General features: G+C 31.3%; 1 protein-coding gene across 1 annotated transcript; it reads right to left on the reverse strand.

Annotated features, from left to right (window-relative positions):
* Positions 1–31,543: 31,543 nt before the first annotated feature.
* HRG_01187 (DDE superfamily endonuclease domain-containing protein) lies at positions 31,544–32,025 on the reverse strand (the record flags this gene model as incomplete). The annotated part of the gene is made up of 4 exons (XM_044859658.1): positions 31,544–31,570; positions 31,620–31,799; positions 31,847–31,959; positions 32,013–32,025. The coding sequence occupies 4 exons, from the start codon at positions 32,023–32,025 to the stop codon at positions 31,544–31,546; spliced, it is 333 nt and encodes a 110-aa protein (XP_044726058.1).
* Between the last annotated feature and the right edge of the window lie 40,064 nt (positions 32,026–72,089).

Here is a 72,089-nt window from a genome sequence, read left to right on the forward strand (position 1 = left end):
AGCTGATTTTTATAGGGGATAATCGGAGGGCTCTAACGGTTAGTCTTAGCCTTATTAATCCGTAGGGAAGACGAAGGCCGGATTTACTATACTAACGATTTTTCCTCGAATTTACGTGTTACGACCCGACCAACGGTTGGTCACAAGCAGCCCTCAACAAGGCCGACACGTGACGGAGGGGTACAGGATCCCGCGAAGTCACGTGATGGATCATTTGGATCACTTGGTGATCCCAACGATCCGGCTCATTGGATCATCTCGATGATCCAACGACGATGTACAGGATCATTGATCGTCTCAATGATCCAACGATCCGTGAACAGGATCATCACGTTCGCTGAATGATCCACGAAGGACCACTGGGTATATAAGGACACCCAATTCCACTCCTTTAGACTAGATAGCTCTTTAGCTTTCAACACAATCATTACGATCCCTATCACGATCTCATCTCTGATTCCGATCACTTGATTACCTGGTTACAGCCCACGGTCTACGACCTCCGACTCATCACCAACGTGACATACTTATCATTGCTCAGACCACGCCCTGTTGTATCTGCCAACATAAACCCCACGACAGGTTTATCCCTTGGGAATATCACCGGTCGTCACATTACGGTAGCGGCGTTAGTTGCTATTTCTTAGTAACCCGAATCTCGTCTATCTTCTTCTATAACGAGGGGTCCTCCTTAAGAGACTATTATACTATTTCTCGTAGCCTCTTTAAAGGGTTAATTCCTTTAGGTCGGTTTTCCTCGAAGACCTGCTAGTAGTCTTCTAGCCGATAGGGCTTTTTATATGCTTAGCAGGTAGGTCGATTCCTCCTTATACGTTTCTTCGAGGAATCCTTGTCCCGGTCTAGAAGATCTGCTTAAAAACCCCCCCTTTTTACCCCTTATTGCTGATTTTAACGAGGTTCGATTTCGACTAGTTCCCTGATTTTTCGACTAACGGACTAAAAGGTCTATTAGGGGACTAGTCTAGCCGGTCTAACTAACGGGACCGGGGCCGGTCCCGGAGCAAGATACGTAGCCGGGGCCGGGGCCGTAGCTATAGTTAACGACGGCGTTAAGGCTCTCGAGGGAGGAGGAGCCGAAGGAGCAACAGCCGTAGCAGTAGCAGCGGGAGCCATAGCAATAGGGGCTATAGGTCGAACCGTCTAGGTCGAGTGCTAGCCTCGAAGGAATAAGACTACTTGCTATTATACTCTAGCAGCTTCTTCGTCTAGTTCCCGGCTAGCCTCTTAAAAGATAGTCGAGTAACCGTTACTAATAGGCTTTATTAGTAGAGATATATCCCGTAGCTACTAGCCGGAAAGAGCTTCTATAAGGAAGTATTAGTTAGCTTCCTCGAGGATTTCTTCCTACTTAGCTAGCTACGAAGAAGCTAGCAGGTTCCTAGTAGAAAAGGCTCCTAGGTAGGCCGTATAGGTCTTCCTAATACGGTTAGTTATATAACCTCTCGAGGGAGCTATCGAGGTCTCGAGCTTTAAAAGCCACTGCCTAGGAGTCTCTTCCTCTTAAAGAGAGATTAGCTTTACGGCATTAAAGGATTCCGTTATCGCCGTATAAGTAGCCGTTAGTAGCTTTATCTCGTAAAGGTATTCCTTTCGGTGACTCTCGTAGTCGCCTAAGGTAGCAGAAAAAGCTCTCTATAATATAGAGGTTAGCTCGGAGAAGAGGGTAGCTCCCTCTATAAAATCCGTTGCCCTAGGATAAAGAGGGGGCTTAAGAGGGTCCTACTTATTAAAGAAGACTAAATTATAGATAGTTCTATCTATACGAGCCCATAGCTCCTTTACCTACTTATCCTAATCTTAGGGCTCTATAAGAATCGTCCTATAGACCGTCGGGACGGTAGAGGAGTCGATTTTCGTTATCGTTGCGAAAGAAGAGGGGGGGCAGAAAAGTTAGTTAAAAATCGGCTTTTCTAGTAAGAGGGGTAAAAGGATATAAGAAGGTGCCTTTTACAGCAGCTAGAAGGTATAGGAATTCTATTCCTCCCGGGCTTATAACTCTCGCGTAGAGAGATACGAGAAGTATATAAAAATACACAAAGGTAAAATTAAGAGTAAGGGGTTAGATAGGCAGGGCAGAGAGATATGATTCTTATAGAAGCAGCAATAAAGGTAGGGGAGTGATTATTATATTACCTTAATTATCCTTCTTTCCTCTATCTAACGCCCCTCTTTATACCCTTCTAGCATCTTAATTAATAAAGAAGATCCTGCTTAAAGAAGCTACTAATGTCCTTTCGACTACCGAGCTTTTTGCCGGTTTTTCCCCTCCTTTCTAGCCGTTGCCGGCACATCCGTCTTATCTCTCGCTACCTCTATAAGAAGCTATCGCTACTTCTACTTCCCCTTATGCCCCTACCCTCCTTTCTATACCTCTTTTTAGCTCCTTCTTCCTTCTTCTATACCGGGTGTTTTTTAGCTTCCTTAGTCCCTCTTACTAAGGGATATCTCCGAGAACTACGAAATTAAGCCACGCTTCGCGATAATATAACCTAGTATCTAATATAAATAGAATAAAGTATATAATATAAAGATCTAAAGAGTTATTACTACTCTAAGGAAAGACATTAAATAAATTAATAAAGAGCTTAAGTTAAGAGAAACTAGCTCTTAAAAGAAAGAATAAAGCCTATAAGATAAAATAAAGAATATCCCTTAGGAATACCGGAAATATAATAAACTCTTTAAGGAAGAACTTAAGATAGGGTTACCTAAATATAGCTAATAGGACTATAAATTTTATCTTAAGGATAGAATAACGCCGACGTTCTATAAGATCTATAACTTAAACGAAAAGTAACTATAAACGCTATACGACTACCTTAACGAGAATCTATAAAAGGGATATATATAAACGTTAATATCTAAAGTAGGCTACCTAGTTATATTTATTTTAAAGAAAAATAGTAAGCTATAACTAGTTATCGACTATAGACGCTTAAACGATATTATAATAAAGGACCGAATACTATTACCGCTTATATTAAAACTATAAGATCGACTATATAGTAAAAAATAGTTTATAGCCCTTAACCTTAAAGGCGCCTATAACTTAATATATATAAAAAAGGGATATAAATAGATAATAGCCTTTAGAACGAAATTTAGACTATTTAAATATCTAGTAATACTATTTAGACTTATAAATATACTAGCTACCTTCTAATAGATAATTAATAATATCCTACGCGAATACTTAGATATCTTTATAGTAGTATACTTAGATAATATCCTAATCTTCTTAGATACCCTAGGAGAATATAAGGAACACGTCTATAAGGTACTCTACGTACTTTAGAATATAAAGTTACTAGTTAAACTAAAGAAAAGTAAGTTCTATATATAAAAAGTAGATTTCCTTAAATATATAATCTTATTAAGAGAGATATAAATATAATAAGATAAGATTAACTTAGTTAAAGAATAGCTAACGCTAAAGAACGTTAAGGATATATAAAGTTTCCTAGGATTTATAAATTACTACTAACGATTTATTAAAGATTTCGGAAAGATTATAGTACTACTATATAACTTAATAAAGAAGGAAAAAGAATTTATATAGGACGATAAAGCTAATAAAGCTTTCGAATATATTAAGACTATAATTATATAAAAACTAGTCTTAACTACCTTCGATCTAGAACGATAAATCGAACTTAAAACCGATATATTAAACTTTACTCTAAGAGTATAAATTAGATAGAAGGAGGATAAAGGAAGACTGCGACTAATTATATTCTACTTAAAAAAGCTATATAGCATAGAACTTAATTACCCTATCTATAATAAAGAATTCCTTATAATTATTTAAGCTTTTAAGGAATTTTAATACTACCTTCTTAGAAGTAAGTATAAAGTTAAGGTCTATATAGATTATAAAAACATCTTATACTTTATAACTATATAATAGTTAAACGGACGATAGATCCGATAGGCCGAATATTTATTAGAATTTAACTATAAAATAATCTATAAAAAAGGAATAGAAAACGGTTAAGCTAATACCCTTAGTAGACGAAGTAACTACGATATAAGAGCACCTATAGCGAAAGGATAGCTCCTAGAAATTAATAAAAATAGGAACTACTAGCAATAATAGCTAAATATAATATTTAAAGTATAACCCGACGACTTAATATACTAAAAGATCTTAAAATAGATAAAAGAATATAAAGTATTAAACGGATATAATATAGAATATTTAGAAGTTTTAATATATAAAGATAAAATCTAAATACTACTAGAATTACGAGATAAAGTTATATAAGATATATATAAATATCTAATATATAGATACTAAGGAATCTAAAGAATAATAGAACGGATTAAACGATAATATAACTTCTTATAGCTTAAAGAAGTAGTATAATAAGTTATTAAGGAATATAAACTTTACGTATAAAGTAAAGCTAAACGATATAAATTATATAGAGAATTATAACCGCTACTAGTACTAGAAAAACTATAGGATTTAATAGCTTTTAACTATATTATAAAGCTACTAATATTAAAAGAACCTATAACTAACGTTAAGTATAATAGTATATTCGTTATTACCGATAGACTAATAAAGTATAGGTACTTCTTACTATATAAAGAAGTAAGTAATATAGAAGAACTAGTATATATATTTCTATAAACTATTATTAGTAATTATAGACTACTAAACGAGATTATCTTTAATAAAGGAAGTACGTTTATAGCTAAGTTTTAGTAAGCTCTTATAGTATAATTAAGGACGAAATATAAGCTTAGTATAGCTTATTACCTATAAATAGATAGATAAATAAAACGACTTAACTAAACGCTTAAATAATATTTATAATACTATATTAGTTATAAATAAAACGATTAAGTTAAATAGCGACTAATAGCATAACTAGCTTATAATAGCTTAGTTATAGAAATAACTAAGCTCTTACTAATATATACTAATTATAGATATAACCCAGAAGTATTTAAGGTTACTCGATAAGGACTATAAGCGGAATAAGTAATACTATAAGTAGATTAGCTATAAAAATTATATAAAGAAATATAATAAAAACTTTAATTTATTAGAGAACGAATATCTACTTATTATAATCGGAAAAGATTATAGGGACTAATCTTTTAAGAGGGAGATATAGTCTACCTTATATAACGAAATATTAAAATAAAACGACTAAGTAATAAATTAGATTTTAAGAAACTTAGACCGTTTAAAGTTAAGAAAGCTATTTTAAAAGTTAACTATAAACTTTCGCTACTAATAATAATATAAATATACCTAATATTTTATATCTTATTATTAGAACTAGTACTATAAAACGCTAAACTATAAGATAAAATCGAAGTTAATAATAATTAAGAATATAAAGCTAAATAAATACTAGATATAAGAAAATAAGGTTAGTAATAAGAATACCTTATTAAGTAAAAGGGATATAGATTAAAGGAAAATACCTAGGAACTACTTAAGCACTTAACCTATTATAGCTCTCTACTCTAATAGTTCTACTAGGCGAACCCTTAATTAGAAATATAGGGTTACTAAGAATAGTATCTTAGTCTAATACGTTTAAGGTACTAAACGATTAAACCTTACTAATAGCAATAGTTTCCTTATTTAATAAATAAACTAATTCGTTTTAAGAAGAACGCGTTATACTATCTTCTTTATTAATAGCTTATATACCCCGCTAAAATAACTTACTACCTTAGTCCTTTAAGAAACGCTTCTATTTCCTAATCTAAGCTAGGCGAGCTATCGCTTCCTCTAACTCTTCTTTTACTTTCTATTCGTCTAAATTAATCTTTTACTATTAATTTATAATATAACGAACTAGAAAAGAAGGAATATTAGTAAAAAGAATAATAGGGAAGGAAAGGGATAAAACGAATAGGCGGACGCTATATTATAACTATTATAAGAGCGGCCTATAGAAGTATATTTAAAACACCGATTAAAACGCTCGCCGACTTTATAAGTTAGGCCTAACTAAAAATAATAAGAGTAAGGTATAATTTTAATACTATAGATCTCGGTCTAGGATACTAGCTCCGATCGTTAACGTAATTTATCGGAATTATAAGAATGGGATTTTTAAATATAACTAGATATACTATTAGTAGTATATCCTAAAAGGATAAAAGAATAAGGAACGATATACTTACGCACGACGCGATAAGGGTATATTTATATATAGCGGCTAAAGTAATAGGTCTTAGGGATAAGACTAAAAGGAGGGGAGGCATCCTATTACGACTACAGTCTAGTAAACCGCGGGGACTAATATATATTACGAGGTTATATAACGTAGGGAGCAAGGAATATTAAACGGACTAATAGGCTAATTAAGTTTAGAGTAATAGGTTACTCTAGCGCTCTAACGCTCTATAGCTAGGATCGTAGGATCGCTCTAGCGCTCTAGCGCTCCTAGATAATAGGATTACCTAGCGCTCTCGGCGATCTAGGGAAGCTCTTAAGATATATAAGGAAGGAACGGAATACTCCTTTAAATAGATAGCTTAATAGCTTTTAATATTATAATTATTACGATCTTTATTACGATCTTATCTTTAATTCCGATTACTTAATTACCTAGTTATAGTCTAGGGTCTATAGCCTCTAACTTATTACTAACGTAATATACTTATTATTACTTAAACTACGCCCTATTATATCTATTAATATAAACCCTTTAATAGGTTTATCCCTTAGGAATAATACCGGTCGTTATAGTATATAGATAACTTCTTCTTCCTTAAGTAAGTAGTTAATAAAGGCGTTAACTATATCTATCTATTTAAGTTCGAGGTCGAATTCTACTACTATAGCTATAAGGGTCTAAAAAGATATCCCTACTAAGGTAGTTACCTTAGTAAGTAGATCCCCTTTTTCCTATTAATTACTATAGATAACTAGCCGGGCTTTATACTTTTAAAGGAAGATATATTTATTAGCTTTATAGATAAAGACCTACTTATAGCTAAGGACCTATTTTCCTCTTACCTTTTCCTTAAGCACCTCTTTAAAAGACCCTATCTCTTTATATAAGGCTAGGTAGTCTTTCTAGGCCTAGAAAAACTAGTCTCTTAAGGGGTGTTTTTCTAGCTAATTTTAGTTTATTAGTAGGTCTAGGAGGTCTCTTTTATATACCTTCCTTACTAATAGTAGCTTAAAAAGCCGGCTTACTATAAACGCTTTATAGGAACCGTCTTCTATAGGCGTTAGATAAAAGTTAGAAAAACGATTAAAATAAGGGAGAAATTAGTCTTCTTTTATATCGGGCTCTATACCTTCCTTTACTTCTCGAAGTAAGGATAAAAAGGCAGCTAGGTAATCTTTTAAGAGAGGTGCCTTTCCTACCCCTTTAAGGGTTAAGACGGAAAGACTAACTAAAAAAGCTACTTTTAGATCTTCTTCTTATATAAGAGGAAGCATAAGTAGGTTGGTATATTCTAGCTCTATTACTTTCTTATAGTCTCCTTCTTTATCTAGATTATCTAATCTAATAGCTTCCTCTTTAAAGTTAGCGTTATCCTCGACTACTTTAACGTTAGTTTCTTTTTTTATTTCCTTATCTAGGACCTCTTCTTAAGACTATTAAGAAGGGGGGATTTAGATCTTTTAAATTAGCTAACGTTATAAGAGTAAGAGGGGCTATTAATCCCTCTTTCTATTAAAGAAGCTAGATTCGTCGAAAATTATATCCCTAGTCGAAATAACCTTCTATAAAAGAGGAATCTAGATCTAGAAGATATTTATAGAATTATAGCCGACGAGGTAACTAATAAAGGCTCTAAGATTAAGCTTTCTTTTCTTTTTTCTTTTTAGCTATATATCGGTAGTTATTGCGTATACCTTATAGCTATAGGTATAAAGGTAGGCTAGCGAGGCCCTTTTTTCGTAAAGAGCTTAAGGGGGGATTTTTAGTCTATTCCTTAGGTAGTCCTTCTAAGGGTCCGGTTCTATAAGTAATAAGCGGTCTTAACGACTTCCCTCTAAAGGTCGTATAGAAGCTTTATAGTAAGTCTTATTATATAGGCCCTTTTTATTATAGCACCCCTTAATCTTTTTACTACTCCGTTCTAGGCCTAGGTATTTAATGCTAATAAGAGGGGTAAAATACCCCTTTTTCGAAGCTAATTTAAGATATCCTTTATAAATAGCTCTCCGTTAAACTATATCTTCTTTACCTTATAGCTAAAGTAGGATTTTATCTAGTTAATAAAGTCCTAAAGGGTAGACTAGTTATACTTACTTAGGTAGGTTTATAAGAAATAAGGGAAAACTATCCCTAAAAAAGCGTCTATAAAAAACATTACTTTAATAAAGCTTTCTTAGTTCTTAAAGACGTTGGTTTAGTCGACCTAAATTTCCTTATATAGCTAGTCTAGCTATAAAGGGGTTCGTTTAGAAATTCGTCTCTTAGTCTTTCCTTAGCTATAGTATTTATATTCGACGGTCTTTAGGCCCCTTATTTATATACCCTATTATTAGCCTAGCTTATATAAACCTAGGGGGCCCGGGTAACTAAGTTATATATACTAAAGAATACCGTCTCCTTAAGCTACTAAAAGAGGGTCCTTTATAGTAGACTTATTCCTCTTAGTAGGGAAAGCTAACTTCTTAAGTAATTCCTTTCTAAGGATAGGTCGGAATTCGAGAATAAATTAATGGAATTTCTCCTCGATAAGCCTAATAGTCTAATTCTTTTAGACTAGCCTTATAGGCTTAGACGTCGTATCCTAGAAGATTCCTTCCTTTTAAAGAAAGCGGAATAAAATTAAGCTCGTTAAAAATTAAGGATAAAAAGCTACCCTTTTTCGTCGAAGAATTTATATAGATCCGTTAGGTAATTCTATTTTAAAATTCACCCTTCTATATCCCTCTATCTATATAGTTAATTCCCTAGTAATAAGATATTCCCTCTATACCTTCTTAAAGGACTAGAATCGTAAGAGTATATTATAGATATCGAGGGAAGTACTAGAGTTAAGGATAGCTGATTTTTATAGGGGATAATTAGAGGGCTCTAATAGTTAGTCTTAGCCTTATTAATCCGTAGGGAAGATAAAGGCTAGATTTACTATACTAACGATTTTTCCTTGAATTTATAGCTTAAATAAGGGCAGTAGTATTATTCGTTACTATTTCTTAGTAACCTAAATCTCGTCTATCTTCTTCTATAACGAGGGGTCCTCCTTAAGAGACTATTATATCGTTTCTTATAGCCTCTTTAAAGGGTTAAATCCTTTAAGTCGGTTTTCCTCGAAGACCTATTAGTATTATAATAACTAATAGCCTAGGGATTTATAGGCTAGGCAGCCGTTTCGTTGTCTAGTCTTTTATTTCTTCGAGGAATCCTCGTCCTAATTTAGAAGGTCTGCTTAAAAACCTCCCCTTTTTACCCCTTATTACTAATTTTAATAAAGAGGTTCGATTTCGACTAGTTCTTTGATTTTTCGACTAACGGACTAAAAGGTCTATTAGGGGACTAGTCGGGCCGGTCTAACTAACGGGACCGGGGCCTAGCCCGGAGTAAGAGGCGGAGCTAGGGCCGGGCCTAGAGTAAGAGGCGGAGCCGGGGCCGGGCCTAGGGCAGCCGTTAAAGACAGTGTTAATGCTCTCGAGGGAGGTAGAGCTAGAGGGGCAATAGCTATAGTAGTAGTAGCAGTAGCGGGAACCGCAGTAATAAGGGCTATAGTAGCTATAGGGGCAGTAGGTCGAGCCGTCTAAGTCGAGTGCTAGCTATAAAGGAATAAAACTACTTACTATTATACTTTAATAGCTTCTTCGTTTAGTTCTTAGCTAGCCTCTCGAAAGATAGTTAAGTAACTATTACTAATAGGCTTTATTAGTAGAGATATATCCTATAGCTACTAACTAAAAAGAGCTTTTATTAAGAAGTATTAGTTAGCTTCCTTAAGGATTTCTTCCTACTTAGCTAGCTACGACGAAGCTAGTAGGTTCTTAGTAAAAAAGGCTCCTAGGTATACTATATAGGTCTTCTTAATACGGTTAGTTATATAGCCCTTTAAGGGAGCTATTAAGGTCTTAAGCTTTAAAAGCTACTACCTAAGAGTCTCTTTCTCTCGAAGAGAGATTAGCTTTATAGTACTAACGGATTCCGTTATCGCTATACGTATAGTAGTTAGTAGCTTCGTCTTATAGAGGTACTCCTTTTAGTAACTCTCGTAGTCGCTTAAGGTAGTAAAAAAAGCTCTTTACTATATAAAGGTTAGCTTAAAGAAGAGGGTAGCTCCCTCTATAAAGTCCGTTGCCTTAGGATAAAGAGGGGGCTTAAGAGGGTCCTACTTATTAGAGAAGACTAAATTATAGATAGTTCTATCTATACGAGCCTATAGCTCCTTTACCTACTTATCCTAATCTTTAGGCTCTATAAGAATCGTCTTATAGACCGTAGGGATAGTAAAGGAGTCGTTTTTCGATATCGTTATAGAGAGAGAAGGGGTAGAAAAGTTAGTTAAAAATCGGCTTTTCTAGTAAGAGGGGTAAAAGGGAGTTATAAGGGATATACGAAAGGTGCCCTTTATAGTAGCTAGAAGGTATAAGAATACTATTTCTCCTAGGCTTATAACTCTCGTAAAGAGAGATATAAGAGGTATATAAAAAATATATAAATATAAAATTAAAAGTAAGAGGTTAGATAGGTAGGGTAGAGAGATTTAATTCTTATAGGGGTAGTAATTATAGTAGGGGAATAATTATTATATTTCCTTAATTCTCTTTCTTTCCTCTATTTAACGCCCCTCTTTATACCCGTTTAGTATCTTAATTAATAAAGAAGATCTTACTTAAACAAGCTATTAATATCCTTTTAACTACCGAGCTTTTTACCGGTTTTTCCCTTCCTTTCTAGCCGTTACTAGTATATCTATCTTATCTCTCGCTACCTTTATAAGAAGCTATTACTACTTTTACTTCCCCTTATACCCTTACCCTCTTTTCTATACCTCTTTTAGCTCCTTCTTTAAAACCTCTTTTTTAGCTTCCTAGGTCCCTTATACTAAGGGATATCTCTAAGAACTATAAAATTAAGCTATACTTTACGATAATAATCGCTAGTATTAATACCTTTTAATACTATATATCTTAAAAGATATTTAATAACTATTAAAGCGACCTTTATATATATACTTTATTTCCCTTTTAACCTTATTCTACTACTTATCTTTAACTATTATTATAGTATATTAAGCTAACCTATACTACTATATTTATATATTAAGCTTAGATATATATTTATATCTTAAAGTAATTAAGTAGTAGTTAAAGGGCGTTTATAGTTAATTAAAATTAAGTTAGTATTATTAATATATCTTATTATATCTATACCTTATCTTATTATATTATACCTTTCTCCTTATCCTTATTTATTCTTTATTACTATTTATTTTATATCTATCCTTTATCTATCTTTTATTATTTTCCTTTAATACTATAGTTATTTTTTATCTTTTCCTTATTTTTTAGTAAGCGTCTCTTAACTCCTACCCCTTTCTTTTTCTCCGCTTTTTATCCTTTACTTCTCCTTCCTTATTTTTTACCCTCTTTTTATTCCTTTTTTCTTACCCCTTCTTTATTATTCTCCTTTATATTTCCTTACTATCTCTTAAATCTCTTTAAGGCTTTTATATCCTAGAAGTCGTTTAGTAAGTACTATAATAGGTTTATATACCCTTATTACTTTATAAGTACCTATTACTATCTACCCCTCCCTTTTTACTTTTACTATACTTATTAAATCTCTTTAATAATATACTTAGGCTTATTATCTTTCTTAATTATTAATAGCGGTTAATAGTTATTAACTACTTATTTAAGTAGTAAGTTATTTACTACTTAGTAAAGAAATTCTATATAAAGCCTTTTATATACCCTCCTTAATATATTAAGCTTAACTATATATAGGCTTACTACCTTTATTATAGTATACTTTTAATATAGCTAGTTAAGCTTCTTATATAACTAGTTAGGTATATATTTATTTATATTTACTTATACTTTATTACTTACTTTAAACCCTTTTATAAGAGCTCTTTTTTAGTTTACTATTTCCTTTTATCTTACTTACGTTATAATAATAGCGGTTTATAAGAAGTTATTTACCTCTCTTATCTTTTACGCGAGCTCCCTTACCCCTCTTACTTTTAGCGCTAGCGGCCCTTTTACTCTTACTATTTAAACTAGCTTAATATTATATTTATATATTATAAATAATAAGCTTATACTTATTATTAACGCTATATAGTTATTTAGTATAGCTTATATATATAGTAGCTATACTCCTTAGTTATCCTAGGTATAGTAAATATATACTTAAAGGTATACTTATACTTCTTAGTTTATATACTTAGTCGACTTATTTATCTATAAGTAGTATACTAAACTTAACCTCCTTTATACTCTTATTTATTAATAGAACTCTCTTTAAAAGTTTCCTTTTTAGTTTATCCTTTTATTTAATATAATTAACCTTAATATCTTATAAAAGTAAAAGTAAGCTTAAAGGAACCTTATTATATATACTATTACCTTTATTACTAGTATTACTTTAAGAGTTACTACTTTTATTAGCTAGTTTATAATTACTTATAAATACCTTATACCTTTTATCTTAGTTAGCGGTAGTTTAACTATAAAGTCTATTAATAAGTATATAAATAGTTAAGATAGTAGTAATAAGGGCTTTAAAAGTCCTTTTTAAAGCTACCTTTATATATACCCCTTTTTATATAGTCTATAGTTAGTAATAAGCTATCTTACTATTACTAACTAGCTAAGCTAAAAATATTCTTAGGCTAGTATTACTAAGGTCCTTTCTTTTCCTAGGTATCCTACTACTATTAAGTTATATATTTACTAAGCTATTTATATATAAAGTATATCTTATTCCTTAGCCCCTTTTCCTTTATAGTACGTTAGCCTCTTTAGTACTTATAGCTTATTATAAAAGTATAACTATCTCTTAATATTAATTATATATTTACTTAGCTATACCTTTAATTACTATTTTAGTACTAGCGATCTTTCCCTTTTATATACTACTTAAAATACCGCTTAGTACTCCTTATCTTTCCTTAGTATCTTTATTTACTTCTCTTATAGCCCTTAGTTATTAAATATTAATATAGGGTTAGCTTATTCCTAGGGTATATTTTAGTTTAAGTTTAGGTTAAGTTCTAGTTAATTATTGCCTTTATTCGCTTCCTCCTTAAGTCGTTTAGTAGGCCTAGCTACTCTATTAATATATACTACTATACCTACCCTTCTTTTACTTACTTATAGCGCTACTACTACTACTTTATCTTAAGTTAAGCGTTATAGTAAGTTAGTATATTAGCCCTTAGTAGGGACTAAGCGGCCTTATAAGTATACGGTCTTTAAAATTATCTAGACTACTTACCCTATCTCCCTTTTATTTATTTCGCCTACTAGCCGATCTTACTTATAGTAAGATAGCGTGTTAAGTACTACTACTAGCTTCTTTAGCTAGAACTTTAGTATAAAGTTATAAGATATAAGCTTTATTACTTATTAGCTTTATTTCTTATTTAACTTTTTCTTTATTATAAAGTACCTTAGGTTATTATATTTAGTTTATACTATAAAGGTAGGTATATTTTAGAGTTTTACTCCTTAAAAGTCTAAGTACTATATAATTATAAGTATCTCCTTATTATAGATTAAGTAGTTATACTTTACTAAGTTTAGTCTCTTTAAAAAGAATCCTACTAAGTATTATATACTATTTAGCCCTACTTATATAAGCGCCCCCTTTATTATATATCTAAAACAGTTTACCTTTAAGTATATATCTCTTTTTAAGTTATAGAGTTATAGTACTAAGGTATTATAAAAGGCATTTTAAATAAACTTAAACGCTACTTAGTACTTATCTATTTATATTAAAAATTATATATTTTTATAAAGGCTATCTAGGTATACTTATCGCGTATACTATATACGTTAATTAACGCTGTCGCTTATATCTAATAGGCGACTATATCTTTTTCGTGATAGTTATAAGCCCGGGCGGAGGGGTTACCCCTCCGGGAACTTCCCGGTAACTGCGCACGCACTTCTTCTAGCTAGCCTGGCGCGCACTACCCGAAAGGCCCGTGGTTCGAGTCCCGCCAGCGCAATTAAGCGCGGTTTTAGTATAGGGCCTGCCTATATAAAAATTCCCGCTGTGGTCTAGGATATCTAGGTATCCCGGGACGAATTAACCCGATATCCCTAAGGGGGTGTGTCGCGTATACTATATACGTTAATTAACGCTATCGCTTATATCTAATAGGCGACTATATCTTTTTCGTAATAATACTAATACCTTTATATAAAGTAGTATAAAGGCCTAGAAGTAATTTATAAAGCTAAGAAAGCTCTAGACTCCTTTTATACTCTAAGATACTTACTAAGTCTATATTACTTAGATTATCTTTAAGTTATATTAAACCTTACCTCCTACTTATATAATAAAGCTTAAGTACTTAAACTTCTTTATTATAAAGTTATACTTCCTTAGGTTTAGTATTAAGCCCGCTTCTTATAGGTTTTAAAGTACTATTACTACCTTCTTTTAATTATCTTAAAAACACCTTAATAAATAAATTAAAACGTTATCTATATAAACTATAATTAACTTATATAGGTATTCCCTTAATACTATATTAATATATTATTAAAAGGTAGCTAGTATCCCTATTAAGCTAAATAGGTATACCTACTACTTAAATAATCTAAACCTTATTTAAAAGTATATATTAAACTTATAGCCCTTTATTATTTAAATCTTATAAAACGCTATTATAACGTTAAGCTTTATAAACTACTTTACCTTTATAAGTATTTATAGTATCTTTATAATTAAGGGTAGCGCGTATTTATCTCTCTTTATAATTATATTTAGGGCTTAGTAGTTATAGTAAGATTATAAGCGACCGTTTAACTTTTAAGTAAAGAGTACTAAGGCTATAGCTAAGGAGCTACTTAAGTAGATTAGGTTTATATTTATTAGCTTACTTAGGGTCTTCCTTAGTACTAAGAGTTCCTCCTTTAATATAATATAAAGGGGTCCTTATAATAGTAAGGGCTCTTCCTTATTCTTTTATAATATTAAGTTAATCTTATAGTTTACCCTTAGCTTATATAAAGGTATCTTTAAAGCCTTCTTAAGTATAAAGAGGTCTAGGTATATATCTAGCGCTTACTTTAGGATATAGTCTACTAGGTTTACCGCTATCTTTAGCTAGAGCGCTCTTTTTATATCCTTTATTATAATTACTTAGACATCGACTATCTTTTATCTCCCTTTATTATTATAAAAAGGTATAAGTAATAAGCGTAGGATCGGGATATTAATAATATAAGCGGAGAGATCGGTCGAAGGAGTATAAGGTAGGACTTTATCCGGAATTTAAAACGAGTATATAAGGGGCTAAATAATATATTAAAAGAATAGCGTTGTAAAATATACTTACTAACTTACTTATTATTTCTACTACTCCTAGGGAAATCCTTTATCTTTTATAGACTATTACTTACTTACTAATAGACTAAATAGTTAGCTTTTTAGTATATTCTATAGTACTTAAAAAGGTCTATCTATAGTATATCTTCCTAACTTAATAGGTAGTCTAATTATAACGTAATAGTTAACGTAAGACTATAGGCTTTACTATAAGTAATAGATTTAGCTAGAATATTCTATGCCCTATCTATTCTCGTATCGCGGATATCTTTAGAACCGCTCTACTAAAATAGGTAATAGGGTATCCGTTCTACTCGTAATTAACCTATATATTTTATATATATTTTATTTTATTAGGATAGGCTTATCTTAACCCGCTTTTCTTAAAGGAAGGTATAGATATCTAGTAAAGGTCTTTATCTTTAAGGGTTATTCCCTTAGACTATATTATAAAGACTCTTTTTACTAGCTTATTTTATAGAGCCTCCCTATACCTATTATTTCTTTATAATAGTAAAATAGGAATATAAGGGTATATACTTATAGCCTCCCTTAAAGAGTAGTTAGTAAATAGTACTCTTTACTAGTTATTTCTTTTATAGTAGAATTATCCTTATTAAGAATAAGGTATATAATAGGAATATAATAGAAAATTTTAAAACCCTTTCTAGGAAAAACCTTAGTAGGAAAAATCTTAGTTATAGTTATAATTCTTTTCCTTTTTTTAGGTAAACCTTTATAAGGAAAAAGCCTTATAGAGTTATTATAGGAAACCTTTTTAAAGGAAAACCCCTATTTTTATAAGTTATTTTTTATTAATAGGAAACCTTTTTAAAGGAAAATAAAACCTATTAGTTATATATAAAGGAAAAGCTAAGAAAGTAAAAGATAGCTAAAAAAACCTTTATTAAAGGGATATAAGCTTTTCTTTTTAAGGGTCTTTTAATTCCTTAAGGGAAAGAAGCTTTTAGAGCTTAAAGAAATTTTCTCTTTTTAGTTCCTTAGTAAATATATTAGTAATATTATCTTCGGATTTAATATAGAAAATCCGGATCTGCTTTTCCTTAATATTTTCTTAGGTATAGAAGTAAGTAATATCTATATACTTTATCTTTTTATAAAATTCCGGATTTTTAGCTAATTTAATAGCTGCCTTATTATCTATTAAGATAGGAGGTATAGTATTAAGAATTCTTATAGATAAGCTATTATTTATCGAATAAAATAGCCGATTTAGATATAAATCTTTTTTATTAGCCTCCTTAAAGGTAATAAATTTAGCTTCGTAGGTTAATAGGGCTATAGATTCTTACTTCTAGCTAGCCTAACTTATAATATTTTTATAAATATAGAAATAGTATCTAAAAACGGATTTTCTATCTATAATATTAAACGCCTAGCTAGCGTTAGAATAACCTTTTATAAAATGATAAGTATAAGGGATATTATAGTAATAAATTATCCTTAGGTTAAGGTATTTATTTAAATATTTCTAGATAGTATTTAACGCTTTAAAATATATATTATCTAGTTTAAAAGTAAATCTAGTATAGGAAATAATAGTATATTAAATATCTAGCTTACTTATTATAGCTAGATATAATAGAGCCCTTATTTCCCTTTAGTAAATAAGGATTTCTTTTTATAAAGGCATTATAATAGCCTTTTTAAGCTTAACTCCTACTATAGTAGGCGTATTAGAAGTCCCTAAGTCTTCTTTATTATATTCTCGTATTCTATTACGAGTATATTTTTCCTAGGATATAAATATCTCCTTTCTACTTTAGTTTATAATTATATATATTCCTAAGAAGTCTTTTAGTTTACTTAAAGGCTAAACCTTTATATAATCTACTACCTTTTTAAGTAGACTATTTATTATACCTTTATTAGGCTCTATTATTAGGAGGTTATCTACGTAGATTACTATTATAATTTTATATTACGTATTTATAAATACCCCTTTATTTATAAGAAGGGCCGAAAATCCTATCTTAGCTAATATAGAGCTAAGATAGTTATACTAAAGCTTTAGGCTTTATTTAAGGCTATATAATAATTTCTTTAATTTTACTACTAGCTTTTTCTTTTTATATAGCTCTAAGAACTATAAATAGCTAATATTATACTTATACTAGTTTTTATTAAACTAGTCTTTAAGTATTAGCTCTTCGTAGCTTATAAGGACTTTTATATAAATATCTATATCTATTTCGGTATATATAAAAGCATTTTTTATATCGTATTATAGTAAAGCATAGTTATTAAAAATAGCTATTATAAATAGTATTCTAATAGATTTAGGTCTTACTATCGTAGAAAAGGTTTCTAAATAATCTAGGCTATAGACCTAATTAAATCCTTATACTATATAGCGGGCCTTATATTTAATAATATTATTATTATTACCCTGCTTTATTTTATAGACCTAATAGCCGCTTCGGGCCTCCCTATTACTAGGAAGAGGCTTTAATTCCTAGGTATTTTAGTTTAAGAGCTCTTTTATTTCTAGAAATATAGCTCTTTTTTATTCTATAGCTTCTAAGCTATTTATAGCCTATTTAAATATTTTAGGCTCTATAGGGTCCTTATTTTCTAGTAAAGATAGAATAATCTCTTTACTTTTACTATTTAATATAGTATTTATTTTAGGGTATATAATATAGTCTTTATAAAATCCGTTTAGCTTCTTAGGTATATTAATATAGAATTTTAGATCCTTATTTAATCCCTTTTCTAAAAAGGGATTATTTCCCTTTTTTATAAAAGGGTTATCTTCCTTCTCTATAAGGGGGTTATCTTCCTTCTCGATAAAAGGGTTATTTTCCTACTCTATAAGAGGGTTATCTTCCCTTTTTATAGGAGGGTTATTTTACTTTTCTTTTAAAGAAGAGTTATTGCCTTCTTTATATATAGGTTCCCTTTATAAATAATTATCTAGGACCTTATTTATAGAAGGTAAGGTATTAAAGTTAAAGTCCTTAGGGTCTTCTTCTTTTTAATTTTCTATAAATTTATTTTCTAGGATAATAATATCTCTAGAAATTATTACCTTTCTTTTCGAAAAGTTATATATTTTATAAGCATTTTTAGTCTAGCCTATAATAATACCCTTATAAGCTCTTATTTCTAGCTTATCTAAGGGGTCTTTATTTTTATAATAAATAGTACTTCCGAAGGTCTTAATTTTCTCTAAGTCTTTTAAGGCTAGAGATTTACTTTCCTTCTTTTCTATAAGAGTTTAAAAGACTATTTAAGAGTAAGGGGTCCTATTATATAAATAGGCTACTATTAAAATAGCTTCTCCCTATAAATATTTAGGCAGTTTTACCGTAAATAAAATAGCCTAGACTTTATTTAAAATAGTTCTATTAATCCTCTTTATTACTCCGTTTAATTTAGGAGTCCTAGGAGGGCTAGTATAATATTTAATTCCCTTTCTTAAGTAGTAGGGATTTATTTTATATAAGAATTCTTTTACGTTATCTAAAAAGACTTCCTTTATAGTAGTATTATCCCGGTTATTTTTAACTAAAGCCTTATATTCTAAGAATCTATCTAAGGCTTCTACCTTAGATTTTATTAAAGATATTTCTTAATATCTTATCCCTATATCTAAAAAGGATATAAAGGAGGTATATTTATTATAAGTAAGGGTCTTTATAGGTCCTTAAATATTAATAGTAACTCTATTAAGGTAATTATATACTAAGCTTCTTTTATATTAAGCCCTATACCTTCCTTTACTTCTTAAAGTAAGGATAAAAGGGTAGCTAGGTAATCCTTTAAGAGAGAAAAAGGTACTTTTTCTACCCTTTTAAGGGTTAAGATAAAAAGACTAATAGAAAAAGCTACTTTTAGATCTTCTTCTTATTTTATAAAAGGAAGTATAGGAAGGTAGGCGTATTTTAGCTCTATTACTTTCTTATAGTTTCCCTCTTTATTTAGACTATTTAATTTAATAGCTTCCTCTTTTTCTTTAAATTTAGCGTTACCTTTAACTACTTTAATATTAGTTTCTTTATCTATTTCCTTATTTAAGACCTCTTTTTAAGACTATTAAAAAAGGGGGATTTAGATCTTTTAAATTAGCTAACGTTATAAGAGAAAGAAGGGCTATTTATAAGGGTATTTACTCTTAGTATAGGTCTAGGTATTAGCCTAGGCCTTAGCTAATAATATTATAAAGTAAGGTAGGCTATATATATAAACGCGTATTTAATAGTAGTAGGCGCGGTATATAGTTAGATCCTATATAGCTTATTATTATAATATAATAGAAGGTACCTATAATATAACCCTTTACCTACCTTATAATAGTATAAGCTATCTTTATATTAAACCTAATATTAGAACCTTAGTAGTACTAGCTAAGGTAGTAGTAGTAGTAGTAGCTACTATAAGAAAAAGCTTAGTATTAATAGCTATAGTAATAAGTAAAAGAGCTATACTAGTAATACTTATAAGAAGAGACCTAGTAGTAGTAAGATAAATAAGCTTAATTTATAAAGCTATTCTATTAGATATTATAAGACCTAGACTAATAAGTAACCTTACGCTAGATCCTTAATACCCTCTTAACGCTAGCTTTAATAGATACGCCCCCTACTACTAAGAGGTCGGAGCGCGAGGCGGCCCTTAGTAGATAGAAGCTACTACTTTAGCCTACCTAAGACGGTAAGCTAAAGACCTTTAACTTCTTCCTTAACCGCTTAATAGTAAAATACTATATTAATAAGAAATAAGGCCTTAATAGCTATAAGGAGACGGCTTAGTTCTCGCTCTTATATATACTACTAGAGCCCTAGATATTATAAGTAGTAGGCTTCTAAGAGTAGGGCGGTCCTAAGAAGATAAAAGACCCCTAAGTATTCTTTAACTACTTAGTCTATACCTTTAGTAACGTATAGGAATAAGAGAAGGCATAGGATAAGCTATAGACCCTTACTTAGTAAAAGGGGCAGTCTTTTAAGGAGTTCTTACCGGAATTCGAATAGACCTTAACCTAGGCGGCGGGTAATATCGCTTAGGAGGACGGCGCTAAGCTTACCTAGCTATAGAACTCGATCTCCCTAGCGCTTTAAGAGCTACTTATCCCTATTATAATACCCTCTACCTATAAAAGCTACGTAGCCCGCCTTATAAAGGTAACCTAGGGATATAAGTAAACGCCGCGCTTTTAAAAGCTATATAAGCGCTTAGCTTTAAGCGGGACTAACGGGCTAGATAGTTCCTCCCTACTTAACCTATCTACGCTTAGGCCCGCTCTTAAGTCGGCGGTTATTATAGACGGCGACGTCCGGATAGCGGCTATATACCCTAGGGGGGGCGGTAATAATAAGACCTTAGCCGCTCTACTAGTAGTATAGTCTAGTAAGATAGCTAAGTAGGTGCCTTATAAGGAAATTAGTAAACGATATAAAGAGGGCCGCTATATATATTATAGCGTAAGTATATATATAGTTAGGTCTTGCCCCTACCTTATAGTAAGGAGGCCGGTAGAGATATAGGTTACCTATGCCCTATTAAAATCTAATAATAAGGGAGATAAGGGAACCTCCGCTATATATAAAGCGGAGGGAAAAGCTTAACTCTAGTATAAAGGCGGGCCCTAGAGCCTAGTAAGCTAATACTAGCTAAAGAGGACTTAGTAAAGCGTATTAAAGAAGAACCTACTTTAATACTAGTTATTATTAACTAAACTTACCTCCTCTTTACCCTTATAAATAAGGGTTACTAGTATTATACCGTAATTAATAAAGCGAAAGCCCTTAAGCTACGCTTACTAGTAAAGAAGATTTACTTTAAGCGTATAAAGGGCGCCTTAGCTATAATAGAAGGCGCAGTTATTAAAGGCATCGCCTAGGTAGCTATAAAGGTTAATAGCCTCCCGCGGCTACTAGTAGTATATATAGTCCCTTAGCTTAATTTTCCCTTAATTCTTAGGAAGCTATAGTTATTAAGTTATATTTAGTAGTATATAAAGGGAGGCTATAGTTTAGCCCTATATAGTCCTAGGTTTAGTATAGTAGTAGGGAGGGAGCGCCAGACGCCCTACCTAACTTATAAGACGCCTAGGAAGTCTTAGCCTTAGTATTTATAGGTATAATATAGTAAATCTATAAGCGGAAGGGGCCGGCTATAGCTATAGCGTCGATCTATATAGTTAGCTTAGCGGATATTAAGAAAGCGCTATAACTAAAGCGCCCTATATTAAAAGAGGAGCTATAATAGGCTATACTACTATAGTTCTATAACCTACTACCGCTCTTTTAAAAGAGTAAGGCTAATAAGCTAAACTTATATAAGCTAGGCGTAGACTACTTAATACCGCTCTATATATAGGATAATAGTAAGGAGCTTCCCCTACTATTTAGGCCGCTATATAGTATATTATAAGAGGAACTACTAGTATTAAAGAAGATACTTACTATTATAACTATAGCTACTAAGCCGCTAACGGTCGACCGTATTAAGTATATAATATAGTTTAATAGATAAATAGTTAGCACGATTATTTAATAGATATAAGATTAATAGGATTATAGAGATCTAAGTAATCTAAGATTAATAAGATTACTATACTTTATACGATCTAATATTAAGGATTATAGCTAGGCTTATAATCTAAGGATAGTCTTTATAAGTATATATAGCTACCTACTTTTGCTCCTTTAAATAAATAGCTTAATAGCTTTTAATATAATTATTATAATCTTTATTATAATCTTATCTTTAATTTTAATTACTTAATTACTTAGTTTTAGCTTATAGTTTATAACCTTTAACTTATTACTAACGTAATATACTTATTATTACTAAGACTATACTTTATTATATCTACTAATATAAACCCCTTAATAGGTTTATCCCTTAAGAATAATACTAGCCGTTATATATTAAAAGCTCTTATTTAATATAATACTATATTACTTTAAGTAATATTATAACTATTAAAAAACCTATGTAGTAAGCTAGATTAACTTACTCTAGAGCTACTATATCGCCTTAAGATATAATATATAAGATTATTACCTTTTAATATAAGGTATAGTTACTTAAGAATAAAGGAGGTAATAGTTAAGTTAAGGATATTAAAAAAGTAGTTAAACTAAAATAGCTAGGGCTATTTAATAGTACTTAAGGTATACTTTAAGACTTTCTTACCTAACTTAAGGATTACTATTAGTTTTACCCTATAAAACTCTTAGACTTAGTTAAAAAGGTACTTTATATAGGAAACTATTTATTTAAAACGGTACTTACTTAGTTTAGACCTATTATAAGGGATTTTCTTAATAACTAACTAGCGCGATAAGATAATAATAAGATAGAGGAAGTCTTTACTAGTTTCTAAGGATTTAAATAAGCTATTATAAAGGTATTTAAAGTAATTAATAAGGAATAAGAAGCTAAATAAAAACTTTAAGAACTTTAATAAAAGATCTTAGTATTAAATTATATTATAAAGTTCTATTAAGTTACCTTAAAGCTTAATTAAGATAACGAACCTCTTATATTATAATTTTATATTAGGCTTAAAAAAGAAGTTAAGGATAAGCTTTATAAGGAAAATCGACGTAATAACCTCTTAAACTATATTACTATAGTAGTATAAATTAATAATAGATAGTATACGCGATACTAAGAAAAGAAATAAGGAAGAGGAAACTAAAACCTTTCTTATAAAAATAACTTTAATAAACGTACTAACTATAAAAAGAAGCGCGAAACTATTATTACCTATAGTTATATAACTAACCTAAGTAAAATAGACTTAAATATAATATAAAATAGTAAAGAAAAGTATTTTAACTATAGGAAACTTAAATATTAGTTTAAAGAATATATATAACCTTATAAGGAGAAGAAAACCTACTAAGTACTAGCCTTAAAAGGTAAGAAATACCTAAACGCTATTAATAGATAAGAACTAAAGTATAAACTCCTAAGTTAAACTATATACTATAACGATAAATATATAGTATACTTAAGCGATAAAAACGGTACTAGATAATTCTTAAAGCTATTAAAGAAGACCCTTATAATAATATAATAAAGGGATCTTAAAATATAAAAATAAGTTAAATTTATAAAACTAAAATACCTTTATCTTAAAGAAGTTTTTTAAGACTAGATTAAGAAGAATAGTAAACGATTCTAGGAAGATATATAAAATAAAAATTAATAATAATAATAAGTAGTCTAAAAATAATATAATAAAAAAGATATAAATATAGCTATTATACTTATAAAACTTAGATAATAACTTAAGGAGGAATAATAAAGTATTAATAATATAAGCTTTAAAGAATAAGAAATACTTAAAGAAATAAAAGATAAGAACGAATTTATACTATTACCCTTACTATAAAAGGAAAATACTATAACTAAAGAATATACTTTATACTTTAAAGAATTTAAAGAAATACTTAAAATTAGAACCTAATAAATACCTTAAATTCTTATAGAAAACTAATAAGCTATATTAATTTAGTATTAACTAGTACTATATAAAAGAAACTATACTATAGCTATTACTATAATTAATATATATATAGCTTTATAATAAGAATAGTAACTATAAAGAGAATTTAAAGATAACTTATAAATACTACTTACTTATAAGTATTATAAGTATATTTTATAGATGTTATATATTTACCTACATTATATAATATACTTCTAGATAAAGGTATAATATAATACCTTCTTATTTAAGTTTAAAGGATTAGTACTTTCGAAACCCTACTTAAGTATAAAACTAAACTACTAGAAAATCGATTAATACTACTTAAATTCTCGCGAAGAGTAATATAAGAAGTATATATAAAATATACGAAGGTAAAATTAAAAGTAAGGGGTCGGATAGGCAGGGCAGAGGGATTTAATTCTTATAGGAGCAGTAATAAAGGTAAGGGAGTAATTATTATATTGCCTTAATTATCCTTCTTTCCTCTATCTAACGCCCCTATTTATACCCGTCTAGCATCTTAATTAATAAAGAAGATCCTACTTAAAGAAGCTACTAATATCCTTTTAACTACCGAGCTTTTTACCGGTTTTTTCCTTCCTTTACAGCCGTTTCCAGTATATCCGTCTTATCTCTCGCTACTTTATACTTTCCCTTATGCCCCTACCCTCTTTTTTATACCTCTTTTTAGCTCCTTCTTCTATACTAGGTGTTTTTAGCTTCCTTAGTCCCTCTTACTAAGGGATATCTTCGAGAACTACGAAATTAGGCTACGCTTCGCGATATACCCCCTTAGCTATAGCCTGCCCTTATAGTAAGGGCATAGCTAATACGGCTTTAGGCTAGTAAGCGTATAGAGGAGGTTCTTAGCTCTATACTTCTCCCTTTACTTAAGGAAAGCAGGGGCCCTTTCGGGTCCCTAGGCTCTTTTAGACCTACTTAAGGAAAAGGGGCCTAAATAGGGGAAAGTCCTATAAGAAAGGGGGCCTTCTTTAAAGGGAAAAACCTAATTAAATCTATACGAGCCCGTAGCTCCTTTACCTACTTATCCAAATCTTAGGGCTCTATAAGAATCGTCCTATAGACCGTAGGGATAGTAGAGGAGTCGATTTTCGTTATCGTTATAAGGAAAGGTAGAAAAGTCGGTTAAAAATTAGCTTTTCTAGTAAGAGGGGTAAAAGGAAGCTATAAGGGATATAAGAAAAGTGCCTTTTATAGTAGCTAGAAGGTATAGGAATACTATTCCTCCCGGGCTTATAACTCTCGCGAAGATAGATATAAAAAATATATATAAAATATATAAAGGTAAAATTAAAAGTAAGGGGTCGGATAGGTAGGGTAGAGGGATTTAATTCTTATAGGAGCAGCAATAAAGGTAGGGGAGTAATTGTTATATTGCCTTAATTATCCTTCTTTCCTCTATCTAACGCCCCTATTTATACCCGTCTAGCATCTTAATTAATAAAGAAGATCCTACTTAAAGAAGCTACTAATATCCTTTTAACTACCGAGCTTTTTACTAGTTTTTTCCTTCCTTTATAGCCGTTTCCGGTATATCCGTCTTATCTCTTACTACTTATAATTCCCCTTATACCCCTACTCTCCTTCCTATACCTTCTTTTTAGCTCCTTCTTCTATACTAGGTGTTTTTAGCTTCCTTAGTCCCTCTTACTAAGGGATATCTTTAAGAACTACGAAATCAGGCTATGCTTCGCGATATATATAGCTACTAGTATCCCTCTACTTTCTTTAAGTTAATAAAGCTAAAGGCGAAGTTAGCTAAGGACTTTTAGTTAGTAACTCTAGTAACCTAGAAAAGGAAGAGACTAAAGCGGTTAGTTTTATATATATTATCGAGGCTAAGAACCTTAGGGAAACGTTTCTATATCTTTTAATACTATAGATAGGTCTATAATACGCCTTAAATCTTATTTTTATCGAATAGGTCGAATTAAACGTAATAAGGAAGATCGCTTACTTAAAGATACTATAAAAACGCTTATTTTACTATTATACCGCTAAGAGTTTTAAAACGGATCTTTTAGTAGTTGTTATAGATATCTTTAATATAAAAGAACGCTATTAAAGGTTTAGCTTTACGTAAGATAGTTAATATCTCTCGAGCTAATAGTGCTTTATATTAAGAGAGGTTCCGCTTAAGAGCTTACTATATATTAGTCCGCCGGCGATAAATATTATATATAGAGGGATTAAGGGAAGGCCTATAGTTATAGCGATCCTTAGTAATATAAAAATCCTACTTCTAAGCTTCCTCGTTACGTAACGCTATTATAACGAGGCGGAAGGGGCAGTTAAGCTTTTAAGTAAAAGATTTATATAGCCTAGTACTTAAAGAAGCTCGCCGCGGGCCACGATTATATATAAAGAGGAGTCGTATTATAATAGAGACCCTATTAATATCTCGCTTATATATACTTAACCGCTTAATAACCGCGGCGCTGTTCTTATAAAGGAAGCCTTAGATAAAGTTATATACCTCGTCGTAGGTTTCGAAGCCTAGGGAAGGCGGTAAGAGCGGGATCGTGTCTTTACGTTCTTAGTAGGCATCGCGGGCATTATAGGTATTATCTAACGTATTAAGGTAGGAGAGAAAGGGGTCTATCGTAGCGCTAGTAATAGCTTTAAATTTAGTATATATATATAGGTTATATATATATAGGTTATATATATATAGGTTATATATATATAGGTTATATATATAGGTTATATATATATATAGGCGGGCGTAGGCGTAGGTACGGGTATTTAAGCGGTATAAGTACTTACTAAGCGCGCGTAGTATAAATAGGCGGGGCGGGCTAGCTTTAGTATATATCTTAAAAATAGGTTAAGTATATAAATAGTAATATACTATTATATAAATAGTAATACTTATAAATAATTAATAATATCCTATATAAATACTTAGATATCTTTATAGTAGTATACTTAGATAATATCCTAATCTTCTTAGAAATATTAGAAATATATAAGGAATATATTTATAAGGTACTTTATTTACTTTAAAATATAAAGTTACTAGTTAAACTAAAGAATAGTAAGTTCTATATATAGGAAGTAGACTTCCTTAAATATACGATCTTACTAAGAGAGATATAAATATAATAAGATAAGATTAACTTAGTTTAAGAATAGCTAATACTAAAGAACGTTAAGGATATATAAAGTTTCCTAAGATTTACGAATTACTACTAACGATTTATTAAAGATTTCGGATAGATTATAATACTACTATATAACTTAATAAAGAAGGAAAAAGGATTTATATAAGACGATAAAGCTAATAAATCTTTTAAATATATTAAGACTATAATTATATAAGAACTAGTCTTAACTACCTTTAATCTAAAATAATAAATTAAACTTAAACCTAATATATTAAACTTTACTTTAAGAGTATAAATCGGATAAAAAGATAATAAAGAAAAACTACGACCGATTATATTTTATTTAAAGAAGCTATATAGTATAGAACTTAATTACTTTATTTATAATAAAGAATTCCTTATAATTATTTAAGCTTTTAAGGAACTTTTATACTACCTTTTTAAAAGTAAGTATAAAGTTAAGGTTTATATAGATTATAAAAATATCTTATACTTTATAATAATATAATAGTTAAATAGATAATAGATCCAATAAGCTAAATACTTATTAGAATTTAACTATAAAATAATTTATAAAAAGGAAATAGAAAATAGTCGAGCTAATACCCTTAGTTAATAAAGTAACTATAATATAAAGGCACTTATAGTAAAAGGATAGCTCTTAGAAATTAACGAAAACTAGAATTACTAGTAATAATAGCTAAATATAATATTTAAAGTATAACCTAATAACTTAATATACTAAAAGATCCTAAAATAAATAAAAGAATATAAAGTACTAAATAGATATAATATAGGATATTTAAAAGGTTTAATATATAAAAATAAAATCTAGATACTATTAAAATTATAAGATACAGTTATATAAGATATATATAAATATCTAATATATAGATACTAAGGAATCTAAAGAATAATAAAACGGATTAAATAATAATATAACTTCTTATAGCTTAAAGAAGTAGTATAATAAGTTATTAAAGAATATAAACTTTATATATAAAGTAAAGCTAAATAATATAAACTATATAAAGAATTATAACCGCTACTAGTACTAGAAAAACTATAGGATTTAATAGATTTTAACTATATTATAAAGCTATTATTATTAAAAGAACTTATAACTAACGTTAAGTATAATAGTATATTCGTTATTACTAAGAGACTAATAAAGTATAGATACTTCTTACTATATAAAGAAGTAAGTAATATAAAAGAGCTAGTATATATATTCCTATAAATAATTATTAGTAATTATAAAACTATTAAATAAGATTATCTTTAATAAAGAAAGTATATTTATAGCTAAGTTTTAATAAGCTCTTATAGTATAATTAAGGACTAAATATAAGCTTAGTATAGCTTATTACCTATTAATAAATAGATAAATAAAACGACTTAACTAAACACTTAAATAATATTTATAATACTATATTAGCTATAAATAAAACAATTAAGTTAAATAGCTATTAATAGCGTAACTAGCTTATAATAGCTTAGTTATAGAAATAACTAAGCTCTAATTAGTATATATTAATTATAGATATAACCTAGAAGTATTTAAGGTTATTTAATAAGGACTATAAGCGGAATAAGCGATACTATAAGTAGATTAGCTATAAAAAATATATAAAGAAATATAATAAAAACTTTAATTCGTTAAAGAACGAATATCTACTTATTATAATCGGAAATAACTATAGGGACTAATCTTTTAAGAAGGAGATATAGTCTACCTTATATAACGAAATATTAAAATAAAACGACTAAGTAATAAATTAGATTTTAAGAAACTTAGACTATTTAAGGTTAAGAAAGCTATTTTAAAAGTTAACTATTAACTTTCGCTATTAATAATAATATAGATATACCTAATATTTTATATCTTATTAGTAAAACTAGCGCTATAAAACGCTAAACTATAAGAAAAAATTAAAGTAGAATAAATACTAAATATAAGAAAATAAGGTTAGTAATAAGAGTGCCTTATTAAGTAAAAGGGATATAAACTAAAGGAAAATACCTAGGAACTACTTAAGTACTTAACTTATTATAGCTCTTTACTTTAATAATTTTACTAGAAGGTTTAAAAGGGATTAAAGGACTAAGATCTATAAACTCCTTACTAATACTAAATAAGGACTAATTTACTTTATTATAAACGCTTAATAATTATAAGCTATTTACTACCTAATACTTATATATATTAAGCGTAGGTAAAACGCTATCCTTAGTATTTACTTTTTAAATACTATAATAAAATAACCTAGAACTCTTTTCCTTTATATAATTCTAAATTTTTTAGATATAAGCTAAACGATTAATAGCGATAGATATTTACGACTAAAGGTTTATAAGCTATACTTAAAGCTCTAATAAAGCTTCCTTAGCTTCCTCCTTTTTAAAATATAGCCTATACTACTCTATTAATAGTTTAGTTATTAAAAGAAATATATTACCTACTATATATAAAAAGAATTAAAAGATACTTATAAGAAAAACCTATTAAAATACTATTATAATAAGGACGACTACTAGTAATATAATTATTATAGCGTAAAGAATTTTTAACTATTTAATAATTTATCTTCTTTACCTTAAAGTATTAAGTATATAGTATATTAGTAGGATCTTTACTTAAGTCGATATATTTATTAAGAGTAGCGCGCTTAAAGGCTTTTTAAGAACGAATTTTTAGTATATAACTAGATATACTATTAGTAGTATATCTTAAAAGGATAAAGAAATAAGGAATAATATACTTATATATAATATAATAAGGGTATATTTATATATAGTAGCTAAGGTAGTTATAGTAAGTCTTATAAATAAGACTAAAAGGAAAAAAGATATTATATTATAACTATAGCTACTAAGCCGCTAATAGTTAACTACGTTAAGTATATAATATAGTTTAATAGATAAATAGTTAGTATAACTATTTAATAGATATAAGATTAAGGGGATTATAAAGATCTAAGTAATCTAAGATTAATAAGATTACTACGCTCTATATAATCTAATATTAAGGATTATAGCTAGGCCTATAATCTAAGGGTAGTCTTTATAGGTATATATAGCTACTTACTTTTACTCCTTTAAATAGATAGCTCGATAGCTTTTAATATAATTATTACGATCTTTATTATAATCTTATCTTTTATTCTAATTACTTAATTACTTAGTTATAGCGTATAGTCTATAACTTCTAACTTATTACTAATATAATATACTTATTATTACTTAGACTATACTTTATTATATCTATTAATATAGACCCCTTAATAGGTTTATCCCTTAAGAATAATACTAGCCGTTATACTTATAGACCTCTTTAATAAGGGATTTATTAAGGCTAGCTCTTTTAAAGTAGCGGCTTTAATCCTATTTATATAAAAGCTAAGGGGGGGACTTTACTTCTATATAGACTACTAAGCGTTAAACGTAATTATACGCCTAGACCGGTACCCCCTCCTACTTATAAGAGAGACCCTTTATAACCTAATAAAGGTAAAGTAGTTTATAAAGCTTAACGTTATCTAAACGTTCTGTAAGGTATAAATAGTATATAAGGAGGAGTAAAAGATAGCGTTCTATATAAGATATAGCTTATTTAAGTAGATAGTTACCCCCTTTAACTTAGTAGGTACCCTAGCTATATTTTAACGTTATATTAACTAAGTACTTAAGGGTTCCCTTAATAAGTTTACGTTTATATATATAGATAATATTCTTATCTATTTAAGTAGGAGCTATAAAGACTACCATGCCCCACCCCCCTTTCGGTAACACCCACCTTTCGGTAGCGCAATTGAAAAATTCTCCACCAAAAGTCTACCATTTGAACTACATGAAATATCTGGGAATGGCTTCCTCAGCCACCAAAGCTTCACTGAGAGTCATGAACCGTCTGTTCGGGTTCGGAATTGCTCTCCTCTTCTTGCCTCTCTGCAGCCGGGCCACTTCTTCCTCTAGCTTCGCGATTCTGTTGCTGTGCTCGGCAAGCGTCTGTTCTTGGGCTTCAAAGCCTCTAGCTATCACGGCGTATCGTCTCCGGGTGCCAGGAGTCTTGTTCTTTCCGAAATCGCGAATCTGGCGGCTGTTTCTTGGCGTATCATCAGAACCCAAAATAGCGCGGACTTTGGAGACGTCTCTACAATGTCCGCGTGAATTTCTGGATGCCGCAATGCCTTGGATCGTGAGATCGGCCAATTCCCAGTGACCCTCCAGCCGGACAATATATTCTTTGCCGTCATTCCAACCTCGCGCGCTTTAGCATATGCCCGTATAAAATTGACCTTATGAACAGGCGCAGAATCGGTCAAACAGGTCAATTTCTGAAGTTCTTTCCGGTAAGCTGCCTTGGAGGCATTGAATACACCGTTATCTAACGGCTGGAGGCCATGAGCAGTGGGCAGGAAGGTAACAGCAATAAACGTTGTTCAAAAGCATGTGGCCATCCATGCATCCTGGTCTCGGTTAACAGTAATTCCTACAGAGGTGGATAAAGAAACGCACCGTTGCATGACTTCCATGTCCATCTAATATGATCAGTCTAGCATCTGAGGCATCGGCTGGTCGCGTCTGGGGCAAATAGACCCTCTCAAGCCACTCAATAGCGATATGGTTGTCCGTCCATCCGTTGGGCGACGTTATGTAATGCCAGTCGGCTATTTTGCCGAATTCCGTCAAGAACCACTGTTTCTGAAGCTCTTTGCCCTTAAAGATAATGCCAGGGTAAGGACACGGCCGTCCGCGGTGATAGCTTCAATAAATGAGGTCCAGTTGCGGGACTGTGGCCCTTTCAGAAGGGCCTTCCGTTTTGGGTCTGCACTCCCAACCACAAGACTATCCAAACCTGGCAAAAGAGTCTGGTTAGTAAAAGTAATGAAAGACAAGCCAAATACTCACCAAAGCCAGACATAATACCGCCTTCGTCAACATTCACGGTATTTTCTGGTTTAATCCATCCATACTCCTTTTCCTGATATCGAAGAACCAGTGAACCGCCCGAGGCGTAAAAGCATTAAATCGGTTAGCTTCCTGACGTCTCCCACGCTTGTTCTTGATGTCCGGATGGCGATTGATGAATTTAGAGACCCAGTTGCGCCCCACTGTCCGCTCGTTGTTCAGTTGCTTTATAAGAGCCTCCACACATGCGCGGATCTGACTGTGGGAGGAGCATAGCCGAGAGACTCTTGGCGGAGGATCCAAGAAACCAAGCGAGCTTCCTGAGACTTACTCAAGAGTTGACGAGGCTGGATCTGATCAGCCAGGGCTACCTGGCCTTTGAGTCTGTCGGAAATAGACTGCTGAGGTATGTCATACTTTTGGGCGGCGCGGTACTGCGACAAGCCGTTTTTTGTGACATCAATTATCGCATTAGCCATAATATCCTCCGTATAAATACGTCGAGGCCGCTTTAAGGTTATTTTGGTCATGTGGTGGAGGAATAACGAGAAGAATCATCGTCAGGAGGCGGAAGGAGATTAGGGGTTGGATGGTAATTTCGCGTGCAAGGTACGCACAGGCCGCAGACCCTGTACAAACATTCAACCATCGAAAAGTAGAATTCAATCAATCCACTATCTACTCCAAGTGACGGCTTGTGAATATCTTCAAAGCTGGCTGGAATCCGTGTAAGTGAAATTGATGGTTTTTGGTGGGGATATTTTCTAATGCGCTACCGAAAGGTGGGTGTTACCGAAAGGGGGGTGGGGCATGGTATATATAAAAGGTATAGAAGGTATTAAACCGCTTAGTAGAGTATAGCTTATACTTAAACCTAGATAAATATAAATTTAGTATTAAGCGCGTTAAATACCTTAGCTTTATTATTATTATATATATAGGTATATAAGTAAACTTAGCTAAGATCTAAGCTATCCGCGACTAAGTAACCCCGATATTATAATAAGGTATATAAAGCTTCCTTAGCTCTATTAACTACTACTAGGTCTTTATTAAGGGGTTCTTATAGATTATACTACCGCTTAATAAGCTAATAAGGGATAGGGTCCCCCTCTCCTTAGACCTATATAGGTAGAGGCGTTCTAAGCCCTTAAAGACTTATTCTTATAAGCCCTAATACTACTATAGTAGGACTTTAATAATCCCTTAACTATAAAAGTAGATTATAGCGGCTATATACTTAAGGGAACCCTATCTTAAGAAGTAGAAAGGTAAAAGAGGCCTATAACGTTCTACTTATATAAGCTTATTATAGTAAAAAGGAACTACTTAATCTATAATAAAGAGATATTAGCGATTATTAGCTACCTTAAGTAGTAGTAAGTAGAGCTCTATAACTATAAGAGCTTTAAGATCCTGAAAGACTATAAGAACCTTAAATACTTTATAACTTAATAGTATCTCTTAAAGTAGTAGGCGCGCTAAGTAAAGTATCTCTTATACTTTTAGTTCTATATTAAGTATAGACTAAGTAAGGAGGCTATAGTCTTAAACGCTTTCTTATAAAGAGAGTAGGATTAGCCTACCTCCATAAACCTTAATATAAGATATATATAAATAATCCTAGATAAGGCGCTCTAGACTTACCTTAGCGCTACTCTATTAAGTATAAAAGGTAACCCCTTAAGAGCGGCCGGGGTCCTAGCCCCCCTTAAGGGTACGCTTAACGTCCCTCGGCGTATCTTTTAAGATAAATAGCTCTAACGCCTATAAGACTAGCTAGCGGTATAAGATAGTATATATATAAGCGTACGCTACGCTATAAAAGTAAGGGCGCGCTCCCTTAACTATAGCCTTAGGTTAAAAGTCTAAGTAGGCGACTACTATATTAACCCCTATAGCTACCTTTATTATAAGGGCAAGCTATAGGTCCTAGGCGCGCTAGCGACGACGGAGGCTATAGCTAGGGCGGCCCCCTTAAAAGTTAAAGAGTAAGATAGGTTAAGAGGGCGGATTATATAAATAATTTATAACTTAAGCGTAATCGGCTATCTTAGCTATAAGGGCACGCTAATACTAATTAGCTAGGACTTTTACTAGCCGCTTATAGTACTATATATCTACTATTTTATTTATAACTATAATATTTAAGGCCGCTTAAAGATATAGTAAGCGCTTAAGAAGGGGCTATTAAAGTTACTACTAGTCCTTAACTAATTATATATATATATATATATAGACTTTATTATAGACCTCCCTTTTATAGCGGGCGGTAACTATAATCTCTAAGTAATTAAGGACCGTTTAAGTAAGGAAATAATACTAAAGCTAATACTATCTATAAAAGTAAAGATATATACTAAGCGCTTCCTTTAGTACTACGCTTACTTTTATTAGTAGCTAGCTTTAATTACTAATAATAAGGGTATTAATTAAACCGGCCGCTTTTAATAGTACCTTTATAAGCTACTTTAAGTTACTTAGTTACTAAGTATAGCCTACTACTTATAGATTAATAAGGGGCTTAAATGCTTTAACTAAGAAGTATAAGCTTACCTTTAAAGGGTAATAGCTTATAACTAAGTAAACTAAGATAAGTAGCTTCCTATACCTTAGATAACTATTAATAGTAAGTTAAACTCCTTTATTAATATATCTTTCTTCCTTAGGCTATATAAGTTTAAACCGCCGTTAGTATAGCCTATTACTATAAATATAAGCGCGGAGCGCTACCTAGCTAGCTCCTTAAAGGGTAAGGCGTCTACTTTTATTTAAAAGCTATAATAAGTTATAGAGTTTTACTAATCCTTAATAGTATCTACTACTTAAGACTAAGAGCGATAGGCTAATAAGTTAAGGGATCTTATAGATAGGTTTATAGCAGGGGATAAGGTCTAGCTAGCCCTTTATAACTATAGGTTAATAAGGCTAAAAAAGAAGCTTAACTAACTATACGCTAAGTATATAGTAAAGAAGGTACTAAGTTTATAGATTATAGAGCTAGAAGGGCTACCCTTTAGTATCTATAGTATAATTAATATTAACCTCTTTTATCGCGCTACTATAGACCCCTTACTAAGCTAAGAGATAGCGGATCCTTAACTAGCCGCTATCCTTATTAAAGGAGAGGAGGAGTTTTTAATAAAGGAGTTATAAGTAGCCTATTAAAAGAATATAGGCCGCGGTAAGAGGTATAAAGTCCTCGTTAAGTAGCGCGGCTACTAAGACTTAATATAGGAGCTAGCTTCTAAGTTTAAGGGCGCGGTAGCTTTAAATAAGTTTAAGGCCTTTTATAGGCTAGTAAAAGAGAACGATAGCCTAGTAAGAGAAGCTACCCCCTTAGTAGTAAAGCAGCTAGTACCTTAAGATATAAGAGAGACTACGCCCTACCCTTAAGAAAGTAGTAAGGTACTAAGCCTATAGTAGTCGCTATACTAGTATAAGCTATAAGTATATATTATAGATACTATAACTATAGATAATAAGCGGGGTATACTTAGGTCGGCGGTAGTATAAAAAAATCGTATTAGCCCTTATAAGTGCGCTTAAGGGCGTATAAACTAAGCCTAGTAGGCCTTTTTCTTTAGCGGGGTCTTAACTATTAAACGGTTATCCTTATCCTCCTCCTTATCTTCTTCCCTATCCTCCTCCTTATCCTCCTCCTTATCCTCCTCCTTATCCTCCTCCTTATCCTCCTTCTTATCCTCCTCCTTATCCTCCTCCTTAGCGTAAGGCGTAGCCCTAGCCTTAAGGGCGTAGATCTAGCCTTTTAAGCTACCTAGCTAAGTAGCGACGGCGGTAGCGTTAAGGATAGTAGCGGCGGCGGCGGCGGTGCCGGTAGTAGTAGAGGCGGCGGCGGTAGAGGTAGTAGGGGCAGCTAGGGTAGCGGCGACGGTGCCTCTAAGAGAGAGAGAGTTAGCGCTATTATTACGACTATAGTTAGCGGGCTATAAGAGAGCTAGCTATATTTATATAATAAGGCGGCTTAGGATAAGAAGTTACTTAGGCTTAGCTTACTTAGAGTATACGTAAGCTAAGTAAGCTTTATATAAATAGATTACTACTTAGGAGTATAGCTTATAAGTAAGCTATAGTAAGCTATAAATAGGATTATAGCTAGGACTATAATCTAAGGATAGTCTTTATAATTATATATAGCTACTTACTTTTACTCTTTTAGATAAATAGGTTAATAGCTTTTAATATATTATAATTAATACGATCTTTATTATAATTCTATCTTTAATTCCGATTACTTAATTACTTAGTTATAGTCTATAGTCTATAACCTCTAACTTATTACTAACGTAATATATATATTATTACTTAGACTACGCCCTATTATATCTATTAATATAAACCCCTTAATAGGTTTATCCCTTAAAAATAATACTAGTTATTATACGTTAAAAGCTCTTTTTTAATATAATACTATGTTACTCTAAGTAATATCGTAACTATTAATATACCTATATAGTAAACTAGATTAACTAACTTTAGAGCTACTATTTCCCCTTAGGATATAATACGCAAAATTATCGCCCTTTAATATAAGGTATAGTTATCTCGAAGCGTAGCCTAATTTCGTAGTTCTCGGAGACATACCTTAGTAAGAGGGACCTAGGAAGCTAAAAAACACCTAGTATAAAAGAGGGAAGAAGGAGCTAAAAAGAGGTATAAAAAGGAGGGTAGGGGTATAAGGGGAAGCAGAAGTAGCGATAGCTTCCTATAGAGGTAGTAAGAGATAAGACGGATATACCGGCAACGGCTAGAAAGGAGGGGAAAAACCTATAAAAAGCTCGGTAGTTAAAAGGACATTAATAGCTTCTTTAAGTAGGATCTTCTTTATTAATTAAGATACTAGATAGGTATAAAGAGGGGCGTTAAATAAAGGAAAGAAGGAGAATTAAGGCAATATAATAATAACTCCCTTACCTTTATTACTGCCCCCGTAAGAATTAAATCTCTCTGCCCTGCCTATCTAACCCCTTACTTTTAATTTTACCTTCGTGTATTTTTATATACTTCTTATATCTCTCTTCGCGAGAGTTATAAGCCCGGGAGGAATAGAATTCCTATACCTTCCGGCTACTATAAAAGGCACCTTTCTTATATCCCTCCTAGCTTCCTTTTACCCCTCTTACTAGAAAAGCCGATTTTTAACCGACTTTTCTACCCCTACTCTTCTATAACGATATCGAAAAACGACTCCTCTACCATCCCTACGGTCTATAGGACGATTCTAGTAGAGCCCTAAGATTAGGATAAATAGGTAAAGGAGCTATAGGCTCGTATAAATAGAACTATCTATAATTTAGTCTTCTCTAATATGTAGGACCCTCTTAAGCCCCCTCTTTATCTTAGGGCAACGGAATTTATAGAGGGAGCTTCCCTCTTCTCTAAGCTAACCTCTATATAGCAAAGAGCCTTTTCTACTACCTTAGGTAACTACGAGAGTTATCGTAAGGAATACCTTTATAAGACGAAGCTACTAACTACTATATATATAGCGATAACGGAATCCGTTAGTACCGTAAAGCTAATTACTCTTTAAGAGGAAGAGACTCTAAGGTAGTAGCTTTTAAAGCTTAAGACCTTAATAGCTCCCTTAAGGGGCTATATAACTAACCGTATTAGGAAGACCTATACGGCCTACCTAGGAGCCTTTTCTACTAGGAACCTACTAGCTTCTTTATAGCTAGCTAAGTAAAAAGAAATCCTCGAGGAAGCTAACTAATACTTCCTTATAGAAGCTCTTTCCGGCTAGTAGCTATAAGATATATCTCTGCTAATAAAGCCTATTAGTAACGGTTACTCGACTATCTTTTGAGAAGCTAGCTAGGAACTAAACGAAGAAGCTACTCGAGTATAATAATAAGCAGTCTTATTCCTTTATAGCTAGCACTCGACCTAGACGGTTCGACCTATAGCCCCTATTACTACGGCCCCTGCTACTGCTACTATAGCTATTGCTCCTTTAGCTCCTCCTCTCTCGAGAGCATTAACACCGTCTTTAACGGCTGCCCTAGGCCCGGCCCCGGCTCCGCTAATTGCTTTAGGCCCGGCCCCGGTCCCGTTAGTTAGACCGGCCCGACTAGTCCCTTAATAGACCTTTTAGTCCGTTAGTCGAAAAATTAAGGAACTAGTCGAAATCGAACCTCTTTATTAAAATTAGTAATAAGGGGTAAAAAGGGGGGGTTTTTAGGCAGACCTTCTAAAAAAGGATAAGGATTCCTCGAAGAGATAACGTACGAGGAGGAATCGACCTACCTACTAAGTATATAAAAAGCCCTATCGGCTAGAAGACTACTAGTAGGTCTTTAAGGAAAACCGACTTAAAGGAGTTAACCCTTTAAAGAGGCTATAAGAAATAGTATAATAGTCTCTTAAGGAGGACCCCTCGTTATAGAAGAAGATAGACGAGATTCGGGTTACTAAGAAATAGTAACTAACGCCGCTGCCCTTATTTAAGCCGTAAATTTAAGGGAAAATCGTTAGTATAGTAAATCCGGCCTTTATCTTTCCTACGGATTAATAAGGCTAAGACTAACCGTTAGAGCCCTCTAACTATCCCCTATAAAAATCAGCTATCCTTAACTCCGGTACTTCCCTTAATATCTATAATATACTCTTATAATTCTAGTCCTTTAAGAAGGCATAAAAGGAATATTTATATTAGTAGGGAATTAACCGTATAGATAAAGGGATACGGAAGGGTTAATTTTACGATAAAATTACCTAACGGGTCTATATAAATTCTTCGATAAAAAAGGGTAGCTTTTACCCTCGATTTTTAACGAGCCTAATTTCCTTCCGCTTTCTTTAAAAGGAAGGAATCTTCTAGGATATAACGTCTAAGCCTACGAGGCTAGTCTAGAAGAATTAGACTATTAGGCTTATTAAGGAGAAATTCGGTTAATTTATTCTCGAATTCCGACCTATCCTTAGAAAGGAATTACTTAAGAAGTTAGCTTTCCCTACTAAGAGGAATAGGTCTACTATAAAGGACCTTCTTCCGGCAGCCTAAGGAGACGGCCTTTTTTAGTACGTATAACTTAGTTACCTAGGTCCCCTAGCTTTATATAAGCTAGGCCTATAATAGGGCGTATAAATAAGGGGCCTAAAGACCGTCGAATATAAATACTATAGCTAAGGAAAGACTAGGAGACGAATTTCTAGACGAACCCCTTTATAGCTAGACTAGCTATATAAGGAAATTTAGGTCGACTAGACCGACGTCTTTAAGGACTAGGAAAGCTTCGTTAAGGTAATATTTTTTATAGACGCCTTTTTAAGGATAGTTTTCCCCTATTTCTTACGGACCTACCTAAGTAAGTATAACTAGTCTACCCTCTAAGACTTCGTTAACTAAATATAATCCTACTTCGGCTATAAGGTAAAGAAGATACGGTCTAATAGAGAGCTATTTACGAATAATATCTTAAATTAGCTTCGAAAAAAGGGCATTTTACCCCTCCTATTAACACCGAATACCTAGGCCTAGAACGGAGGGGTAGAAAGATTAAGGGGTGCTATAATAGAAAGGGCCTATATAATAAGACTTACTATAAAGCTTCCCTATAACCTTTAAAGGGAAGTCGTTAAGACCGCCTATTACCTTTAGAACCGGACCCTAAGGGACCCTAGGGGCCTAAGGGACTATAGGGACCTAGAGACTTTTATTAAGACCTAAGGAATAGACTAGAAATCCCTACTTAAGCTCTTTACGAAAAAGAGGGCCTCGCTAGCCTACCTTCGTGCTTATAGCTATAAGGTATACGCTATAACTACCGATATATAGCTAAAAAGAAAGAAGAAAAGAAAGCTTAATCCTAGAGCCTTTATTAGTTACCTTATCGGCTATAATTCTACGAATATCTTCCGGATCTAGATTCCTCTTCTATAGAAGGTTATTTTAACTAAGGATATAATTTTCGACGAATCTAGCTTCTTTAACGGAAAGAGGGATTAATAGCCCCTCTTAGTCTTATAACGACAGCTAATTTAGAAGATTTAAATCCCCCCTTCCTAATAGTCTAAAGAAGAGGCCCTAGATAAGGAAATAGAAGAAGAAACTAATATCGAAGTAGTTAAGGATAACGCCGACTTTAAAGAAGAGGAAGCTACTAGATTAGATAATCTAAACAAAGAAGGAGACTATAGGAAAGCGGTAGAGCTAGAATACGCTTACCTCCCTACGCCTCCTCTTATATAAGAAGAAGATCTAGAAGTAGCTTTCTTTATTAGTCTTCCCGTCTCGACCCTTAAGGGGGTAGGAAAGGCACCTCTCTTAAAGGATTACCCGGCTGCCTTTTTATCCCTACTTCGAGAAGTAAAGGAAGGTATAAGGCCCGATATAAAAGAAGACTAGTTTCTCTCTTATTTCGATCGTTTTTCCGACTTCTATTTAATGCTTATAAAAGACGGTTCTTATAGAGCATTTATAGCAGGCCGGGTTTTTAAGCCTCTATTAGTAAGGAAGGTATATAAAAGAGACCTCCCGGACCTACTAGTAAACTAAAAGTAGCTAGAAAGATACCCTTTTAGAGACTAGTTTTTCTAGGCCTAGAAAGACTACCTAGCCTTATATAAAGAGATAGGGTCTTTCGAAGAGGTCCTTAAGGAAAAGGTAAGAGGAAAATAGGTCCTTAGCTATAAGTAGGTCTTTATCTATAAGACTAATAAATATAGCTTCCTTTAAAAGTATAAAGCCTAGCTAGTTATTTATAGGAACTAGTAAGAAAAAGTAGATCTTTCTACTAGGGCAACTACCTTAGTAGGGATATCTTTTCGGACCCTTATAGCTATAGTAGTAGAATTTAACCTTAAGCTCGATTAAATAGATATAGTTAACGCTTTTATTAACTGCCTACTTAAGAAAGAAGAAGTTATCTATATACGCCTTTTACTAGGCTTTTAATAGCTAGGAAAGGTTCTACGGCTTAGGAAAGCTCTATATAGACTATAAAGATTACCCCTTCTTTAGTAATAGTATTTAATAGGTTCCCTCGAAGCCTTAGGCTTTAAGAAAGTCCCTTAGGAAACGTATATAATATAGAAGGGTAAAATCACGGTCTTCTTTTACGTCGACGATATTATCTAGGCCTACCTAAAAGAGGAAGAAGTAACTACTAGGGAGGCTATAAAAGGCCTAAAATAAAGGTATAAGATAACTAAGCTAGGGGAGCTAAAGTAGTTCCTAGGGATACGAATCCTTTAAAATAAATCCTAATAAACTATCTAGCTTACTTAGGACGCCTATATCGATAAGGTCGCTTATAAATTCCTCCTTAATTCCCTCGATAAGAAGCTTCCCTTTACGCCTATATTAAATAAAGAGCTTTTACTTAATCCGTCCTTTTAAGCTAGGGAGTAAGAGAAACACTAATATTAATAGAATATAGGCTCCTTGCTTTTTTTAGCTATATCTATAAGACCGGATATCTCCTTTATAGTCTCCTAGCTAGCTAGGCATAACTAGGATCCTAGCCCTAGGCATTAAGAAGTAGTAGATAGAGCTATCCTTTATCTTTATTTAACGAGATTATATAGTCTATGCCTAGGAGGGTAGGGAAGGAAACTAGCTACCGAAATCTTCCTCTATTTAAGCGATTCGTCCTTTATAGACAATTTATTAGATAGAAAGAGCTTATAGGGGTATATTATATCCCTTTTTAGAGGAACTATTACTTAGAGAGCTTTAAAGTAAGCTACTATTACGACTTTAAGTATAAAGGCAGAGCTACTAGCTCTTTTAGAAGCGTTAAAAGAAGCGATTTTCCTTAGCCGGCTACTAATATCTTTATAACTATAAATTCCGTCCCCGTTAGCTATAGAATATAATAATACGTAGACTATACGAATTCTTATAAAGGAAAATAATAAGCTATCGACCTAGCTACGGTATATCGATATCTACTAGTATTAGTTACGCTAAGAGGTCTAAAGGGGACTAATTTCCGTCCGTTAGGTTCTAACGGTATTAATAAAAGCCGACGGTCTTATAAAGCCCTTACCGAAGTAGAAGCTAGCTGTCTTTTTATAGTAAATTAGGCTAGAAGACGTTCGAGAAAAGCTATCCTTAGAGGCCCGCCTTAAGAGTCTATAAGAGGAGCTAATAGCCTATATAAGAAGGTATCGTCTATAGCTAAAGAAAAGAAAGAGATTTTTCCCTTTAAAGGGCCCCCTATTTAATTAGGTTTTTCCCTTCTAAGAAGGCCCCCTTTCTTATAGGACTTTCCCCTCTTTAGGCCCTTTTTCCTTAAGTAGGTCTAAAAGAGCCTAGGGACCTAAAAGGGCCCCTACTTTCCTTAAGTAAAGGGAGAAGTATAGAGCTAAGAACCTACTCTATACGCTTACTAGCCCGAAGCCGTATTAGCTATACCCTTAAGGGGTAGGCTATAGCTAAGGGGGTATATCGCGAAGCGTAGCTTAATTTTATAGTTCTTAGAGATATCCCTTAGTAAGAGGGACCTAGGAAGCTAAAAAACACTTAGTATAGAAGAAGGAAAAAGGAGCTAAAAAGAGGTATAGAAAGGAGGGTAGGGGTATAAGGGGAAGTAGAAGTAGCGATAGCCTCCTATAAAGGTAGTAAGAGATAAGACGGATATACCGGTAATAGCTAGAAAGGAGGGGAAAAACCAGTAAAAAGCTTAGTAGTTAAAAGGATATTAGTAGCTTCTTTAAGTAGGATCTTCTTTATTAATTAAGATACTAAACGGGTATAAAGAGGGGCGTTAGATAAAGGAAAGAAGGAGAATTAAGGAAATATAATAATAACTCCCTTACCTTTATTACTGCCCTTATAAGAATTAAATCTCTCTGCCCTACCTATCTAACCCCTTACTTTTAATTTTACCTTTATATATTTTTATATACTTCTTATATCTCTCTTCGCGAGAATAGTTACTTAGGAATAAAGGAGGTAATAGATAAGTTAGGGATCTTAAAGAAGTAGTTAAACTAAAATAGCTAGGACTATTCGATAGTACTTATAGTATACCTCTCGTAAAGAGAGATACGAGAAGTATATAAAAATGCACGAAGGTAAAATTAGAAGTAAGGGGTCGGACAAGCAGGGCAAAGAGATTTGATTCTTATAGGAGCAGCAATTATAGTAGGGGAGTGATTATTATATTGCCTTAATTATCCTTCTTTCCTTTATCTAACGCCCCTCTTTATACCCGTCTAGTATCTTAATTAATAAAGAAGATCCTACTTAAAGAAGCTACTAATGTCCCTTTAACTACCGAGCTTTTACCGGTTTTCCTCCTTTCTAGCCGTTGCCGCATATCCGTCTTATCTCTCGCTACTACTATAGGAAGCTATCGCTACTTATGCCCCTACCCTCCTCTCTATACCTCTTTTAGCTCCTTCTTCCTTTTTATACCGGGTGTTTTTAGCTTAGTCCTCGTGCTAAGGATATCTCCGAGAACTACAATTAAGCCACGCTTCACGACACACCTGGCTATAGCCTGCCCCTTAAGGCATAGCTAACTTCGGCCATAAATATAGAGAAGGTTCTAGTTCTATACTTCTCCCTTTACTGAGGAAAGTAGGCCCTTTAGGTCTAGACTACTTGGAAAACCTAAAGAGGAAAGTCCTATAAGAAAGGGTAAACCCAATTAAAATAAGGGGCCTTTAAAGGAAAAGCTCTTCCTTTTCTTTAGCTATAGACGTTACCTTCTCGTACGTGCTATTAGCTCCTATAGACTCTTAAGGCAGGCTTCTAGACAGCTTCTCTCGAACGTCTTCCAGCCTAATTTGCTATAAAAGATAGCTAGCTTCTACTTCGGCATAAGGTAAGACCGTCGGCTTTTTAATACCGTTAGAACCTAACGGACGGAAATAAGTCCCTTTAGACCTCTTAGCGTAACTATGCTAGTAGATATCGATATCTATAGCCGGGTCGATAGCTTACTATTTTCTCCGTAAGTCCGTATAGTCTACGTATTATCGCATTCTATAGCTAACGGGTCGGATTTATAGTCGTAGAGATATTAGCAGCCGGCTAAAAAATCGCTTTTTAACGCTTCTAAAAGAGCTAGTAGCTCTGCCTCGTGCAAAGTCGTAACGGTAGCTACTTCAGCTCTCTAAGCAATAGTTCCTCTAAAAGGATATAATATACCCTTATAAGCTCTTTTTCTATCTAATTATCCGCAAAGGACGAATCGCTCGAATAAAGGAAGATTTCGGCAGCTATTTTCCTTCCTGCCCTCCTAGGCGTAGACCGTATAATCTCGTTAAATAGATAAGATAGCTCTATCTACTTCTTGCCTAGGGCTAGGATTCTAGTTATGCTTAGCTAGCCGGGACCGTAAAGAGATATCCGGTCTAGTAGAAATAGCTAAAAAAGCAAGGAGCCTACCTTCTATTAATATTAGTGTTTCTCTTACTCCCTAGCTTAAAAGGACGGATTAGGTAAAAGCTCTTCGTTTAATATAGGCATAGAGGGAAGCTTTTTCTCGAGGGAATTAGGGAGGAATTTATAAGCGACCTTATCGATATAGGCATCCTAGGTAAGCTAGATAGTCCGTTAGGACCTATTCTAAAGGATTCGTATCCCTAGGAACCACTTTAGCTCTCTTAGCTAGGTTATCTTATACCTTTATTATAGGCTACGTATAGCCTCCCTTATAATAGCTTCTTCCTCTTTTGGGTATACCTAGATAATATTATCGACGTAGAAGAAGACTATGATTTTACCCTTCTATATTATACACGGTTCCTAAGGGACTTTCGTAAAGCCTAGGGCTTCGAGGGAACCTATTAAATGCTATTGCTAAAGAAGGGGTAATCTTCGTAGTCCGTATAGAGCTTTCCTAAGCCGTAGAACCTTTCCTAGCTATTAGAAGCCTAGTAGAAGGCGTATATAGATAACTTCTTCTTCCTTAAGTAGGTAGTTAATAAAGGCGTTAACTATATCTATCTAATTAAGCTCGAGTTCGAATTCTGCTGCTATAGCTATAAGGGTCCGAAAAGACATCCCTGCTAGGGTAGTTGCCTTAGTAGGTAAATCCCCTTTTTCCTGCTAGTTCCCGTAGATAACTAGCCGGGCTTTGCACTTTTAAAGGAAGCCGTGTTTATTAGTCTTATAGATAAAGACCTACTTATAGCTAAGGACCTGTTTTCCTCTTACCTTTTCCTTAAGGACCTCTTTAAAAGACCCTATCTCTTCGTATAAGGCTAGCTAGTCTTTCTAGGCCTAGAAAACTAGTCTCTAAAGGGTGTTTTTCTAGCTGCTTCTAGTTTGCTAGTAGGTCCGGGAGGTCTCTTTATATACCTTCCTTGCTAATAGCTATGGCTTAAAGAGCCGGCCTGCTATAAACGCCCGTGGGAACCGTCTTTTATTAGCGTTAGGTAGAAGTCGAAAAACGATCGAAATAAGAGAGGTTAGTCTTCTTTCGTATCGGGCCCTATACCTTCCTTTGCTTCTCGAAGCAGGATAAAAAGGCAGCCGGATAATCCTTCGAGAGAGGTGCCTTTACCCCTTAGGGTTCGAGATAGGAAGACTAACTAAAAGCTGCTTCTAGATCTTCTTCTTATTCCGTAAGAGGAGGCGTAGGAGGTAGGCGTATTCTAGCTCTACTGCTTTCTATAGTCTCCTTCTTCGTCTAGATTATTTAATCTAGCAGCTTCTCTTTAAAGTCGGCGTTATCCTCGACTGCTTCGACGTCGGTTTCTTCTTCCGTTTCCTTATCTAGGACCTCTTCTTAAGACTGTTAGGAAGGGGGGATTTAAATCTTCTAAATTAGCTAACGTTAAGAGAGTAAGAGGGGCTATTAATCCCTCTTTCCGTCGAAGAAGCTAGATTCGTCGAAAATCATATCCCTAGTCGAAATAACCTTCCGTAAAAGAGGAATCTAGATCCGGAAGATATTTATAGAATTATAACTAACGAGGTAACTAATAAAGGCTCTAGGATCAAGCTTTCTTTTCTTCTTCCTTTTTAGCTATACATCGGTAGTTATAGCGTATGCCTTATAGGTATAGGCACGAAGGTGGGCTAGCGAGGCCCTCTTCTTCGTAAAGAGCTTAAGGGGATTTCTATTCATAGGTCCTTAGGGTCCGGTTCCGAAGGTAATAAGCGGTCTCAACGACTTCCCTCTAAAGGTCGTAGGGAAGCCTCGTAGTAAGTCTTATTATACGGGCCCTTTCTATTATAGCACCCCCTAATCTTTCTGCCCCTCCGTTCTAGGCCTAGGTATTCGGTGCTAACGGGAGGGGTAAAATGCCCCTTTTTCGAAGCTAATTTAAGATATCCCTCGTAAATAGCTCTCCGTTAGACCGTATCTTCTTTACCTCGTAGCCGAAGTAGGATTTTATCTAGTTAACGAAGTCCCGGAGGGCAGACTAGTTATACTTACTTAGGTAGGTCTATAAGAAATAGGGGAAAACTATCCCTAAAAAAGCGTCTATAAAAAACATTACCCTAACGAAGCTTTCCTAATCCCTAGAGACGTCGGTCTAGTCGACCTAAATTTCCTTATACGGCTGGTCCGGCCGTAAAGGCGTTCGTCTAGAAATTCGTCTCCTAGTCTTTCCTTAGCCGTAGTATTCGTATTCGACGGTCTTTAGGCCCCTTATTCGTACGCCCTATTATTAGCCTAGCTTATATAAAGCTAGGGGGCCCGGGTAACTAAGTCGTGCGTGCTAAAGAATGCCGTCTCCTTAGGCTGCTAGAAGAGGGTCTTTTATAGTAGACCTATTCCTCCTAGTAGGGAAAGCTAACTTCTTAAGTGTTTCCTTCCTATAAATAGGTTAGAATTCTAGAACGAATTAACCGAATTTCTCCTCGATAAGCCTAATAGTCTAATTCTTCTAGACTAGCCTTATAGGCTTAGACGTCGTATCCTAGAAGATTCCTTCCTCTTAAAGAAGGCGGAAGGAAATTAAGCTCGTTAAAAATCGAGGGTAAAAAGCTACCCTTTTTCTTCGAAGAATTCGCATAGATCCGTTAGGTAATTTTATCGTAAAATTCACCCTTCTATATCCTTCTATCCGTATAGTTAATTCCCCGGCAATAAGATATTCCCTTCGTGCCTTCTTAAAGGACCGGAATCGTAAGAGTATATTATAGATATCGAGGGAAGCACTAGAGTTAAGGATAGCTGATTTTCGTAGGGGATAGTCGGAGGGTCCTAACGGTTAGTCTTACTAATCTATAGGGAAGATAAATGCCGGATTTACTATACCAACGATTTTTCCTCGAATTTACGGCTTAAATAAAGGCAGCGGCGTTAGTTACTATTTCTTAGCAACCCGAATCTTATCTATTTTCTTCTATAACGAGGGGTCCTCCTTAAGAGACTATTATACTATTTCTCGTAGCCTCTTTAAAGGGTTAATTCCTTTAGGTCGGTTTTCCTCGAAGACCTACTAGTAGTCTTCTAGCCGATAGGGCTTTTTGCACGCTTAGTAGGTAGTTCGATTCCTCCTTATACGTTATTTCTTCGAGGAATCCTCGTCCCGGTCCGGAAGGTCTGCTTAAAAACCCCCCCTTTTTACCCCTTATTGCTGATTTTAACGAGGTTCGATTTCGACTAGTTCCCTAATTTTTCGACTAACGGACTAAAAGGTCTATTAGGGGACTAGTCGGGCCGGTCTAACTAACGGGACCGGGGCCGGGCCCGGAGTAAGAGGCGGAGCCGAGGCCGGGCCTAGGGCAGCCGTTAAAGACGGTGTTAATGCTCTCGAGGGAGGAGGAGCCGAAGGAGTAACAGCCGCAACAGCAGCAGCGGGAGCCACAGTAATAGGGGCTATAGCAGCTATAGGTCGATCCTTTTAGGTCGAGTGCTAGCTACGAAGGAATAAGACTACTTACTATTATACTCTAGCAGCCTCTTCGTCTAGTTCTCGGCTAGCTTCTCGAAAGATAGTTAAGTAACCGTTACTAATAGGCTTTATTAGTAGAGATATATCCCGTAGCTACTAGCTAGAAAGAGCTTCTATAAGGAAGTATTAGTTAGCTTCTTCGAGGATTTCTTCCTACTTAGCTAGCTATAAAGAAGCTAGTAGGTTCTTAGCAGAAAAAGCTCCTAGGTAGGCCGTATAGGTCTTCCTAATACGGTTAGTTATATATCCTCTCGAGGGAGCTATTAAGGTCTCGAGCTTTAAAAGCCACTGCCTAGGAGTCTCTTCCTCTCGAAGAAAGATTAGCTTCACGGCACTAACGGATTCCGTTATCGCCGTGCGTATAGCAGTTAGTAGCTTTATCTCGTAAAGGTATTCCTTACGGTAACTCTCGTAGTTACCTAAGGTAGCAGAAAAAGCTCTCTATTATATAGAGGTTAGCTCGGAGAAGAGGGTAGCTCCCTCTATAAAGTCCGTTGCCCTAGGACGAAGAGGGGGCTCGAGAGGGTCCTACTTATTAGAGAAGACCAAATTATAGATAGTTCTATTTACACGAGCCCGTAGCTCCTTTACCTACTTATCCTAATCTTAGGGCTCTGCAAGAATCGTCCTACGGACCGTAGGGACGGCAGAGGAGTCGATTTTCGTTATTATTACAGGGAAAGGTAGAAAAGTCAGTTAAAATCGTCTTTTCTAGTAAGAGGGGTAAAAGGAAGCTACGAGGGATGCAAGAAAGGTGCCTTTTGCAGCAGCCGGAAGGTATAGGAATACTATTCCTCCCGGGCTTATAACTGTCGCGAAGACCATTGCGCCACGCAGGCAAAAGTGGAACGCGCTCCTATAGGTGCGCTGCAATTAACACATATGACTGACAACCGCGTCTTCCGACACACCCCCTCAGGGATCGCGGCTCCGCCGGGAGCCCTGGACCTTTTAGCCTAAGACGCGGGAGTCGAACACTAAGCGCCACGCCAATAACCTAAGGAAATCCAAGAAAGGTAGTCGTCTATAGGGGATTGAACCCCGCACCGCGCGCAGTTACCGGAAGTTGTAGGGGTGGTGTGCCATCCCCTCCCGGGCTTATAACTCTCGCGAAGAGAGATGCGAGAAGTGCATAAAAATGCACGAAGGTAAAATTAGAAGTAAGGGGTCGGATAAGTAGGGCAGAGAGATTTGATTCTTACGGGAGCAGCAATTGCGGCAGGGGAGTAATTATTATATTGCCTTAATTATCCTTCTTTCCTCTATCTAACGCCCCTCTTTATACCCGTCTAGTATCTTAATTAATAAAGAAGATCCTGCTTAAAGAAGCTATTAATGTCCCTTTAACTACTAAGCTTTTTGCCGGTTTTTCCCCTCCTTTCTAGCCGTTGCCGGCATATCTATCTTATCTCTCGCCACCTCTATAGGAAGCTATCGCTACTTATGCCCCTACCCTCCTTTCTATACCTCTTTTTAGCTCCTTCTTCCTTTTTCTATACCGGGTGTTTTTTAGCTTCCTTGGTCCCTCGTGCTAAGGGATATCTCCGAGAACTACGAAATTAGGCCACGCTTCGCGATAATACTTTAAGACTTTCTTACCTAACTTAAGGCTTATTACCGGTTTTACCTTACTAAACTCTTAGACCTAGTCGAAAGGTACTCTATATAGGAAATTATTTATCTAGAACGGTACTCGCTTAGTTTAGACCTATTATAAGGGACTTTCTTAATAACTAACTAGCGCGATAAGATAACGAGATAGATAAAGTCTTTGCTAGTTTCTAAGGATTTAAAGAAGCTATTATAAAGGTATTTAGAATAACTAATAAGGAATAAGAAGCTAAATAAAAACTTTAAGAACTCTAATAAAGGATCTTAGTATTAGATTATATTATAAAGTTCCGTTAAGTTACCTTAAAGCTTAATTAGGACGATAAACCTTTTATATTATAATTCTACGATAGGCTTAAAGAAAAAGTTAAGGATAAGCTTTATAAGGAAAATCGACCTAATAACCTCTTAGACTATATTACTATAATAATATAAATTGATAATAGATAGTATATATAACGCTAAGAAAAGAAATAAGGAAGAGGAAACTAAAACCCTTCTTATAGGAATAACTTTAACTAATATACTAACTATAAAAAAAAGCGCGAAACTCTTATTACCTATACCTATATAACTAACTAAGGTAGGATAGATCTATTATTTAGTATCGGTTTCTATGCTTAGGACTATCGGTCCGTTATTACCGTAAGGGAGGGTCGTTTATTACTCGTTCGTTATAATATAATATAAAAAAGTAAAGGAAAGTATTTTAACTATAAGAAACTTAGATATTACTTTAAAGAATATAGATAACCTTATAAGGAAAAGAAAACCTACTAAGTACTAGCCTTAAAAGGTAAGAAATACCTAAATACTACTAATAGATAGGAACTAAAGTATAAACTCCTTAATTAAACTATATACTATAATAACGAATATATAGTATACTTAAGCGATAAGAACGGTATTAAATAGTTCTTAAAGCTACTAAGGAAAACCCTTATAATAATATAATAAACGGATTTTAAAATATAAAAATAAGTTAAATTTATAAAACTAAAATACCTTTATCTTAAAGGAGTCTCTTAAGACTAAATTAAGAAGAATAGTAAATAATTCTAGGAAGATATATAAAATAAAAGTTAATAATAATAATAGGTAGTCTATAAATAATATAATAAAGAAGATATAGATATAGCTTTTATACTTATAAAACTTAGATAATAACTTAAGAAGGAATAATAAAGTATCGACGATATAAGCTTTAAAGAATAAGAAATACCTAGAGAAATAAAAGATAAGAATAAACTTATACTACTACCCTTACTACTAAGGGAAAATACTACGATTAAAAAATACGCTCTATACTTTAAAGAATTTAAAGGAATACTTAAAATTAGAACTTAATAAATACCTTAAATTCTTATAGAAAACTAATAAGCTATATTAATTTAATATTAACTAGTACTATATAAAAGAGACTATACTATAGCTATTACTATAGTTAATATATTTATAGCTTTATAATAAGAATAATAATTATAAGAAGAATTTAAAGATAATCTATAAATACTACTTACTTATAAGTACTATAAGTATATTTTATAGATATTATATATCTACCTAGATTATATAATATACTTTTAGATAAAGGTATAATATAACGCTTTCTTAGTTAGGTTTAAGGGATAAGTACTTTTAAAACCTTACCTAAGTATAGAACTAAACTACTAGAAAATTAATTAACGCTACTTAAATAACTAAGTTATATTATTAGAACCTAATTATAGTATACTACTTAAATACTAAGATAATTATAGTTTATTAATAAGATATCTTTTAAAGATATATAAAATCTATAAATACGCTAAAATAAAAGAATAGTATAACGCTACTTACTTTAAAGTATCTAAACCCTTAATCTTTTAAAGACTTATATAATAAGTTAAATATAATAAAGAAGATTATAAAGAATATATATACCTAAACTATAGAGTTTATAAATATAAAAAAGTATAAGTATAGTATAAATAATATAATAGTATACTAAAAGATTATTAGTAATATATATAAAGGCTATAAGCCGTATTTAACTAAGGAAGAATTAATAAGGAAATACTATATAAAAAATAAAAAGATACTAAACGAAAACTTAACTTTTAGTATAAAAATAAATAGAATTATAAAGTAGAGTATATAATTAACTACGAAGTAATATAATATAAGTAATATAGTATTAAAAAATAAGAAATATTTAATTAGCTATAGGAAATTAGTCTCTTAAGCCTTAATATAATACTATGCGACGAAAATATAAAGAAACGATATTAATAATAAATTAAAGAATACCTAAATAAAATAAATAAAGACTAAGTAAAAAATAAGGTACGCTATTTATAAAAGGGCTATAGATTATTACGATATAATAAGATCTAAGGACCTTATATATAGTAACGGTAAGCTATAGTAACTAAATAGTATTAGATATTTAAATTATAGGATATTATATATATATACTTTTAGACTATAGCGCGATAGGTAATTATATTTTACTTAAAGTTATTAATCGCTACTAACTTATATAAAGATATAAGAAAGATCTATATAAACTTATAAATATTAAAGGAGAGGCTTTTAATTATAATAATAGAATTATTAATATAAAGATTAATTACCTTAATATTAATATCTAAGGCTATAATAAATAAGTTAACTTTGATATTATAAATATTAAAGAATACGACCTTATATTAAGACTTCTATAACTATAAGAGAGTAACCTACTAATTAACTAGAAAACTAGCTAGCTATATTAAAACGAAGATATAAGTTTCTAAGACTAATAGATTTAAAAGAAAGTAAAAATTTATAATAATTTAGCTACTAAATAAGATAAAAGGAATAACCGTTTAAGTAAATTATTATAGGCTTTAGTAATATAAATAAAAATAGTAACTAAACTAGCGGATATAATAAAATCGATTAATAAGACTTATATACTAACTAATATAGCTATATAACCTAGTATCTAATATAAATAAAATAAAGGATATAATATAAAGATCTAAAGAGTTATAACTATTTTAAGGAAAGACCTTAAATAAATTAATAAAGAGCTTAAGTTAAGAGAAACTAGCTCTTAAAAGAAAGAATAAAGCTTATAAGATAGAATAAAGAATATCCCCTAGGAATACTAAAAATATAATAAAATCTTTAAGGAAGAACTTAAGATAGGGTTACTTAAATATAGCTAATAGGACTATAAAATTTATCTTAAGGATAGAATAACGCTAACGTTTTATAAGATCTATAACCTAAATAAAAAGTAACTATAAATACTATATAACTACCTTAATAAGAATCTATAAAAGGGATATATATAAACGTTAATATTTAAAGTAAGCTATTTAGTTATATTTATTTTAAAGAAAAATAGTAAGCTATAACTAGTTATTAACTTTAAACGCTTAAACGATATTACAATAAAAGACTAAATACTAATACCGCTTATATTAGAACTATAAGATCGACTATATAGCAAAGAATAGTTTTTAGCCCTTAACCTTAAAGGCGCTTATAACTTAATATATATAAAAAAGGGATATAAATAGATAATAGCCGTTAAAATAAAATTTAGACTATTTAAATATCTAGTAATACTATTTAGACTTATAAATATACTAGCTACCTTTTAATAAATAATTAATAATATCCTATATAGATACTTAGATATCTTTATAGTAATATACCTAGATAATATCTTAATCTTCTTAGATACCTTAGAAGAATATAAGGAATATATCTATAAGGTACTCTATATACTTTAAAATATAAAGTTACTAGTTAAACTAAAGAAAAGTAAGTTCTATATATAGGAAGTAGACTTCCTTAAATATACGATCTTATTAAAAGAGATATAAATATAATAAGATAAGATTAACTTAGTTAAAGAATAGCTAATACTAAAGAACGTTAAGGACGTATAAGGTTTCCTAGGATTTATATATTACTACTAACGATTTATTAAAGGTTTTAAAAAGATTATAGTACTACTATATAACTTAATAAAAAAGGAAAAAGAATTTATATAGGATAATAAAGCTAATAAAGCTTTCGATTATATTAAGACTATAATTATATAAGAACTAGTCTTAACTGCCTTCGATTTAAAATAATAAATCGAACTTAAAACTAATATATTAGACTTTACTCTAAGAGTATAAATCGGATAAAAAGATAATAAAAGAAAACTATAACTAATTATATTTTACTTAAAAAAGCTATATAGCATAGAACTTAATTACCTTATTTATAATAAAGAATTCCTTATAATTATTTAAGCTTTTAAAGAATTTCGATACTACCTTCTTAAAAGTAAATATAAAGTTAAGGTCTATATAAATTATAAGAATATCTTATATTTTATAAGAATATAATAGTTAAATAGATAATAGATCTAATAAGCTAAATATTTATTAGAATTTAACTATAAAATAATTAAAAAAAAAGGAATAGAAAATAGTTAAGCTAATAACTTTAGTCGACGAAATAACTATAATATAGAAGTACTTATAGTAAAAGGATAGCTCTTAAAAATTAACGAAAACGGGAACTACTAAGAATAATAGCTAAATATAATATTTAAAGTATAACCTAATAAGTCGATATACTAAAAGATCCTAAAATAGATAAAAAAATTATAAAGTACTAAATAGATATAATATAGAATATTTAAAAGTTTTAATATATAAAAATAAAATCTAAATACTATTAGTATTACGAGATAAAGTTATATAAAATATAGATAGATATTTAATATATAGATACTAAGGAATCTAAAGGATAATAAAATAGATTAAATAATAATATTACTTCTTATTGTCGCGAAGCGTGGCCTGATTTCGCAGTTCTCGGAGATATCCCTTAGCATAAGGGACCTAGGAAGCTGAAAAACAGGTTTTAAGGAAGGAGCTGAAAGGAGGTGCAGAAAGGAGGGTGGGGGCATGAGGGGAAGCAGAAGTGGCGATGGCTTCCTATGGAGGTGGCGAGAGATAAGACGGATGTGCCGGCAACGGCTAGAAAGGAGGGGAAAAACCGGCAAAAAGCTCGGTAGTTGAAAGGACATTAGTGGCTTCTTTAAGCAGGATCTTCTTTGTTAATTGAGATGCTAGACGGGTATAAAGAGGGGCGTTGGATAGAGGAAAGAAGGACAATCAAGGAAATACAACAATCACTCCCCTACCTTTATTGCTGCCCCCGCAAGAATCAAATCCCTCTGCCCTGCCTGTCTGACCCCTTACTTCTAATTTCACCTTCGTGTATTTTTATGCACTTCTCGCATCTCTCTTCGCGAGACTTATAGCTTAAGGAAGTAGTATAATAAGTTATTAAAAAATACGAACTTTATATATAAAGTAAAGCTAAATAATATAAACTATATAGAGAATTATAACTACTACTAATACTAGAGAAACTATAGGATTTAATAGCTTTCGACTATATTATAAAGCTACTACTATTAAAAGAACTTATAACTAATGTTAAGTATAATAATATATTTATTATTACCGATAGATTAGTAGAGTATAAATACTTTTTACTATATAAAGAAGTAAGTAATATAAAAGAGCTAGTATATATATTTCTATAGATAATTATAAGTAATTATAGACTACTAAATATAATTATCTTTAATAAAGAAAGTATATTTATAGCTAGGTTATAATAAGCTCTTATAGTATAATTAAGGATAAAATATAAGGTTAGTATAGCTTATTACTTATAAATAAATAGATAAATAGAACGACTTAACTAAACGCTTAAATAATATTTATAATACTATATTAGCTATAAATAAAACAATTAAGTTAGATAGCTACTAATAGCGTAACTAGCTTATAATAGCTTAGTTATAAAAATAACTAAGCTCTTACTAGTATACGCTAATTATAGATATAACCTAGAAGTATTTAAGGTTACTTAATAAGGACTATAAGTAGAACGAGCGATATAATAAGTAGATTAGCTATAAGAATTATATAAAGAAATATAATAAGAACTTTAATTTATTAAAGAATAAATATCTACTTACTATAATTAGAAAAGATTATAGGGACTAATCTTTTAAGAGGGAGATATAGTCTACCTTATATAACGAAATATTAAAATAAAATAACTAAGTAATAAATTAGATTTTAAGAAACTTAGACCGTTTAAGGCTAAGAAAACTATTTTAAAAGTTAACTATAAACTTTCGCTACTAATAATAATATAAATAACCCTCGTAGTATAGTAGTTATATACCTAGGAAGCTTACTAGATATAACGCTAAAGTTAGTTTAAATCTAGCTAAGAGTATAATTAATTTTTAGTCGGACTAGTAAACTATACTAACCTACTTATAAATTAGCTAATTAGCGCTTTTAAAAGCGCTTATAAATATATTAGTAGTCTAGCCCCGCTATAAGTAGGCCGGCCTAGACCTTACCTACCTAGACCTAGCGACTAATTCGTTAGGACCTCCCCCCTTAACCCCGGTCTAGGCCCCCTAACTAGGAAAATAAAAACCTAGGGCCGATACTAGTAACTCGATAAGTATAGCGCGAAGCTAGTATAATAACCTAACTACTAGCCTAGCTAAAGGCTAGTATTAATAAAAAATAGCCTGCTAAGCCTTATAGCGTAAAAATAAAGTAAAGCTTAGGAAGATATTATTATAAGATAAGGTTAAAGATAATTATATAATTAACTATTAACCGTTAACTAAAAACCGCTTATACTACCGATTAACGCTATATACCCCGCGTATATAAAGGAGTTACTTTCTAAGGTTACTTTATAGTAGGGCTAATATAATTCCGACTAACTATAACGATACCTAAGATAGCTAGCGTAAGATTCTTATATATTATAACCGCGACCTAGTATAAGGGTAGACTAGCTATAAAAGAAGGGACGGTTTTCCTTTAAGTACTTTAGTTTTTCCCTTTTATTTAACGTCGAAGTTCTAGATACCTCTAGATAGGTTACTAGTATAATCTTAATAATAATAATAATATAAATATACCTAATACTTTATATCTTATTATTATAACTAGTACTATAAAACGCTAAACTATAAGATAAAATTAAAGTTAACGATAATTAGAAATATAATACTAAATAAATATTAAATATAAGAAAATAAAGTTAGTAATAAGAATACTTTATTAAGTAGAAGGGATATAAACTAAAAGAAAATACTTAGGAACTACTTAAGTACTTAACTTACTATAGTTCTTTACTTCGATAGTTATACTAGTAAAATCTACCTTAGGTATCGTAAAATCGCTTAACGAACTAATAGTATTTTAATTAATTATATTAAATCTACCTATAGATAAAATATCGACCACCGCTTTAGATTCTTAGCGCTTAGCCTTATTATAGTTATTTAAGGAATAAAGGCTATAATAAACTATCTTAGTACCCTTTATCTTTAGGTAGCGCTTTTAATAGTAAAGCTACGCTAAATAAGCTAAGGCTTTATTTAGGTTAGCTTAAGCTTTTAATATTCGCTCCTTAGTAATTTCTTCTTCTTTATTTAATCGATTAAACTCTAGATTTATTTAGGATACTAGGAAATATATTACCTATAAATAATAAGTAGGACAATAAAGTTACTTATAAGAGCTAATCGCTTAACGTATTATAGGAACGACCCCGCTATATATATTTAGTATACTTAGAAGATTTCTCTAGTATTTTATAGTAGAAGCCGCGTATAAATAGAACGAATATAGTATAACGTCGAAACTAAGACGATTAATATACTTAGCTAAATAAATACGCTTAAGGCTCTTATAAGAACGATCCTTTAATATATAACTAGATATACTATTAGTAGTATATCCTAAGGAATAGAAAGAATAAATAGGGAATATATATACACGCGATAAGGGTATATTTATATATAGCGGCTAAGGTAGTAGTAGGTCTTATAGATAAGACTAAAAGAAAGGGAGATATTATATTACGACTATAGGTAGCGGGCTATAAGAGACCTAGCTATATTTATATAATAAGGCGGCTTAGAATAATAGTTAGGATAAGAAGTTACTTAGGCATAGCTTACTTAAAGCGTATATAAGCTAAGTAAGCCTTATATAAATAGATTACTACTTAAGAGTATAGCTTATAAGTAAGCTATAGTAAGCTATAAAAGGGATTATAGCTAGGACTATAATCTAAGGATAGTCTCTATAAGTATATATAGCTACCTACTTTTACTCCTTTAAATAGATAGCTCGATAGCTTTTAATATATTATAATTATTATAATCTTTATTACGATTTTATCTTTAATTCTAATTACTTAATTACTTAGTTATAGTCTATAGTCTATAACCTCTAACTTATTACTAGTATAATATATATATTATTACTTAGACCACGCCCTATTATATCTATTAATATAAACCCCTTAATAGGTTTATCCCTTAGGAATAATACTAGTCGTTATAGCTATAAAGAGTATAGGAAAAGGAGCTTATATATTTAAGTATAAGGGCGGCGCGCTTAAGGAACTATAAATTATAGTAGGCGGCAGCGGTAGTAGTTAAAGCGCGCTTAGCCTTATTTTAGTCCTTACTTAGGTCTATAGCGCTCTAAGCCGCGGTAGTATAAGTAAGGACGGGCGGCGTAACCTTATAAGCGCGGCTAGCTTAAGCGTATAGAAAGCAGCTACTTTAAAGGCAGACGGCCTAGTTAGCGTAGGGGAGGGACTATAAGGTATACTATATATAAGAGAAACCTTAGGTAGCGCCCTAGGCTATAGCGCGCTTATACTAGTATAGGGAGTTAGTAATACTTACGAGAATAAGGGTAAAGGGGCTTATAAAAGAGGGCGGCGAGGACCTATACTTATTATTATCGTCGTTATTATTATCTTTATTATTATCGCGGCGGCTAGTAGTAGAGAGCGTAGTAATAGCGGCGGCGGCGTAGGTAGTAAAGTTAACGGCTAAGAAGCTAGGTAGTAAGTAGCGCGGAGCGGCGGTAGGCGCGACTAAGGCAGCGGGGGCAGTAGGTAGGGTAGTAGGCTAGGTAAGGGCGCGATTAATAAAATTATCGATCTTAGTAAAGAAGTAAGATAAGGCGGGGGAGGATATATTAAATTATTTAAATAACTAGTAAGGGTATAGGATAGCTTATATATAAGTAGTAGTATATAGCTAAGTACTAAGAGACTTATAGTTATAGTTATAGCTACTACTATTAATATTAATAATAATAGTATAGTTAAGAAGAAAGAGTAATAAGGGCGCGCTAATAGGTTATTTACCTCTTAGCTATATACTAAGGTATAAGATTAATATTATAAAAAACCGCCTATAAAGAAAGAGGTAGGGACCTTATATAAAGGTATTTACTTTTAGTATAAGTCTAGGTATTAGCTTAGACCTTAGCAAATAGCGTTATAAGGTAAGGTAAGCTCTATATATAAATATATATTTAATAGTAGTAAGTATAATATATAGTTAGATCTTATATAGCTTATTATTATAATATAATAAAAGGTACTTAAAGTATAAAATTTTACTTACCTTATAATACTATTAATCTTTCTTTTTATTAAAGAAGCTAGATTTATTAAAATTTATATCCTTAGTTAGAATAACCTTTTATAAAAAAGGAATTTAAATCTAAAAGATATTAATAGAATTATAACTAATAAGGTAACTAATAAAGGCTTTAAGATTAAGCTTTCTTTTCTTCTTTCTTTTTAGTTATATATTAGTAGTTATAGCGTATTCCTTATAGCTATAGGTATAAAGGTAAGCTAGTAAGGCCCTCTTTTTTATAAAAAGCTTAAGAAAGGATTTTTAGTTTATTCCTTAGTTTAGTTTTATAGGGTCTATAAAGTCCTTAAGGGTTTAGTTTTAAAGGTAATAGGCGGTCTTAATAACTTCTCTTTAAAGGTTATATAGAAGCCTTATAGTAAGTTTTATTATATAGGCCCTTTTTATTATAGTACCCTTTAATCTTACTACCCCTTTATTCTAAGCTTAGGTATTTAATACTAATAAGAAGGGTAAGGTACCTCCTTTTTAAAGCTAATTTAAGATATCCTTTATAAATAGCTCTTTATTAAACTAATTCTTCTTTACCTTATAGCTAAAGTAGGATTTTATTTAAGTAATAAAGTCTTAAAAGGTAAGCTAGATATACTTACTAAAGTAAGTTTATAAGAAATAAGGGAAAACTATCTTTAAAAAAGTATCTATAAAAATTATTACCTTAATAAAGCTTTCTTAGTACTTAGAAATATTAGTTTAGTTAACCTAAATTTCCTTATAGTATTAGTCTTATTATAAAGTATAGCTTAATTTTATAGTTCTTAGAAATATCCCTTAGTAAGAAGGACTAAGGAAGCTAAAAATACTTAGTATAAAAGAAGGAAGAAAGGGCTAAAAAGAAGTATAAAAAGAAAGGTAAGGGTATAAAGGGAAGTATAAGTAGCGATAGCTTTTTATAAAGGTAGTAAGAAATAAGATAGATATATTAATAATAGCTAAAAAGGAAGGGAAAAACTAATAAAAAGCTTAGTAGTTAAAAGGATATTAATAGCTTCTTTAAGTAGGATTTTTTATATTAATTAAGATGCTAGATAGGTATAAAGAGGGGTATTAAATAAAGGAAAGAAGGAGAATTAAGGTAATATAATAATTACTGCCTTACCTTAACTACTACCCCTATAAGAATTAAATATCTTAGCCTTACCTATCTAACCCTTTACTTTTAATTTTACCTTTATAAATTTTATATATACTTCTTATATCTCTCTTTATAAGAGTTATAAGCCTAAGAGGAAGAGTATTCTTATACCTTTTAGCTACTATAGAAGGTACCTTTCTTATATCCTTTATAGCTTTCTTTTACCCCTCTTACTAAAAAAGCCGATTTTTAATAAACTCTTTTACTTTTCCTTATAATAATATTAAAAAACGACTCTTTTACTACCTTTTTATTCTATAAGACGATTCTTATAAAGCCCTAAGATTAAGATAAGTAGGTAAAAGAGCTATAGGCTTATATAAATAGAACTATTTATAATTTAGTCTTTTTTAATAAGTAGGACCCTTTTAAGCCCCCTTTTTATCTTAGGGCAACGGAATTTATAAAGGGGGCTTCTCCTTTCTTTAAGCTAACCTTTATATAGTAAAGAGCTTTTTCTACTACCTTAGGTAACTATAAAAGTTATCGAAAGGAATACCTTTATAAGATAAAGCTATTAACTACTATATATATAGCAATAACGGAATCTATTAGTACTATAAAGCTAATCTCGCTTTAGGAGAAAGAGACTCTTAAGTAGTAGCTTTTAAGGCTTAAGACCTTAATAGTTCCTTAAAGGGCTATATAACTAACTATATTAAAAAGATCTATATAGTATACTTAGGAGCCTTTTTTACTAAGAACCTACTAGCTTCTTTATAGCTAGCTAAGTAAGAAGAAATCTTTAAGGAAGATAACTAATACTTCCTAATAAAAGCTCTTTCTAGCTAATAGCTATAGGATATATCTCTACTAAACCTAGAGACCCTTTTTAAGGCCTAAGGAATAAACTAGAAATCTCCCCTTAAGCTCTTTATAAAGAAAAAGGCCTCGCTAGCTTACCTTTATATTAATATCTATAATATATACGCTATAACTACTAATATATAGCTAAAAAGGAAGAAGAAAAGAAAGCTTAATCTTAGAGCCTTTATTAGTTACCTTATTAGTTATAATTCTATAAATATCTTTTAGATCTAGATTCCTTTTTTATAAAAGGTAATTTTAACTAAGGATATAATTTTTAATAATTCTAGCTTCTTTAATAAAAAGAAGGATTAATAGCCCCTCTTACTATTATAACGTTAGCTAATTTAAAAGATCTAAATCCCCCCTTCCTAATAGTCTTAAGAAGAGGTCCTAGATAAGGAAATAAAAGAAGAAACTAACGTTAAAGTAGTTAAGGATAACGCTAACTTTAAAGAAGAAGAAGCTACTAGATTAAATAATCTAAATAAAGAAGGAGACTATAGGAAAGTAGTAGAGCTAGAATACGCTTACCTTCCTACGCCTCCTCTTATATAAGAAGAAGATCTAAAAGTAGCTTTCTTTATTAGTCTCCTTATCTCGACCCTTAAGAGGGTAAGAAAGGTACCTTTCTTAAAGGATTACCTAGCTGATTTTTTATCCTTACTTTAAGAAGTAAAGGAAGGTATAGGGCCCGGTATAGTTACTAAAGAAGACTAACCTTTCCCTTATTTCGATCGTTTTTCTAACTTCTATATAACGCTTATAAAAGATAGTTCCTATAGAGGATTTATCGTAGGACGGCTCTTTAAGCTATAGCTATTAATAAGGAAGGTATATAAAAGAGACCTCCTAGACTTACTAGTAAACTAAAAGGAGCTAAAAAGACACCCTTTTAAAGACTAGTTTTTCTAGGCCTAGAAAGACTACCTAGCCTTATATAAAGAAGTAGGGTCTTTTAAAGAGGTGCTTAAGGAAAAGGTAAGAAGAAAATAGGTCCTTAGCTATAAGTAGGTCTTTATCTATAAGACTAATAAATATAGCTTCCTTTAAAAGTATAAAGCCTAGCTAGTTATCTATAGGAATTAATAGGAAAAAGGGGATCTACTTACTAAGGTAACTACCTTAGTAGGGATATCCTTTTAGACCCTTATAGCTATAGTAGTAGAATTTAACCTCGAACTTTATTAAATAGATATAGTTAATACCTTTATTAACTACCTTCTTAAGGAAGAAAAAGTTATTTATATATGCTTTTTACTAGGCTTTTAATAGCTAAGAAAGGTTCTATAGCTTATAAAAGCTCTATATAGACTATAAAGATTACCCTTTCTTTAGTAATAGTATTTAATAGGTTCCCTTAAAGCCCTAGGCTTTAGGAAAGTCCTATAAGAACTATATATAATATAAAAAGGTAAAATTATAGTCTTCTTTTACGTTAATAATATTATCTAAGCCTACTTAAAAAAGGAAGAAGTTACTACTAAGGAGGCTATATAAGGCTTATAATAAAGGTAAAAGATAACTAAGCTAAGGGAGCTAAAGTAGTTCCTAGGGATATAAACTACTTAGAATAGGTCCTAATAAACATTCTAGCTTACTTAAGACGTATATATTAATAAGGTCGCTTATAAATTCCTTCTTAATTCCCTTAATAAAAAGCTTCCCTTTATACTTATATTAAATAAAGAGCTTTTACTTAATCTATCCTTTTAAGCTAAGGAGTAAGAAAAACACTAATATTAATAGAAGGTAAGCTTCTTACTTTTTTTTAGCTATTTTTACTAGACCGGATATCTCTTTTCTAGTCTCTTAGCTAGTTAGGTATAACTAGAATCCTAGCCCTAAGTACTAAGAAGTAATAAACTAAGCTATCCTTTATCTTTATTTAACGAGATTATATAGTCTATACTTAGGAGGGTAAGGAAGGAAATTAGCTACTAAAACCTTCTTTTATTTAAGCGATTCGGCCTTTATATATAATTTATTAAATAGAAAGAGCTTATAAGGGTATATTATATCCCTTTTTAAAGGAACTATTACTTAGAGAGCTTTAAAGGAAGCTACTATTATAACTTCGAGTATAAAGGTAGAGCTACTAGCTCTTTTAAAAGCGTTAAAAGAAGCGATTTTCCTTAGCTAGCTACTAATATCGTTATAACTATAAATTCTATCCCTATTAGCTATAAAATATAATAATATATAGACTATATAAATTCTTATAGAGGAAAATTATAAGCTATTAACCTAGCTATAGTATATTAATATCTATTACTATTAGTTACGCTAAGAGTTCTAAAAGGGACTTATTTCTATTTATTAGGTTTTAATAGTATTAATAAAAGCTAACGGTCTTATAAAGCCTTTACTAAAGTAGAAGCTAGCTAGCCTTTTATAGTAAATTAAGCTAAAAGACGTTTAAGAGAAGCTATCTTTAAAGGCCCGCTTTAAGAGTCTATAAGAGAAGCTAATAGCTTATATAAGAAGATAACGTCTATAGCTAAAGAAGAAGAAAGAGGTTTTCCCTTTAAAGGGCCCCTTACTTAATTAGGTTTTTCCCTTTTAAGAAGGCCCCTTTTCTTATAAAACTTTCCCCTCTTTAGGCCCTTATTTCTTAAGTAGGTCTAAAAAAGCTTAGGGACCTAAAAGGGCCCTTACCTTTCTTAAGTAAAGGGAAATATATAGAGCTAAGAACCTCCTCTATACGCTTACTAGCCTAAAGCTATATTAGCTATACCCTTAAGGGGCAGGCTATAGCTAAGGGGGTATATTATAAAGTATAGCTTAATTTCGTAGTTCTTAGAGATATCCCTTAGTAAGAGGGACTAAGTAAGCTAAAAATACCTAGTATAGAAAAAGGAAGAAGGAGCTAAAAAGAGGTATAGAAAGGAGGGTAGGGGTAGGAAGGGAAGTATAAGTAGCGATAGCTTCCTATAAAGGTAGCGAGAGATAAAACGGATATACTAGTAACGGCTAAAAAGGAAGGGAAAAACCGGTAAAAAGCTTAGTAGTTAAAAGGATATTAGTAGCGTCTTTAAGTAGGATCTTCTTTATTAATTAAAATACTACATAGGTATAAAGAGGGGCTTTAGATAAAGGAAAGAAGGATAATTAAGGTAATATAATAATTACTCCTTTACCTTAATTACTATACCTATAAGAATTAAATAGCTTAGCCCTACCTATCTATCCCCTTACTTTTACTTTTACCTTTATATATTTTTTATATACTTCTTATATCTCTCTTTATAAGAAATCTATTAAGGTCGTAAGTAGCCTTATAATATCTAAGGAAGTACTACTATTTATAAATAGGCGCCTTAGTTAAATCCTAGATATAGTTAATATAAGAGCTATTAATAGTACTTAAAAAAAGATATACTTATAAAAAGGAAATATAATATACTTATAAGTAGAAGTTATAGTCTTTTTATAAGTTTAAATATACCTTTAATAAAGGCAAGGTTTATAGGTTTTATATAAAGTAATTAAGACTACTTAAGAGTATTCTTACTACTTTAAACTAAGCTAAGAAAAGAAGTATTTATATAAATAAGTAATTTCTATAAGGATATAAGTTACTAGCTAATATCTATAATAAAGGGTATAAAAGATAATTACGGACCTAGATTATCTTTAAAAGAAGCTATTTAAGCGTAACCTTTAAATATACTTAAGACCTTATTATTATAAAGGCCGGCTAAAGCGATTAATAACTACGCGCTTTAATAACTACTTATTTATCTTACTATACCCTCCTTTTTCCTTTCTTTTTCCTCCTTCCTTTTTCTTCCTTTTATATATATATATATATATATATATATACTCTATATACTTCCTTACTTATAATAATCCCCTTTACTAATATAACTCTTATATATATATATATATAAACCGCTTAGCCTCTTATTATTATAACTTAGAACTACTTACCTTAATTATTTAATCTTAACTTCTCCTTTTCTTTCGCTTACTTTACCTTTTCCTAAGATATAGCGGCGAACCTAAATAGTATCCTAGGCCTAGCTATAGACCTTCCTAAGAATACTACTAATTTCTTTAGCGTAATACTATTTAAGAGTAAGAGCTTTATTTTACTTACTTACTATAGCGAGTTTAAAGTAAAAAGTAGTAAAGGGCGCTTTTATATTAAAGATAAGGAAAATTTTATAGACTAAAACTAATAAAACGTTTATAGGTAGAAGTAACCTCCTTAGTATATTTATAGAGATCGTTAGTGCCTAATACTAATAGGCCTTATTAAATAGCGAGATATTACCTTTAAAGATATTTAGATAATATATAAGGGCGTTAAAAAGATAAACGGATTTACTAGGAATAAGGCCTACTAAGAAGTATATATTATCGATATATATAACTTTCTTTATAAAGCTATTAATAAATAATAAGCTATAAGCTTTAGCCTTAATATAATAATTAAGATCTTAATAATAGGTATTAAGAGTATAGTATACCCCTTACTTTACTTACTATTAGTTTATATTAACTATTAAAGGGAACCTATTAAAGATATAAAAGATAGATATATAAAGTATTATAAATACCTAAATAATAAGGAGTATTTAATTAAGTTTACTGCTCTTACTTTTAACCTTATTTACTTTATATATAAATAAAGGTATATAACTAAAGTTATTAACTTTTTAGTAGGACTAAATAAAAGGGGACTCTCTTAAAGAGCGTTCCTCTAAGACTATAAAGAAGGAAACTTGGTTATTTTTAATACTTAGAAAGAGAGATAGCACGCTAGATTCTATATATTCTTATAAGTATAGTAGTAGTTTCTTTATATCCTTTAAGTTCCTTATAACTTTATTAATATACTAGTCCTTTATACCGCTTAGTAAAAATTATAGGAATATAGCTACTTAGCTTTAATAATAATTTAATACTAAGTTAAAGGTATAGTTAAGCTATACCTTAAGATAATTAAATAAGAATACTTAAAAGTTAAAGTAATTTTAAAGTAAAGGTATAAGGTAATATAAGAAGCTTTATAAATAGATAAAATCTTATACTAAGACTAGTATTTCTTTAAGCTAGATAAAAGGATAAGTATTAAAAGCTACGTTAATAGGCTAATATATAGAATCTAAGCTATCGCGGTAAATAAACTTAATTATATATAAGCGATATTATAAGGTAGTAGAGTTTCCTAGTAGTTTAATAATAGTATTAAATAACTATAAAGGATACTATTTAATTAAGGGTTAATAACTTTTAGCGGAGTCGTTCTTATAAGGATTCTTAGGTATAAATATATTTACTAATATAACTATATTATCTTAGGAGATTAAAAAAAAATAAGACCTTTAAAAAGTCTTAAAAGTAGTTAACCTCTTAAATAAGCTTAGTAAATAAAAACTATTATTTTAAAGAAATATAAAACTAACTTATATAGTAAGGAGAGTAAGAAATTAGCTAACTATACTAGCTACCTTTATAAAGTAACTTAACTTAATCGCTTAGGGTATATATAGTTTCTTTATAAAACTCCTCTTTAAAAAGACCCTTAACTATTTAATTACGTTAATAGGAATTAAGAATAAGCCTAGACCTTTATTACCTTAAGCGATAACTAAATTAAGCTCCTTATTTAAACTAAGTAGCCTTTCCCTAAGTAACCTTAAGATAGGATCCCTACCCTAGAGTCTATAAAGGAGAGAGCTAAGCGCCCTTACTAGTCTTTTTATTTATATAGAAATAACGCTTTTATTTTCTTCCTTAAATATATAGCTAATTAAGCTTACTTCTTACTTATTACTAATAACTTATTTAAATATATAAAGGAGTAAAAGACTTATAACTATACCCTTACTAATAACCTAATAATAAGCTAGTAAGGAAGAAAGGTAGATAGCGCGGCTACTAACTTACCTTAAGACTTTAAAATTACTAAGCGCTCGGTTAATTACCCTAAGGCTAAAGACTTTAGTAATACTTATAGCGCGCCCTATTACTTCCTAGAAATAAAGTATAGTAATAGCCTCTTAAGCTATAATCCTTATAAGGTTTATACTAGGCTTTAAACCCTCTTAAGTTAAAGTAGTTAAAAACCTAAGAATATATTAAAACTACTACTAGGATATTAACGACTATACTTTTATATATTTATATAAGACTACTAGGAATATAATAATAATTAGTCTATAAGACTTTATAGCCTATTTAATCTAGCTATACTTAAAGCTATAGACTAGTAAAGACGCTAACTACTTTATTTCCTTAATACCTTTAAGAATAATAAGCGTAAATACTTAAGAGTAAATATAAGAAGTAAGAGATAATTATCTAAAGAAGGAAGTATATAAGTAAAGATAGGAAAGAGCTAAATAAGTTATTTATAAGTAAAGGAAGGAATAAATAATATAAAGGGAAGGGATTATAGTAAAGGAGAAAAGTTTTATTAATAGTTTATTTACTTACTTATATACTTGGGAAGAGAGCCTTACTTATTATTATTACGCTATTTCTATTAGTATCTTAGGTTAGAAAGTTACTAGGAAGGAGTTTAATAAGTAAGATCGTACCCCTATAAATATTAGCCTATTAAAGGGATAAGACCCTTAGCACTCCTTATTTAACTTCCTTCTAAGTATACTTAAAGGCTTTATAAAGGCTTAAATTATTTAATTAAGTATCTTCCTTAATTATAGTTAGTTTAAATCTTTATTTTTCCCCTTAAAAGTAAAGGCCGCTAGTTATATAACTTTAATAAAGATAAAGAAATATAAAGTAAAGAAATCTCTAAGACTTATATTAATAACCTAAGACCCTTAGAGCTATATATAGGACCGATAAATAAATAATTATATAGTTAATTACTCTATTAATCCTTAGTTATATACTATATATACTTTAGGTATATACCCTTATTCTTATTAAACTACTTATAATAAAAGGTTTAGTAAGCTACTAAGGACTATTAAAAGGGGCTTTAAGTATAAGGAATAGTGTTTTCCTATTATAAATAAAGTAGCTATACTATACTCTCCTAATTATATAAGCTAATAAGTAGTATATTAATTAAAGATAAAATACTATTATATAAAGTAAGAATCTCTTATTATTTTATATATTATTATATATTAAACGGGTTACTATTTATTATATAATTAGGAATCAAAGGAATAAAGCTAGCTTAAAATACTAGCTAAGACCTCTTAAGGCCTCTTAAGAATACTAGTATAACTAACTTCCTTTAAATATAAATATTAATAAAACTAAGATACTTTTAGATATACTTAAGGTATTACGGAATTCCTTAGTCTTAGGGCTATATAGCTGCCTAAATTTAGTCCTAAAAGGTTCTTATATTTAGCTATAATTATCTATATAATATAATATATCTACTAGTAAATAGAAATAAAATTATTAACTTTAATACTTCTTTTATATACTAATATACTATTAATAAATTCTATTAAAAATCCTACTTTATACTCCTTCTTCCCCTTTATTATATAGTCTTATATAATTCCTTAATTTCTTAATATTCCGCCTCTACTTATATACCTTATAATTAAGCTACTAAGGCGGCTAAAGGCCTTAAGGCTAAGAGACTAAGTAAGTACTATATATTTATTTAAAAGACCCTATACTTAGCCCTTAGCCTAAAAAAGAACTTTATAAGGAGGCCTAGGCCGACCTTCTTAGCCTTTTACTAGCTCCTCTTTAAAGCTAGCTTCTTATTTTCTATCTTAAAAAGGACTAATAAGGTAAACTAAAATAACTATTATTATAGCTAAGGAAGGTATATAAATAGGCACCTTATCCTAAGGTACTTAAACTATAAGAGGGAAAGAGAGGCCTTTTACTAAACCTTTAAAAGATAAAAAGGAGGCCTTAGCTTACTTATTTATTATAGCTTTAAGGAAGAAAATAAAGCCCTTTTAACCTTCTTAGCTAAAATAAAGATAGGGATAGCTAAGTAGCTTAAAAGGGAGTAACTTAGGAGGTATAAGGCCCTTAAAAGGGAAATTTATTATATAAAAGAAACTAAACTAACCTTTTTATTATTAATACCTTTATAGCTACCCTTTCCTTAATTAGTTATAAGCCCCTAAGCTTTATAGCTAGCTAGGACTATTAATAAGAGCCTAGGACCTTACTAGCCTTTATATAGCCTTAGAAGCTATATATAAGTAATAATATAAAAGAAATAATTTAGCGTTTAATTTACTCTTTTATATACTATAAAAGCTTAAAATATAATAGATCTTTAGATTTAAAAATAAGAATAGCCTTAAAGGTAAATATAACTTATAAGATCTCTTTTAATACTTTATATATATATTTAGTAATATATAAGAGTAAGAGAAAGTATAGGATAAGCTATAGTATTATAACTACGGTTAGTAGGCTATAATAAAGCTAGCTACGTTTATATAATAAGGCGGCTTAGAATAATAGTCGCGACGAGAAGTTACTTAGGCTTAGCTTACCTAAAGTATATATAAGCTAAGTAAGCCTTATATAGATAGATTACTACTTAGGAGTATAGCTTATAAGTAAGCTATAGTAAGCTACGAAGGGGATTATAGCTAGGACCGTAATCTAAGGATAGTCTCTATAGGTATATATAGCTACCTACTTTTACTCTTTTAGATAGATAGCTCTCTAGCTTTTAATATAGATCTTTATTATAATTCTATCTTTAATTCTAATTACCTAGTTATAGTCTATAGTCTATAACCTCTAACTTATTACTAACATAATATATATATTATTACTTAGACCACGCCCTATTATATCTACTAATATAAACCCCTTAATAGGTTTATCCCTTAGGAATAATACTAGTCGTTATATATTAAAAGCTCTTATTTAGTATAATACCGCGTTACTTTAAGTAATATCGTAACTATTAATATACCTATATAGTAAGCTAGATTAACTAACTTTAGAGCTACTATATCGCCTTAGGATATAATACGCGAGTTTATTACCCTTTAATAAGAGGTATAATTACTTAGGAACGGAGGAGGTAACGGATAAGTTAAAGACCTTAGAGAAGTAGTTAAACTAAAGTAACTAGGACTATTCGACGGTACTTATAGCATTCTTTAAGACTTTCTTACTTAACTTAAGGCCTACTACCGGTTTTACCTAACGAAACTTTCGAACTTAGTTAAAAAGGTACTCTATATAGGAAATTATTTATCTAGAATAGTACTCGCTTAGTTTAGACCTATTATAAGGGACTATCTTAATAACTAACTAGTATAACGAAATAGCAAAATAAATAAAGTCTTTACTAGTTTCTAAGGATTTAAAGAAGCTATTACTAAGGTATTTAGAATAACTAACGAAGAATAAAAAGCTAAATAGAAACTTTAAGAACTCCGATAAAAGACCTTAGTATCGAACTATACTACTAAATTCCGTTAAGTTACTTTAAAACTTAAATAGGATAACGAACCCCTTATATCGCGATTCTACGATAGACTTAAGGAAGAAGTTAAGGACGAACTCTATAAAAAAGATCGACTTAACGGCCTCTTAAACTATATCGCTATAGTAATATAAATCGACGATAGATAGTATACGCGACGCTAAGAAAAGAAATAAGGAAGAGGAAACTAAAACCCTTTTTATAAGAATAACTTTAACTAATACGCTAACTATAAATAAAAGCGCGAAACTCTTATTACCTACGCCTATATAACTAACCTAGGTAGGATAGATCTAGATATAATATAGAAAAGTAAAGGAAAGTATTTTAACTATAGAAAACCTAGATATTACTTTAAAGAATATAAATAACCTCGTAAGGAGAAGAAAACCTATTAGGTACTAGCCTTAGAAGGTAAGAAATACTTAAACGCTATTAATAAATAAGAACTAAAGTATAAACTCCTTAGTTAGACTATATATTATAACGACGAATATATAGTATATTTAAGCGATAAAAATAGTACTAGATAGTTCTTAAAACTACTAAAGGAAACCTTTATAATAATATAATAAAGGGATCCTAAAGTATAGAAATAAGTTAAATTTATAGAACCGGAATACCCCTATCTTAAAGGAGTCTCTTAAGACTAGATTAAGAATAATAGTAAACGATTCTAGGAAGATATATAAAATAAAAATCGGTAATAATAATAGGTAGTTTATAAATAATATAATAAAGAAGATATAGATATAGCCCTTATACTTACGAAACTTAGATAATAACCTAAGGAGGAATAATAAAGTATTAACGATATAAGCTCTAAAAAATAAGAAATACCTAGAGAAACGGAAGACGAGAATAAACTTATACTACTACCCTTACTATTAAGGGAGAATACTACGATTAAAGAATACGCTCTATACTTTAAAGAATTTAAAGAAATACTTAAAATAGGAACCTAATAAACGCCTTAAATTCTTATAGAAAACTAATAAGCTATATTAATTTAATATTAACTAGTACTACGTAGAGGAGACTATACTATAGCTATTGCTATAGTCGATACCTTTATAGCTCTATAATAAGAATAGTAACTATAAGGAGAATTTAAAGACGATCTATAAATACTACTTACTTATAAATACTATAAGTATATTTTATATATATTATACGTTTACCTATATTATATAATATACTTCTAGATAAAGGTATAATATAACGCCTTCCTAGTTAAGTTTAAAGGATAAGTACTTTTAAAACCCTACTTAAGTATAGAACTAAACTACTAGAAAATCGATTAACGCTACCTAAATAACTAAGTTATATTATTAGAACCTAATTATAGTATACTACTTAAATACCGCGATAATTATAGTTTATTAATAAGATGTCTTTTAGAGATATATAAAATCTATAAATACGCTAAAATAAAAGAATAGTATAATACTACTCGCTTTAAGGTATCTAAGCTCTTAATCTTTTAAAGACTTATATAATAAGTTAAATATAACGAGGAAGATTATAATAAATATATATACCTAAACTATAGAGTTTATAAATATAAAAAAGCATAGGTATAGTATAAACGATATAATAGTATACTAAAAGATTATTAGTAATATATATAAAGGCTATAGGCTATATTTAACTAAGGGAGAATCGATATAAAAACACTATATATAAAATAGAAAGATATAGAACGAAAACTTAACC

This window comes from Hirsutella rhossiliensis, assembly GCF_020360975.1.
Source record: "Hirsutella rhossiliensis strain HR02 chromosome Unknown scaffold00001, whole genome shotgun sequence".
Classification (NCBI taxonomy): domain Eukaryota; kingdom Fungi; phylum Ascomycota; class Sordariomycetes; order Hypocreales; family Ophiocordycipitaceae; genus Hirsutella; species Hirsutella rhossiliensis.